At 36.3% G+C, this 68,579-nt stretch overlaps 4 protein-coding genes across 6 annotated transcripts; 2 read left to right on the top strand and 2 right to left on the bottom strand.

The window, feature by feature from the left end:
* Positions 1 to 36,250: 36,250 nt before the first annotated feature.
* LOC113772195 lies at positions 36,251 to 38,087 on the bottom strand. The gene is made up of 2 exons (XM_027316780.1): positions 38,002 to 38,087; positions 36,251 to 36,937 (listed from the first exon to the last, which is right to left on the bottom strand). Exon 2 carries the CDS (start codon positions 36,883 to 36,885, stop codon positions 36,430 to 36,432), a length of 456 nt encoding a protein of 151 aa, XP_027172581.1. The 5' UTR covers positions 36,886 to 36,937; positions 38,002 to 38,087; the 3' UTR covers positions 36,251 to 36,429.
* Positions 38,088 to 45,764: 7,677 nt separating this feature from the next.
* On the bottom strand, positions 45,765 to 46,595 carry LOC113771393 (NAC domain-containing protein 91-like). Its single transcript, XM_027315976.1, has one exon. The coding sequence runs from the start codon at positions 46,593 to 46,595 to the stop codon at positions 45,765 to 45,767; it is 831 nt and encodes a 276-aa protein (XP_027171777.1).
* A 14,439-nt stretch (positions 46,596 to 61,034) lies between these two features.
* LOC113771392 (germin-like protein subfamily 1 member 14) lies at positions 61,035 to 61,862 on the top strand. Its single transcript, XM_027315975.1, has 2 exons — positions 61,035 to 61,155; positions 61,291 to 61,862. The coding sequence occupies exons 1-2, from the start codon at positions 61,035 to 61,037 to the stop codon at positions 61,860 to 61,862; spliced, it is 693 nt and encodes a 230-aa protein (XP_027171776.1).
* A 1,731-nt stretch (positions 61,863 to 63,593) lies between these two features.
* LOC113769975 (BUD13 homolog) lies at positions 63,594 to 67,157 on the top strand. Of its 3 annotated transcripts, none has more exons than XR_003468366.1 (5): positions 63,594 to 63,677; positions 64,386 to 64,586; positions 64,677 to 66,122; positions 66,275 to 66,515; positions 67,079 to 67,157. XR_003468366.1 is itself a non-coding variant. In XM_027314319.1 (4 exons), the coding sequence occupies exons 2-4, from the start codon at positions 64,394 to 64,396 to the stop codon at positions 66,358 to 66,360; spliced, it is 1,725 nt and encodes a 574-aa protein (XP_027170120.1). In that variant the 5' UTR covers positions 63,594 to 63,677; positions 64,386 to 64,393; the 3' UTR covers positions 66,361 to 66,897. The 3 variants fall into 3 exon arrangements, 1 of the variants encoding a protein (XP_027170120.1); XR_003468367.1 differs by having other exon boundaries at positions 67,076 to 67,097; XM_027314319.1 differs by lacking the exon at positions 67,079 to 67,157 and having other exon boundaries at positions 66,275 to 66,897.
* The last annotated feature ends 1,422 nt before the right edge of the window (positions 67,158 to 68,579 follow it).

Raw genomic sequence — 68,579 nt, 5'->3', positions numbered from 1 at the left:
TTGTGGCGTTCTACTACCTCCAATTTGGTTCGTTAATTCGAGTAGTTACGGGTTGAGATAATATCAAAATTGTTCGTGACTTCTAGGGATTAGTTGGGTCAAATTTCCGCTGCCTAAGCCATGGTGTTTTGGTTGTCTAGATCGGGGTTTTACATCAGTTGGTACCAGAGCTAGTCGACAACCACCAGGTTATATCTTTTTAATTTTCGTTTATTTCGAGTCATATATGTTTATCCTATTCACCGTTACTGTTCACCCAACACTATTCATCGTACTGTTCATCGTTATTGTTCACCGACACTGTTCATAGTTACTGTTCATCTGAATACAAATCTGTCCAGTCTTATTGTTTGTGTTATCCAACTTGTTTACTTGGTTTTCAAATCTGGATTTTGGCAAAACTTGTTGGAATTTTGTGAATCTTGAAGAGAACTTACAATAATCTTGAGCTTCTTGCATTCTTGATCACAATCTTGAAATTTCTGAAGTTCCTGACAACTTCCTTGAAAGTTCTTGAAAGATCTTGGAGTTCTTGGTAGTTATTATTTGTGGACTTCCTTGTTTTGTGTCGTGGTCGATAGTTGTAGTCAAGAAAAAAAAAACAGAAAACAAAAACGAAAAGAAAAAGAAAGAAAAGAGGAATCGGTTGGCAAGAAAAAAAAAAGGAAAGGAAAGAAAGTGGCAACCGAATTGTTTTGAATAGGAAACCAAATCTGATTTGTGCAATCGTTCTTGGAGTAGAATTTGGAAGTTACCAAAAGTTGTTTCAAGAAAATTACCAAAGGTTGTTTCAAGAAGGTTACCAAAAGTTGTTTCAAGAAGATTACCAAAAGTTGTTTCAAGAAGGTTACCAAAAGTTGTTCAAGAGGAAAAGGATTTTCAAAGGGTTTCCAAAAACTAACTTGTTTCCAAAATCAATTAGGAAACTAAGTAAAGCACTTGGATAACTCTTTGTACTCACTTGGACACTCTCTCTCCTACCTTTTTAGGAAACTTTCCCAAACTCTCTCATCCATTTTTTTTGGAAACTTTCCTAAATTCTCTCATCCATTTTTTTAGGAAACTTTCCTAAATTCTCTCATCCATTTTTTAGGAAACTTTCCTAAACTCTCTCATCCATTTCTTTTGGAAACTTTCCTAAAGTCTCCCATCTATTTTTAGGAAACTTTCCTAAATTCTCTCATACATTTTTAGGACCTTTCCTATATTCTCTCATCCACTTTAGGAAACTCTCCTATATTCTCTCATCCACTTTAGGAAACTCTCCTATATTCTCTCATCCACTTTAGGAAACTCTCCTATATTCTCTTCCTAGATTTTAGGAACACTCTCCTACACTTTCTCCTATATTTTCTCCTATATTTTCTCCTAACTTTTAGGAACACTTCCCTACACTTTCTCCTACATCTCCGTGATTACTCTTGAGGAAGAAGTTGGTGACAATTATTTGGGCTTGAGCAGCATTTCTCAAACTACCTAACCCAACAGGTAAAGGTGTTTGGTAAGTCCATTGGAGCGCTTTGAGTGACATACACGAGGGTGAGTGATACACTAAGGGAGTGAGTGAGGCAGTTTCTACTAACTGTTTGTTGAGCCTTGCAGGTACTCTATAAACATGTCTCAAACTCATGCGACAAGTGACCCTTATGACATGAAACATGTTCTTGAAGCATTAACAGGCGCCATTGATCGCATGGCTCAGAGAATTGATACACTGGAGAATAAGGTGGAGCAATCAACCCTAGGCAAGAATGCCTCCAAGAGACAACCATACGTGGAGGAGTTAGGTGATTCGAACAATGAGGAGGACATGGCAGATGGAAACCGATTCCGGAATTATAAACGCATCCCTAATCAAGGGGATGATGAACTAAAGGGAATCAAGCTCAAAATTCCTACCTTCCCAGGCAAGTCGGACCCTGAAGCATATTTGGAATGTGAGAGGAAGATTGAGATGCTCTTTGACTGCAACCACTACTCAGAGTCCCAAAAAGTGAAGTTGGCAACCATTGAGTTCACTGAATACGCAGCCATTTGGTGGGATCAGATTCGCACCAGACAAAGGAGACATGAAGAACCACTCATTCGCACTTGGGAAGAACTCAAAAGGATCATGAGGAAGCGCTTCATACCAGCGTATTACCACAGGGATTTGCACCATAAATTGCAAACTCTCACCCAAGGTAGTATGACGGTTGAGGATTACTTCAAGGAGATGGAGATGGCCATGTTGCGGGCTGATGTTCGGGAGGATATAGAGGCAACCATGGCACGTTTCCTGAGAGGACTACACGCTGAAATTGCAGATGTTGTGGAGCTCCAACATTATCTTGACATGGATGAATTATTGGACAAAGCTATCAAGGTGGAAAGGAGGCTCAAGAGGAGGGGTATCCCCCACCAAAGCTCCAACGTCCAATCTGGAAATTGGAGAACTCAGCAGTATAAAGGCGAGATTACCCACACGAGTGAGCAAAAGTCAGCCAAGGCAAGTGGGGTTTCGAATGGAGCATGGGTGTCTGGTTCGTCATCTTCAAAACCGACCCAAAGGGCCGAATTTAAGGCTGATCTAGGGGCATCTAAACCTAGAAACCGCGACACTAAGTGCTTTAAGTGTCAAGGTTTCGGTCACATCGCGTCCCAATGCCCAAACCGAAGGACCATGCTCATGCTTCCAAGTGGTGAAGTGCTAACGGATGAGGAGGATGAGTATGAAGGCATGCCACCATTGGTTGAGGAAGAAGAGATAATTGCCCCTGACCAACCAGTTGGACTAGGCCTTGTTACAAGGTTGGCATTGAGTGCTCAACGCACAAATGAAGAAGAGCAGCGTACCAACATCTTCTATACCCGATGTCTAGTTAACGGGAAAGTGTGTAGCTTGATTATCGACGGAGGAAGTTGTACCAATGTCGCCAGTGCCTTATTTGTCAAGAAGTTACACCTACCTGTCCAAGATCACCCTACACCATATAAGCTTCAATGGTTTAGTGATTGCGGCGAAGTGCGAGTGTCCAAGCAGGTTTCTGTGAAGTTTAACATTGGGAGATATGAGGATGAGTTGGTGTGTGACGTGGTTCCTATGCAAGCTGCCCATCTTATTCTTGGAAGACCTTGGCAATTTGATCGCGAGGTTACTTATGAAGGTCATTCCAACAAATACTCGTTCATGCATAAAGGGATAAGGATCATACTTGTTCCACTCTCACCTACACAAGTTCGAGAGAACCAAAATGTTTTACAGAGGGAATGGGAGTTGGATCGATTAGAAGGTAAGGAAAAGAAAGGGCAAACATTGATCCTGCTCGCTAAGCCTGAGGACAACATCGGGCACTGGGAGCTGGATCGTTCCACCTTGGTGGTGTTTAACGTGTTTTCATTTGTGCAGGTTGTTCGTGGTCAGATATCCTTCATCTTGCAGTGTGCAATACCCGCAACCATAGAGATCTGCGAAGAGAGTGCTGGTCAAGTAATTCCAACCAACACTAGTCGAGTTACATTGGCCTTTGATGCAGTGTTTGCACGTCTTGATGCGTACAACTCGCAGCCCAACCAAACCTTGGTTCACCGGGCGTCCGCTCACGATCCACCCATAGGGTTGAGACGTCGCTTGTGTGACCATTGTCATGGAAATCTTGCTGTCCGCAACATGTATCTACCACCACCACGAGTTGTCCTTGTTCCACACAAGGATGTCATGATCATTCTTCGCTTAAGAAGGCGACATGCAGGCTGCTTGGTGACTATACACATGCTCTCATCACTTTTGTTTTGTAAGAGAGTCATGATTTGGGGACAAATCGCCTTTAAGAGGAGGGGAATGATGCGAATATAAAGACCAAGGCCCATTCAAGCACATGGGGAATTGGAAGATTCAAGTGAAGACTAGTTGATTGCACGAATACTTGAGTTTAGTAGGATTATTTGATTTTCCTCGTTGATTTTGGTTATTTCTCGCTTTAGAAAGTCTAGGTAATTAAGCTAGTTTAATTGCGGCCCATTTGTTAGTAAGTGAGGCCCAAAATCTTCCTTAAGTATGTAGGGTAGTTTGGTCAATTTTTGGATTAGGGTTAATGCTTGTAAGGGCTATAAATAGCCCCACTTCCTCTTTATTTTGGGATCAGTTTTTGGCTATTAAATACAATTAGTGAGTTTTCACTTTCTCTTTGGCAAGAGAGTTTCCTTTGAATACTTGAGAATCTTCTCAAGTTATTCACCCGAACTTATCAATCGAGTATCTCCTTGATTGTGGCGTTCTACTACCTCCAATTTGGTTCGTTAATTCGAGTAGTTACGGGTTGAGATAATATCAAAATTGTTCGTGACTTCTAGGGATTAGTTGGGTCAAATTTCCGCTGCCTAAGCCATGGTGTTTTGGTTGTCTAGATCGGGGTTTCACATCAATTTCAAGAAAATGTCTTGAACTCACTGTCTTCGTTCGGACGCAGAAAATCAGAGTACCGGACGTCCGACATCACCAACGGCTAGTTGACTCCTCAGCTGCCTTCTATCCGTTGACAGCATTAATTAAAGAATTTTTTGGCCTCCTATAAATAGAGTATAGTCAACTACTTCAATACAACTTTACACATTAAGTCTAAATCAGATCTTGAGTGATTCAAGTGTAAGAATACTCCAAAAAGAAGATTTGTACTCTCAGTTGTGTAATCTTCGTTTAGCTTTTCAAGTGTGATTCAGTTTCTTCAATAGTGTAGTTTTGTGAGGGTTATCCGAGTGATTGTAAAACTTCCTTACTTGATCAAGTGAGACTTGAGGCAAGGAGAAAGTGATCCTTCCTTTGTACACAAGAGATTGGTTATAAGTTGATCAACTTGAAGAAACTTGGTATATAAAGTGGTATTCAAACTTAAGTCAAGTTTGAAACTTGGTCTTCCATTCTATTCCTTTACTTATTGTCTTGCAATACATATTAATTATTTCTTCTACTCACAAATTACTTGTGCTAGTCCATTAATTGTTTCTTTGTGAGGTCCTTTAGAAAAAGAAAGCAAGTTCTAGAAAAAGTGATTCATATCTTGGCTAGTTTTTTGGATAACCTAATTCACCCTCCTCTTAGGTTGTTTTCGATCCTTACAATTGGTATCAGAACTTGGTCTCCTAGAGATTAAACTCAATCGGTTTGGGAGTAAAAAATGACAACCAACAATGCCATGTTCTTTGAGGGACAATCTGTCACTAGACCTCCAATGTTCAATGGGTCAAACTATGTGAGTTGGAAGGAGAGGATGATCATTTTCTTACAATCTATTGATATTGAGTTATGATTTATTGTTAATGAGGGTCCATATGATGCTTCTATTATTGATGATAATACTCATAGGCCGAGACCAAAAACAAGAAGTGAGTTGACTGCTGAAGATAGAACTCATCTTACTCTAAATGCCAAGGCTATGAATGTATTATATAGTGCTCTAGATTCAAATGAGTCCATTAGAGTCAAAGGCTGCAGATCTGCAAAAGAAATTTGGGATAAACTTAGAGAAATCCATGAAGGAAGCGAGAATGTGAGAGAACAAAAGAAATCCATCCTAGTCACTGAGTATGAATCTTTTATGATGGAACCTCATGAAAATATTGACAATATGTACTGCAGATTCGATGATCTTATCAAGGATTTGGAAGTGCTTGAGAAGAATTACTCTCTAAGTGAGAAAAATAAAAAATTCTTGAATGCCTTATCAATGGATTGGAAGAGTAAAGTGACTACCATAGAGGAAGCTAAAGATCTAAATATCCTACCTATTGAATCTCTTATTAATTCTCTAACCTCTTATGAGCTAAAACTCAAATCCAAGGTGCAGGAAGAAGAAGACACAAAGATGAGGAGGAGTATTACTTTGAAAGCTTCACAAGATGAAGAGGATACAGCCTCCCTGGATAGAGAAGACATGGAAGGTGATGACAGTGACATTGCACTCATCACAAGAGGCTTCAAAAGAATACTCAACAAGAGGAGATTCAGAAAAGGTGGTCCGAGCAATTCCTTCCTGAATCAATCCAACAACTTGAGAAATAAAGGGAAACTAGAGTTTAACAAAAAGTAAACTGATAAGTGTTTTGAATGCGGCCAACTTGGACACTATGCAAATGAGTGTCCAATAAAAAGGAAGAAGGAGAGCAAGGTTGAACGAAAACCAAGGTTCAACAATTTTCAGATCACCTGGAATGACTGCAATTCAGAAGGTGAAGTCGAAAAAGAAGAGGAATCTGCCCAAGTGGCCTTCATAGCCATTGGTGATGAAGAGGTAATTACGTGTAACTCTTTAACTGATAGTGACAGTGAATCTGATGATGATGTTAATTCGTTTTTAGAAAAAATGCACAATAATTTGAAAGAATCCTATGTCAGAAACAAGGAACTAAAACAGAAGATCAGCTTTTTAATTCAAGACAATGCAAATCTTTTTCGACAAAACAAACACTTGAAAAATGAAAATGAGAATCTGAAAAGGATTGAATTAGATTTGCATGCTAAACTCGACAGAAAAATAAATTTCTGTGACATACTAAAAAATGAACAAAATTGTTTGAAAAGAAGAATGAATGATCTTGGCCAGTGGCTTCAACATCAGAAACATAATTACTTTCAAAGGAATGTTAAAAAATCTCACTTTAGCACTCATCAAAATAAGTTAAATTATCATGCAAATGATTTTACCATCTATAGGAGAAGTCAAGTCAGTTGCCCGGAGAACTGATCCTCATCTCTTCAGATTTTTTTTTCCTTGCTCCCAATTTTCTACTTTTACATTTTCTGGGCTATTCGGGTTTCATTTTCAATCATGGGAGGCGGAGGAGCGATGAGAGCAGCGGCCAAAGTCGCTGGTTTTGGAGTACTCAACGGCGGTCTCCGTGGAATTGTGCCTGATCACCCTGCCTCCACGGCCATGCGGAAAGTTTTGCGCCCAGTCACCGGTTTGGCCTCCCCTTCTACGCCTGAAAACGTGAAGGAGGCTGCCGTCGTGATCGATGTGTCTCCAGTGCAGAAGCCCTGCTGGGAATTTGATGATTGGGAGTTGGCCGGAGGTGAGGAGGATTTGTTCGGCGGCTCCGGTGTGTCGACGCCGAGGCTTGTGTTTGGTGGTGCCCCAAGTCTCGCCGAAGCCAAAGAGGCCACTTTTGAACTCAAAGAAGCTCTTGAGAAAGTGTTGTTGCTTCAATTGCATCAGATCCGAATGTCTGGAATGCTGTACTGCTGAATCCGACACTTCAGGATTATCTCCACTCACAGAAGATGGGTGCTCCTTCCTCAACTACGGATCAATATGAAAAGGGTTCCACTGCTGATAGTGATATTCTTTCGCCAAGATCTCCTAGGAGCGTATCATCCGATCGAGCAGAGTCCGAGTACGGAGAATCCAACTCCACAGGAAGGTTTATGGAGCTCTGGCTGGAGCTTAAGCTTACAGTCGTTGATATGATGAACAGTTTGTCTGATTACTTTCAGGCACTGTTTGGGGGTTATTCTAACAATAAAGGAGCAGCAGATACTAATGGAAATGTGTTCAGTGGCTTGGTGGATAAGGCTCTTGGGCCTTCATTAATGGGCTTGGCTGTCATGGTTATAGTGGTAGTGGTGCTAAAGCGAGCTAAATAAATAATTATGTCTTTCCCATTTGTTGCTTGTGAATTTGCCGAAGCCACATCATGTCTACATCAGGAGTTCTTTCCAGAAGGGGTAGAGAAATCTAAGATAGCTTTGGAAATTGCTCATGTGTACATATGAAGCGGGAAGTTCTAGTTTCTGTTAAGGTTCCGCACGTTTTCTTTACCAGAACGTTTGTCCTCCTTTTGACCTTTTGACTAAATTTGATGATTATCTTTGGGTTAAAAAAAAAAAAAGTCAGTTTTGTTAAACCTGTTCATTTGAATGATCCATCAACTATGTGCAGCTTTTGTTGTCAATTTGGTCACATGAATAGCAACTGTTATGTTAACAAAACATGAGAAATGGTATGAGATGCATGTGGATGGTTAGACATAATGCTAACTCTTAAGGACCCAAAAACTAATGGGTACCAAATATTATCTTGTAGACTTTTGTGTAGGTGAACTTGGTAAACATTGTTAAAGAATCAAAATGGTTCATTGATAGTGGATGCTCAAGACATATGGCCGATGATGCATCACAGTTCATCAAGCTCAAGCCAAAAGCAAGTGGAAAGGTAACTTTTGAAGATGATAATAAAGCCAAAACTGTTGGAATTGGTGATGTTGGTAAGAATCGTCAAATTTTTGTTCATAATGTCCTTTTAGTTGACAACTTGAGCTATAACTTGCTAAGTGTTAGTCAATTATGTGATAGGAACCTATTTGTGTTATTTAAAAAACATGAATGCCTCGTTCTTGATTCAAAATTCAACATTATTTTCAAAGGAAAAAGAGTTAATGATATTTATGTAGTTATTCTTGAAAAAGTTGATTCTTCCAGCCTTAGTTGTCTCAAAGTAGCAAATGAGGATCCCTGGTTGTGGCACAGAAGGCTCTGTCATTTCAATATGGATTTGCTAAAAGAGATTTCTAAAAAGGAACTGGTTAGAAGGATTCCAAAACTCAACTTTAGTAAAGACCGTATCTGTGATGCTTGCCAATTTGAAAAACAAGTCAAGGTATCTTTTAAACCCAAGAAATGTGTTTCTTCTACAAAGCGCTTAGAACTCTTACATCTTGATTTTTTTGGTCCTACTCAAATCACAAGTCTAGGTGGCAAAAGATTTTGTTTTGTTGTTGTTAATGACTATTCTAGATACACTTGGGTGATATTTTTTGCACATAAAAATGATGCTTTCAAAAACTTTATTTCTATGTTTGCTAAGGTTCATAATCTGATTGGTTTGAAAATCATAAAAATCTGAAGTGACAACGGCACAAAATTTCATTTTTGTGGCTTTCCAGAATTTTGTGACAACAATGGCATTACACATGAGTTTTCTATTGCTAGAGTTTCCCAGCAAAATGGAGTGGTTGAAAGAAAAAATAGAACTCTTCAAGAGGCTGCTAGAACCATGTTTAGTGAATGCAATTTACCAAAGTACTTTTGGGCTGAAACTATAAACACTGCCTGCTATACCATGAATAGAGTTCTTTTAAGACCAATTTTGAACAAAACTTCGTATGAGCTGTTGTTTGATAAAAAGCTTGTTGTTGGTTATTTTAAAGTTTTTGGTTGCAAATGCTTCATTCTAAACATCAAGGAGTATCTTGGTAAGTTTGATAAAAAATCTGATGAGGGGATCTTCTTGGAATATTGTGAAAATAAGAGGAGTTTTAGAGTTTATAATCGTAGAACTCTGGTTATAGAGGAAGCTATACATATCACTTTCGATGAATTTAATGGTGACATTTCCATGAGTTGTGGTGAAGATGATGATGCAGGTGTTCTAGAAGAACTAAAGAAGCTAACAATCAGTAATCAAGGCATAGCTTCATCAGAAAATGATTCAAAGGAAGATGAAAATCAAGACAGTCCTGTTAGGGAAGACAATGACAGAGACACTACCATTCCTAATGATCTTCCAAGAGTCTGGAAATTTGTCCAAAACCATCCTAAAGAACTTATCATTGGTGATACATCCGAAAAAGGTCAGAACACGTTCCTCTTCTAGACAACTAATAGATAACTTTGCATTGGTCTCACATTTTGAGCGCAAAAATGTTGTTGATGCATTGAAAGATGAGTTCTGGATTTTAGCCATGGAAGAGGAGTTAAATCAATTTAAAAGAAACAAGATTTGGACATTAGTTGCTAGACCACAAGATCATCCTATCATTGGCACTAAGTGGATTTTTAGAAACAAAATGAATGACAAAGGTGAGATAGTTAGAAATAAGGCCAGATCAGTAGCTAAGGGATATACTCAAGAAGAGGAAATAGATTTTGATGAATCATTTGCACCTGTAGCTAGGTTAGAATCTATTAGAATGTTTTTGACTTTTGCATGTTTCAAGAATTTTAAATTATTTCAAATGGATGTTAAAAGTGCTTTCTTAAATGGCTTTATAGATCAAGAAGTTTATGTCGATCAACCTCCTGGTTTTGAAAATAAAATTTATCCAAATCATGTTTTTAAACTCTCAAAAGCCTTATATGGATTAAAACAAGCTCCAAGAGCATGGTATGAACGTTTGAGTGATTTTTTGATTGAAAATTGCTTCAAAAGAGGTATAGTAGACACTACTTTTTTCACTAAACAAAGTTCACGTGATCTTCTAATTGTACAAATATATGTGGATGATATTATATTTGGTGCTACTAATGAGAGCTTGTGCAAGGACTTTTCCAAAATCATGCAAAAAGAGTTTGAAATGAGCATGATGGGAGAATTAAATTTCTTCCTTGGACTCCAAGTGACACAAACCCAAGATGAAACATTCATCAATCAAACCAAATACACCAAGGAACTGCTAAAAAGATTTGGAATGGAGGATTCAAAACAAGTTGGAACTCCCATGTGCACATCTACCAAACTTGACAAAGATGAAAAAGGTACAAAAGTTGATGAAAAGAAGTATAGAGGTATGATTGGTAGCTTGCTTTACTTAACAGCTAGTAGGCCTAATATCATGTTTGCTGTGTGCTTGTGTGCTCGTTTTCAGTCTTGTCCAAAGGAATCACGTTTAAATGCGGTAAAAAAAATCTTCAAATACTTAAAAGGAACCTTGAATTTTGGCCTTTGGTATCCTAAGTGTCATGAACTTCCCTTGTGTGGATTCTCTGATGCTGATTTTGGTGGCTGTAGAGTAGATAGAAAAAGTACAACTGGTGTATGTAACTTCCTTGGAAATTGCTTAGTATCCTGGTTCAACAAGAAACAGAATGCTATTTCTTTGTCTACAACCGAAGCAGAATATGTTGCTGCTGGTGCTTGCTGTGCTCAATTGTTGTGGATGAAAAACACATTGAATGACTTTGGTTTAGTGTATAATTGTGTGCCTATATTTTGTGACAACACTAGTGCCATCATTTTGACAAAAAATCCCATTCAACATTCTAGGACCAAGCACATAGACATTAAGCATCACTTCATTCACGATCTTGTCCACAAGGGTGAAATTTGTGTTCAATATGTTTGTTGTAAAGATCAAATTTCTGATATCCTCACCAAAGCCTTTTCACTGGATCAATTTGTGTATCTGGGAACAAAACTGGGCGTTTCAGAAAAAATTCTCTAAGTTTCTCTTTGGTCACTCTTTATCGGACGTCCGATAGATTAGAACGGACGTCCAATAGTGTTCTTCATCCCTTTTTCAGAAAAATTCGAGTTCGGACGGTTGCGTCGGACGCGTCACTTCGTTCGACCGTCCGACACTCAAAAATTGCTTCATATAAGGAAGTCACCAACCTCATTAAGTTCATTTACTCTCTTAGTCTCGGACGCAACTCTTCAGTTTTCTCTCAAAATTTAAATTTCAAATTACTCTCTCCTCTAATCAAGTTCCAAGAAATTGATTCAATCGACACCATTACACTCATATTGCCCGTTATCTGGACATAATAACCTCTTCCAACTTTCAACTGCCTCATAATTCCCAATTCGCATCCGAAACCCTAAGTTCTCAAAACCTACTCCTTGTGGTTGGTTCGTGCATTAACATTAGTTCATATTGCATTTTTCATCTATCTCATACACTCTGCACCACTCCCTATATCAACTTTCAACTACATTACATCATGGTTAGAATTAGAGGTGGTTCTGTGGGGGTCGGACGCTCTTTTAGACTTAGGGATGAGGATATTGATATTGTGGAACCCTTCACCAAAGCATCCAAAAGGAAAACTGCTAATCGAGGTGGAAAGGTGAAGCAAATTGCTCAAAGGAAGCGAGATGCTCCAACTGTTGAGCCATCTAATGAGCAGATGGAAGAGCATAACTCTGAAGAAAATTCAGTTAGTAGGAATGCAGAAGAAATGGAAGAGCCCACCCATGCTGAAATAACTGTCACGAAATCACCTGGGAGAAGAAAAAGAACTGCCCAAAAAAGAAGCACTGCTCAATCAAATGCATAGAAAAATGCTGAGGATCAGCACACCCCTGAACCATCTACCAGAAAATCTCCACGGACAAGGACTGAGGTTCAGAATACTGAGTCGTCTGCTAAGCAAATTGCAAAAAGGAAACGTTCTGCAAAGTAATCAAAGACTCAGCCTGCTAAGGAACCTCCTCCTCTGCCAAAATTCATTGATGATGAGACCAGAGACAGATTTGATTTGGTCTCACAAAAGGGATTCATCACTCAAAGGACTATTTCTCCTTTTGAATTTCGTAAGCTCGATCTCGAACCTATCATTAAACTTTTTGAGTTCCAAAAATGGGTTCATCTTCTGTCCATCCCCAATACTTTTTATCCTGATATGCTTCATCAATTCTTTGCAAATCTCAGAAAGGGTAATTCATACATAGAACTCATCTCTAGGATCAACTCCGTAGACATCACGTTAACTCCTGACATTGTGAACTCTATTCTGAAAATAAGTATTGAAGATGGTTTTAAAGGAAAAGTTGTAAATTTCTTTTCATATGAGGAATATCCTTCCGCTTATCATCATTTTCACATTGCTAAACTCATGACCTATTTTCGATCGCACTTCAACACTCCTGCTGAGGCAAGATTAGAAGATCTTAGCCCTCAGAATTTGATCATTTTTACCATCATTTTAAATTTGTTGGTGCCTACTGATGGCCACAGAACTGATGCGAACAAAATGGAGCTTTATCTATTTTACTGTTTTGTTGAAAAAATCAGAATTGACTTTGGGTTTGTGATGTGCAAATATTTGCTCAAAATTAGCACTGATAGTCGTAGGAAACTCTCTTATGGAAAATTTCTGACTCCTATTTTTGCCCATTTTAAAATCCCTTTTATTGGAAAATCACCCAAAGACAGCGCCTCAACAATTTTTTCACAAGCATATTTTGAAAGAAAGAATCTAAAATTTTTCAAAGGCCATTGGTGTTATAAGGAGACAGTTGCAGAGACAAGGAGAAAGCATCTTCATGAAATCCCTGTCTCTCCTAGGACTCCTCGTGATCAGTCTATATATGTCTCTCCATTCACCATCCACCCTAGAAAATCAGCCAGCAAGTCACTCTCTTCCAATTTTGAGGTCATCTCCTTATTTGAGGACCTCAAACAGCATGTTCTGCTCATTGAAGATGGTCTCATGATGACCATGACCCCTGCCCAACAGTCTATTTTTATTGAAAAAAGGAATCTCCTTGTGCCTCCAATCCCAGAATTCAATGAAAACGCTCATCAAAAAGAGCCAAGACCTCAGCCCACAGAGCATACTCCTGGTACTGAAGCCACTCCAGAAGCACATGCTTTCAGCTCTCAGCTCAAAGATAAAGACAAGGCTCCTGTAACTGAGGAGGCAATTGAAGATGATGATGAAGAGACTGAGGAAGAAGACCAAGTGGATCCTGAGCAGTTTCGTCTAAACAGGAGAAGGCCTGGATCGTCTAAAATCACCATCTAGGCACTGCTAGGACACTGCACTTCATCATTAGGACAATAGTTCATCTTTTGCACTGAAAAACCTTTAGTATGCTATGTATTAAGGATCATATTCCTCTATTGGTCTGTAAAACTGGTGCTACTCTGTTAACTGTTGTTTTTCTTATTATGATGTTTCTTCTATGAATGGATGTCTTTATCCTTTGCTGTGAACGATTCTGGTTGGTTTTTGCTGGATGCTGATGCTGTTGCTGATATTGTTGGATACATTTCGTCTGATTTATAATTCTTATTGAATGTTGACAAATCTGTTTGGTACAACTATTGATCATATGGCTGTTTTATGATTACAAAAAGGAGGAGAAAATGGATATGGAATCTATAAGTAAGGGGGAGTCGGTTTGAGAGGGAGTTGCATATACTCTCGCATTATACAAAGAGGGAGCTGCAATCAAAATTCTAACAAAATTCTAAATTTCTTTTTGCTCCATCCAATGTTTTGTCATCATCAAAAAGGGGGAGATTGTATATCTCAGTCCATAACTTTTGATGATTACAAAATAATTGGATGTTACTAATAATTGTTGAAGAGATTGTTTCAGGAATTGGAACAGAAACAAGGTCAAAGACTTGAAACCAAAATAGGATCAAAGATTGACAAATTGCTGAAATGGCTGTTGGACGCACAAAAGGACCATATCGGACGGCCGACATCCATCGAGTAACTTCGGAGGCATGAAGAACTCACACTCGGACGTCCGAAACCAAGTCTTCTATGATCACTGACCTTGATCGGACACACAATACCTCAGTACCGGACGTCTGGTAAATGTTGCGGTACTTCGGACGCAATGCACTGAGAGCACCGGACGTCCGAAAGAAATGAAGAAGGATTTGCAAGCTTACATTCGGACGTATATTGTGGAAGGACTGGACGTCCTAAGAATCTCAAGAAAATGTCTTGAACTCACCGTCTTCGTTCGGACGCAGAAAATCAGTGTACCGGACGTCCAACATCACCAACGGCTAGTTGACTCCTCAACTGCCTTCTATCCCTTGACAGCATTAATTAAAGAATTTTTTGGTCTCCTATAAATAGAGTATAGTCAATTACTTCAATACAACTTTACACATTAAGTCTACATTAAATCTTGAGTGATTCAAGTGTAAGAATACTCCAAAAAGAAGATTTGTACTCTTAATTGTGTAATCTTCTTTTAGATTTTCAAGTGTGATTCAGTTTCTTCAATAGTGTAGCTTTGTAAGGGTTATCCGAGTGATTGTAAAACTTCCTTACTTGATCGAGTGAGACTTGAGGCAAGGAGGAAGTGATCCTTCCTTTGTACACAAGAGATTGGTTGTAAGTTGATCAACTTGCAGAAACTTGGTATATAAAGTGGTATTCACACTTAAGTCAAGTTTGAAACTTGGTCTGCCATTCTATCCCTTTACTTATTGTCTTGCAATATATATTGTTTATTTCTTCTACTCACAAATTACTTGTGCTAGTCCATTAATTATTTTTTTGTGAGGTCCTTTAGAAAAAGAAAGCAAGTTCTAGAAAAAGTGACTCATATCTTGGCTAGTTTTTTGGATAACCTAATTCACCCCCCTCTTAGGTTGTTTTCGATCCTTACACTTATCGAATGCCTTCTTGCAATCATCACTGAATTCGAATGGTATATCTTTTTGCTGGAATTGGAATAGTGGAGCTCCAATCTTTGAAAAGTCTTTAATAAACCTGCGATAGAACCCTGCATGTCCCAGAAAAGAACGCACTTCCCGCACGCTTGCGGGGTAAGGTAAGGAAATTACAAGCTCTATCTTGATTTTGTCTACTTCAATGCCTTTAGAGGATATCACATGACCCAAAACTATCTCATGTTCGACCATAAAATGGCATATTTTCCAATTAAGCACTAGGTTAGTTTCAATACATATTCTCAAGCTTAGCGTCAAATTATCAAGACACTCATCAAAACTGTCACCATCTACACTGAAATTATCCATAAATACCTCTATGATTTTCTCCGCATACTCAGAAAAGATGTTTACCATACACCTTTGGAACATTGCAGGTGCATTACACAGTCTAAAGGGCATTCTTCTATAGGCAAAGGTACCAAATGGACATGTGAACGTTGTTTTTTCTTGATCCTCCAGTGCTATGGCAACTTGAAAGTAACCTGAAAAGTTATCTAAGAAACAATAGTAAGCATGACACGCTAGGGGTGTGCATTCGGTGCACTGAATTCGAGAATTCGGTTATTCTACCTGTAAAAATTTAAACCGTTTTCAATTCCGAATTGGGCATCACCGAATTCATTCCGCAACCGATTTCAAATTTGAAAACGGTAATGAATTCGGTTAAACCGAATTCATCTATGATTTATAAATTATTACTGATTTGATCCCTAAATTTATTCATAATTGAACACATTACTTATGTTCTAATCATTTTGTGGTTTAATTGGCATTTATTTGATCACTTATACCTAGAATCCTTAGTCTATGATTTAAGAAACACATAAAAAGTGATTAATTTAAACTAGAATAAACCTTAGACTATACAATGATTGGTGATAATTTATGAATTTATAATTTAAAATGATTAATTATAAGCAATATTAGTTAGTAGTTACAATGAATTTATAATTTACTCTGATTAATAATAAGTAATATTAGTTACAAACTTACAAATTACAATGATTAGTGATAAGTTATATTAGTTACAAACTTATAATTTATTTCAAATCAAAATAAAACTTATTTACTTACACATGTTATTGTGAAAGTCAATACACTAATACATTGATTTGCAATTCACATACATTCACTTATAGTCTTACACTGCTTAGTTGTCTTGTCTATACTTAAAGCCTTAAGATTAGTAAATAGATAATATGAATTTTAACTTATTTGATAACTTATGCCTAAAATCATTAGTCTATGATTTAAGGAACACATAAAAAGTGATTAATTTAAACTAGAATAAATCTTAGACTGTACAATGATTAGTGATAATTTATGAATTTATAATTTACAATGATTAATAATAAGTAATATTAGTTACAAACTTACAAATTACAATGAGTAGTGATAAGTTATATTACTTACAAACTTATAATTTATTTCAAATCAAAATAAAACTTATTTACTTACATATATTATTGTGAAAGTCAATACACTAGTACATTGATTTGCAATTCATATGCATTCACTTACACTGCTAACTACTTAGTTGTCTTATCTATACTTAAAGTATTAAGAATTAAGATTAGTGAATAGATAATATGAATTTTTATGTTAAATATGTAGAGTACACTAATACTTGCAAGTTAGAGATTACACATTCAAATATTCAATAATTCAAACATGAATGATGTATCAAATTACCAATATCTATGTAGACACCAAATTTTGGTGTAATTTCATTTGCTGTTTATTTTTAATTTTTTCATTTTAGTTTTATTCGATTTTTAGTTTTAATTTCTAGTTTTATTTTTATTTTTAAGCTGTTAGCATAGAATCTCTTGGAAAATGAATGAAAATGAGAAAGTGAAAAGAAAAGAGGAGAGAAAAGAAAAAAAGAAAAAATTGCCCACAAAATATGTTTTATGTCTTCTAAATTCAATCTTTTGGCATTTTGTTTATTTTTGTTAAGTTATTTTGAAAAAAAAGAAGAGAAAAAAAGAGAAAAACGATGAAAATGGGAAATGGAAAAGAAATGGAAATTGCACTTTATTGTTCTAGTTTATTTTTCATCAAATGTTAATTATTTTGTTTTGGTTATTTCTTTTTATTATTATCAATTTTGTTTGTTTCAAAAAAAAAAAAAAAAAAAAAAAAAAAACATCTCCATTTCTGCCGGAGTGCAAACCAACTCCTACACTCCACCAATTCTGTCCACAAACATCTCCATAACCACGGCACCCACTTCATTCATTCCACTTCAGATATCAAACCACAACTGCACCTCATCTTCATTGTAGCATCCGAGAGCAAGTGAGTGAGAGCTGCTCCTCGTGAGTATCGACCAAAGGAAGAAGCCGCGAGCTGCAATTCCATTTCGTTCCTGCCCTGTCCGTAAGCTGAGAAAGAGATCAGGGAACCATCAACTCCATTTGCACCCAACTTCACGGTTGCAACATCACCAGCTTCCACCTCCCTTATTCACGACTTGTCTTCCATTTCAGCAACTCCAAGATTCCACAACACCATTCCATTTCATTTCACTCCCTGCCTTGGTATGAACGACGAGAGGAAATCAGAGAAAGTGCTGTGTGAGTTGCGGCCTTGAGCTGTTCGAGAGAGGGTGAAAGCAAGAGATAACCGTGCGAGCTTCTTTACCATCCCCTTCATCACTGCCCAACTATCCATTTTCCCTCCTCATCTGCACCCAGCTGGGATCAATCCAACAATCAACGCCACGGTCTGCAATAGCTGAACCCGAACCAACCATACCAAGCTCACCAGCGAGCCGAGGAAAAATTTGGTAGCTGCTAGTCGCACAACTTGAACTCTCAAGCCGAGGTAAAATCTGGTCCTAGATTAACTAACTATAGGTAGATGATGCTGTTTATAAACTTGCATGTAATGGTTAGGCACTTGGATGATGAAATCAAAGGATAAGAAATCTGATTTTTGACAGAGATGGTTCGGCCGAGAGCTGAAATGAAAATGCAGCATTAATCTTGCTTATTTGGAGTAATCTGAGCAGACAAATGTGATTATATCACTAAGAATCAGATGATTAAGTATTGCATGAGGATGATCAATCGGCTAAGCAAGAAATTAAGATGAAACAAAAGAATTTGTTGCATGCAATTTTATCCGAGCTCGGTTGAACTTGATTAGGAATAATGCAGTTTTACTTGGTTTATTTCTTGACAATCGGAGCTTGTAACTGTGATTAGCTGGTTAATAACAAGATGATTAAGCTCTGCATGCAACTCATTAGCTCGGTAAAGCAAGAAAAATAAGAATAAAATGCAAACTGTCGCACGCAACTTCATCCGAGGCTAGCTGAACCAATTTCTGGAAATTTGGATGATTTTTGTTGTTGATCGAATCTGAGTTTTGAACTAGAAATGTTAATCAGTTAGTTAAGTAATTGCATGTTGAATTTGAGTACTTAAATCACTGAATGAGCCGAGGAAATATGTGATTTACGACTAACAAGCTGCTGGAATTTTTCTTTGGTAACCCAAGAGACTTGAGCTGGAAATTTTAGATGACTATAGTTGTTGTTTGCATATGATAGTGAACTGGAAATGCTAATCCGTTAACTAAGTGTTTACAGGTCAAATTTGAGTAAGTAATACTACGTTTTAGCCAAGAAAATATTGGATTTATGAACACTTAAGTTCTGGAAAATTTTGATGGCCGTGAGTTTGAGCAGGGAATTTCAGCTTTAGTTTGTTTGATGATCTGAGCTTAGTCTTGAACCAATTTGATAAATAGCCTTTTATTTGGTATTTGCTACGGTGAAAGGGATAGAAAATCATGGCAGAAAATGGCAGCAAATGAAACATTTCAGAAGCTGAAGTTTCTTGCCATTGCACGCATGCTTTCCAGATTTTTTTTTTATGATATTTGGCTGAGTTTTGCTTGTTTGGATTGGGATGTTTATGTGGTTAGTTCCTTAGCCTAAAACTGTGATGTTGGGAACGAAATGCAGCTGGTTTCTTTCTCAAATTAGTTGCGGAAGCCTGTGTATAAAATCTGCTGCAATGAACTTGAAAGTTGTCGGCTTGTTGCAGCAGCTTTTCCTTGTTTTTTTGACAATGAAATTAGCTGCGTACTGAATGAGGTTTTGGGTTTGTTTGATTTGCTGATTCGTTTGGCTGTTTGAGCATATATATAACTTGTAGCAAGTGCGAAGCCATTGCAATCTACAACATGGCAAGCCCGGTCATTGCAACCATAGTATTACTTGAATTGCTTTTAAAACACTTTTTGCTGCATTTTTCTTGACTAGCTGTTTTTTTTTTACAATCTTGGGAATGTGCAAATGTATTTTGTTTAATGGTAATAATGGATTGAGGTTTTTACACCTGAGTTTTGGTTGAAGTCACTTTGCACAGATACGTTTCGGTCGAAAAAGAAATCTCGCAGAAAGAATGGTAGTTGTTTTTGCGTCCACCTTGCTGCACATTTCCTCCATTTTGGTTCTTCATTGGTCTTCATTTGATCTTCTGTGGTTTAGTGTTCATGTTTGGATGTCCAGTTGTCAAGTGGTGCTGAGAGATGATCTTTGTTAGTTTTGTTTGGAGTCTTGGTAGGAAATCTGCATTCGGAAGATTGAAGTTGCTAGAAAGCCTCAAATGAATGTTGCATAAGAAATTTCCTGCGTAGCATGCATGCAAAAGACTTCAGAAAATTACATTTTGGCCCCCAAGTCTCCCTTTGTTCCGTTATGGCCCAAATAGTTGGGAGAATCAATCAATTTGACCCTTCAAATTTCTTTTTCCTTTCAATTAGGCCCAATTTGGCAAACATAGGCTGTTTAAGTTATTTAAATGCTTGAACATCTATGTAATTATTTGTGATTACTTGACCTTTTCATTACTTATGAGTTTTGAAGCTTCCCAAAAATGTGTTAATTGAGTTTGAATGATTGGTCGATTTCGCAATTGGGGCCTTGGTAGTTTTTCCATCTTAAAAGTTTGACCAATAGCTTTTACTTTCTCGGAAGTTATGCATTATTTGATTGCTTTTAGGTTGCAATTAGGCGGGCTTTGCTGATTTTTGCTTATACTTTACTATTAAATTGGTGCCTTGACCATTTTATTGTTTTGAAGCCATTTTTTCTTCATTTGCTTACCATTGCGAGGAGGTATAATTTCATTTACCTTTTTTGTCTCTCCCTATGTGATCCAACGTGCTAGATGAGATTTGCATGTCTACTTGGCTTTCTTTAACTTTCATTAATCTATTTCATTTATTTACTTTTGTTTTATTAAGTTTTTCTTCTATTTTATCTTATTTTATGGGGTATGTGTACACCTCTTGGCTTGTAAGTTTTCCTTTTTATTTTATCTGATGGGGTATGTGTACACCTCTTGGCTTGTAATAGAATAGGACTTGAAGGAGCATTGGATGAAGACCTATTGAAGACATGTGCCTAGCTAGCAAAATGTAATAGGTCCATTAGCTTGATTGTGTGTTTCGTTGCTATGTGTTAATTTGCTTTATTAGGTTTTTGCATCTAGTCGAGCATGCTAAGTGTTACGTGCTACGTGTTTATGAGTTGTTTTGGCATGTCTACTCGCTTTCCATAGCCTGAATGAATGTGATGAATGAATATACGTTTCCACTAGTCCAACGCTAGTAGGAATTCCTAGATATGAGCTAGTCCAACGCTAGACCCTTAGGGACCCTCCTCGCTATTTCACATTCGCATGCTCCACTACATTTCATGCATTTTTTTAGTTTTTATGGCATTTGGCATGTCCCTATAACCTTTTCCCTTTCATTTTAGGCCTTTGCATTTCATGCTAGTTATAGGGTCCATTTGCCTGAGAAACCCCCTTGGGTAAGGGAAACGAGCGAGTGTGGCTTCAAAATAGCCTTAGCACGCTAGTTTTTCCTTCTAATCAAAGGGAAAATTAAAATCACAAAAACTAGAGGTCATTCCCGTACCCGACCTGATGCATTCCTCTAAGTTCATGCATTTTCATATCATTTTCTCACTATTTTCCTCACTAATTATATATTTTAAATCCACATGTCATATTCACACACTTATTCACTTTCTTTACTTTTCACTTCACACATTGCACCTATTTTACTTATATATTTACTATTTTCATTCACTTGCACACGAGCATTTATATTTTTATTCATTTGCACACCTTCACTCTTATCTTATTACTTTTATCATTTTTCTCACTTCACACAAACTCACACTTTCACATGGCATGCATTCCACTCATTTTTCACGTCATTTAGGTTTAGGTGTGACCTCTCCAAAAGGATCATTATTGGGCTTCACAATTAATGTGATTGGCACCACTCAACCTTTGAAGAGAAATTTCCCCCCAATCCCCCTAGGTATAGGGTTTTGCATTCATATAGACATATCCAATATGCGATACATACCTTGGGTAGAAAAATTAGGAAAAATTGGTTTAAGTCACGCAACTAGCCTTGGCTAGGTCGAAGGGGTGCCTTGGATTTTTTATCCTTGCCTTCCCCTTCGTCAAATGTGACCCCCGATCCCTCTTTTGGTTACGCAGACCCAAAAGTTTTCAAAAAGGGTTTATTTACTTTTTTATTCAAAAACAAAATCATTTTTGGGTGACTTGGTACACCCTAACTCTATACCAAGTGGCGACTCCATTTTTTGATACAAAAAACCCTTTTGAACTTCACTTGGCCAAATCGTCGCATTCTAAGTCCCATGGCCTTTTACTTTTCACTTTGCACACGTTCACACATTACACACCACACACCATACACCAATTCATTCGAAAAGTGGGGCGCGACAGTTGGCGACTCCACTGGGGACTTCCTAAGTGGGTCCAAGCATTTGACTTAGCCATTCGTTTCCTTTTCTACCCTTTTTATGCATTGCACTTGGATATTAGGCTTGCATTTTTCATTTTTAGGACCTTTTGTCTTATGTACGTAATCAAACCAATCCCTCGACTCATGAATGTATGTTTGAATGAATGTTTACTTGTTATCTCGCGCTTGCATTGCATTTGGGGGGGTGTGTGTCACCTTTAGAGCCTCGCGTGGTTCTCAACCCCTTCCCTCAAAATAGGGGAACACTTCATACGTGCATGTTTACTTGCTTTATCCCATTTTATTTTTATTTTCGTGGGCGTTTCCCACACCGCCTTGTAGGATTAGGATCGATTGCCTTGGGTAGGCGGCTGGTGTGCTCTGCGCCCATAGCGCTATCTAAGGGATCACTCGAGCCACCGATCAAAGGCCCTGGGAGTGATGACCCTTCGCCTTTAGGTCTGAAGGCTTGGGAGCCGAAGCTTTATCGAGTCTAGGCATTAGTGAACCAAACCTCATGCATCCATATTAGCATTTTCCTAGGCTAGAGTCAGCCTTACCCTATTTTAAGCACATTAGGCACGAGGGAAGGGGTTCCACCCCTTTTACTTGCTTTATTGTATTTCTTTTCTTAATTGCTCCCAATGTGTTATGTGTACTATCAATTGCACTAACCATTCTTTTGTTTTCCTGGCTTGCATTCATATGCCTTAGCAATAAGAGGCCCTTTTGGCACTCTTTTAGTGGCTCACCCACTAGATAGCTCACATGTCTAAATTTCAGTCTTTGCACTTACTTTTCAGTAAATACATTTCATGTTTAGACCTTTTCCCCCCGTTGCATTATTTATATCCTTTAGGCCATATTTGTTGCATATTTACATTGCTTTAATAAACTGGCATCATGCATTAACCATAGAAAGGGAATGCCACATAGGGAATCCCGTGTTTAGGAATAAGCCACCTTGTGTCTCGGATACTTAATCCAATGAGACTTGCACGTTTATATTTCATGTACCATCCAAAGGGGTAGTGCACAAGGTAAGGTAAGATCCGATCATTTTCATAGAGTGATCTTTGGAATATGAGCATCTAATAATCACTTTTTGGCCATTGCATAAAAAATTGGTAAAATTCCCTTGCGTAAAAGGACATTAATTCGAAGAAAATTCACAAATGATTCCTCATTGTTGAGACGATAAATATAGAGGCCAAATTTTGATTTTAGAGGCTCATAGACCAAGGCATTGTAATGATTTCTTGAAACCACCCAGTGGGCGAATAATTCAATCGATTTTTGAACAAATCATCCATCTTATCCAATCCATTTTTTTTCAATTCATTCAATTTTAGTACAATCTAATCATTTTTGAATAAATTCATTTCATCCAATTCATTTGACCAATTTACCCTTTTTAGGGTCTTTTGACCAATTTACCCTTTTTTAGGGTCATTCGGTCGATTTTGAATAAATCGTCAATTCATTTGACCAAATTACCCTTTTTAGGGTCTTTTGACCAATTTACCCTTTTTAGGGTCATTCGGTCGATTTTGAATAAATCGTCAATTCATTTGACCAATTTACCCTTTTTAGGGTCTTTTGGCCAATTTACCCATTTTTAGGGCAACCGAGCCGATTTTTGAATAGATCAAGTTTCGTTCAATCTATTTGATCGATTTACCCTTGTTAGGGTAATTTGATTAATTTTGGATAAATTAAATTTCATTTAATTCATTTGACCTGTTTCCCTTTTAGGGTAATCCAGTCAATTTTTAATAAATTGTCAATTGACCAATTAGGGTTTCGATATCAAATTTCAAATTGGGAAATCTAGTCAATTTTTGAGAAAACCATCCATTATATCCAACTATTTAATCAGTTGGGTTTTTGACTCATGCTTCACTGAGGAAATTTGTCGACAAATTCCAATCTCTTCGATAGGAGTTCGTCAAGGTCAAACCCATGCGTTTTGCAAATCAAAGGTGATCAATCTATTCGGACTTGTCCTCATTTTGACAAATCCCTCGTCACTACAATGGTCAAATTTTTCAAATTATTTTTCACTCAATGAATTGATCAGATCCGTCAGGTATGGTATAGTGTTTACCCTAGAGGATTGCATTTTCATGCTAGGCCTACCCTTGGCATAAAAAGGGCTCCCCAATAGGACATGCATCCGAATTTTTTGGATAGTTACTAATTCTTGCCTTTTTCTTTTCCTTTTCTTTATTTTTATTGGAATAACTAAGCAAGGGTTGAATCTAAAGACAATTCCTTTCAAAATTCTCAGGTAATATTTAAATATAGCTTCTCGTCGAAGCCCCATCATAACGCGGTCCCGTAGTCAAGCCCAGAGGAGTCGTGTAAACATGAGTTCACAACCGGAACAGTCAGATAGGTCTGCTACTACCGCTCAACCCGAGACTGCAAGTTCGGGGATTCAGTTGACTGAGATGCTTACCAAGTTTGGAGAGATGGCGTCTGAGATGGCCGCCCAAAGGAAGTTGAATGATGAGCTAATTAGCAGCGGAGTTCAATCCGAACCTGTACCCGCCAGACAGCCTGAGCAAGAGTCATTTGTCCTACCTTCGGCCCATGCCACTGTTACTCCATCATTTCCTATTGCACCCGAAGAAACTTTCACCTATCCCACCACAAATTTGCCATACACTTACCCTCCTCATCCTTCATTTTCTCTTACTCACATGCGAGGTTCACAACCCCAAATCACTTCAAACATACTACCTGAGCCACATACCTTTTATTACCCTGCTGCTGAGCCATTCCTGCCGGACCATACTTTTCAAACCAAGCCAGAAATGGGGGAATCTTCCGCTCCCGTTGATATGAAGTTACTTAAGCGCCTTGATCGTTTTGATGAATTTATAAGGAAGAGTCAGGGGCTGAACAAACAAGGAGTGCTGGACTACGATGAGCTTTGTCTCTTTCCCAATGTGCAATTGCCTGAGGGGTTCAAAACTCCGAAGTTTAACAAGTACGATGGGACGGGTAATCCCAAGACACACCTCCGACTATTTGTTAACAAGTTAGGAAAGCCTGTAGACGACGAGAACCTGCCTCTAAGGTTGTTCCCGGAAAGTCTGGAGGGGGATGCCCTCGATTGGTACTCAAATTTGAAGTCCGAAGAAGTAAAAACCTGGATTGACTTGTCCAATGCTTTTGTAAGGCAATATGAGTATAACTGCGAGCTGGCTCCGACACGAACCACGTTGGAAGGAACAAAAAGAAAGCCCTCCGAAGATCACAAGACTTATGCCAAGAGATGGAGAAAAATAGCTGCCAAAGTCGAGCCACCGATGATTGAGGACGAAATCATACGCACTTTCATTAAGGCACATGATCCTCCATATTTCGAAGAAATTTTTCGCATGACTGGATGTTCGTTCGCCGCCATTGTCAATAAACTTGAGGAGTACGATGACTTCGTGAAAGCTGGGAAGATTGTTAATGTCTCTGCCCTCAAATCCCAGTTGGATGCTTTGCAAGGTCAGGGGACTAGTGGGAAGAACCCGCAATTCCAAAAGAAAGAGGGGGAAACTGCCTTCACCTGGAATCAAAACCCTGTCCCAAGATCCAGACCTCGACAATACCCTACCTACTCAAACCCTTACCCCTACTACTCAAATCCTCATCCTGTTTACCACACCAATATCACTCATCCTCGACCTCGCCCAAATTATGCCAACCCGCCTACAACCCCTTTCCAAATATCTCAACCAAGCTTTCAACAAGCTCGTCCTCGGCCTCCTTACCACCAAAGATTTCCCCCACCAAATAGACTCACCTACAACTATCCCCGACCCACTGAAACCTACAATCAAAGCCGTACCCGAACCTTCGCCAACCTAGGCAGGCCTTTGGACCAATTGTATGAGCAATTGAAGGTTGCCAACAAAATAGGCGTGATTCCCCCTCCAACTTACCTTCATGGCATGCCTGCTGGGTACAATCCACATGCTATTTGTGCCTATCATTCGGGAGTACCTGGTCACTCAACCGTCGATTGCAGGGCACTCAAGCACAAAGTCCAAGACATGATCGAGGCAGGGGAAATAATGCTAAGGAAAAGAGGTGAACAAGAGCCGAGCATAAGTACAAATCCTTTCCCTAAACACAAGGACACCTTCGAAGCATCCACCTCCAATGACGAAATTTGAAAATCCTGAAGGAACTTTGCACAAGTTGAATGGCTGACTATCTTCCCCCTCGAAGATAATTTCGATAAATTTAGGGGTTGTCATTTGCTAAAGTTCACAAAAACTTTTTCTTGCATGTGTGAATAGCTTAATGAAAACATCTTTTGCAACTAAGTTTTTGTCTTGTTTCCGTTTTGATTAGTTTTTCCATCAAATGCATAATTTGTTTTTTCTGTTTATTTGATTATTGTCCCGAATTTTTAATTCTTTTAGATGGCCAAAGATGGAATTATTTGACCATTTGAATATCACTGTTCTGGATTCCGATAATACCATTCATTCAAAAATTTCTTCGTGAAAAATCCCTTCGTTTGAAAAGGACACAAATCCCTTCATTTGAAAATGCCAAAAATCCCTTCATGAAAAATCCCTTCTTTGAGAAGGACAAAAACCTCTTCTTTGAGAGACCCCTTCATGAAAAATCCCTTCATTGAGAAAGTCTTCATTGAGAAATTCCTTCATTGAGAAAGTCTTCATTGAGGAATTCCTTCATTGAGAAAGCCTTCATTGAGAAATCCCTTTATTAAGAATTCGTTCATTGAGGAAGCCTTCATTGAAAAATCTCTTCATTGAGAAAATCCCTTCTTTGCCAAGTTCGAAGCTGATTGATTAAAGCAGCGTCACCGACAATTGATTTTGATGGATGAAAAGCAGCTGAACGCCATGTGTCATGGCTAATGTTATCAAAGTGCGTGGCCTGTGTTCATAACGAAAAGGTCCGCCTCCGAGCCTTTAGAGAAGGAGGACAAAGAGTTAAAGCGAGTTTTGCCAATGCAAGATGAAGTCAAAGACGAATTTGATCTAAACTGGTAAGGACATTTGTCATTCAAAAAGGTGCTACCGAGTGGAGCACTTATCCTTGAAGAGATGGATGGGTAAACATTCTCTCAACCTATCAAATCAGACATGTGTAAGAAGTCTTTATTTTTTATTATGCAAATTTCTTTTGGAAATCATGCAAGGGACGAGGTAAAAGTTAGGCCATCTTCCTTTCCAATCAAAACATTTCATCCCTAGTTATCCCTTTTGAGCCATCAGAGCAGTAATTTTCGTTTGGCAGCCCCTGAGAGTTGCAAACCCCACACTGGGGCCAAGTTATTTTGGAAAAGAGATGATCAAAAGAAAAGAAAACCCTACACTGGGGCAAATTTATTTTGAAAGAGAAAGAAAAAGCAGAAAACCCTACACTGGGGCAAATTTTTGAAAAAAAAAAGATGAAAAGGAAAAGAGAACCCCATACTGGGGCAAATTTAGCTTTGAAGAAAAATGCAAAAAGTGAGGAAGATGCAATGGAAAAAGCAAAGAGAGAAAATTCAATCAAACTGGGGCAAATTTCCCTCAGTTTCGTTCGAAATTGAAGATGATTTCAAATGATGCAATCTCAGGTTATTTCACCTCTCATAAGAGCAAATTGTTTTCAAGCCTTAACTTTTCTTGACATATCCCACCTGACTCCATTACAAAAGCCCAAAGTCCTGACTTTCGTCACTTGCTATATTTCTATTGGAAAGTTTGCTAATCAACTGACAAGTGATGTCCATAATGCCTTCGCTTAATCTTACAAGGGAAGTGCATTTTACTGATGTCAGAAATCTTTAACTCATACTTCTGAGGCGATTATGGTTGAGCTCTTCCATTGCTTTCTTACGTAAAAACCCGAAAGGGCACCTCAAAAAGAAAAAAAAAAGAAAAAGAAAAAAAAAAGAGAAAAAAGAGAAAAGACAAAACAAAACAAAAAAAAAGGGGGGGGTGGGGGCAACCTTGGTAAAAACCCGAAAGGGCGCTAGGTAGGTTTCTTCAATGAGCAAACACGAGGAAGAACAGTTGATGACTTGGTTCATTTGGAATTTCTCTTCATAATACTTCTGCCAGTGTCGAATTGCAGAACAAAGATATTCAGGAACTCGAATATGACATCCGTTGGCCAAAACTGTGTCGTTTTGTAAAAATATTTCTTTAGCAAATTCATTCTTAGGAAGCTCATTTTTTCTCAATTGCTTGTATTCATGGCATTTTTGTAGGCTTTAAGCACAAATGGTTTGTGTTTGCATTCTTTCACATATTCATTTCTGCATGATAGGTGAAATTACTTTTAAATCATCGAATTTTGGTGAATGATAACCCCATGGTTTATTCAAAGCATACTTGGGTTCAGTCATCTTGCGAAAATGGTTGAAATTCAGCAAGGTCGGTTACGCAAGCTTCACAATATGGCAAAATGTACGCTCGGTTAGTCGGGAAAAATCAGAGACGTTTAGAAATGACAAATCCAACCAAGTCAGATGCCACGGTCAACTTTGACGAAGGCACCCAAAGACTCATGTTTACACGATTCTCAAGGACAAACGGATCAAATAATGGTGGCAATTCCTTTGTTTTTTCTCTTTTGCAGGAAATTTCATGCATGGATGAAAACAATCACACCTTGCATTGAAATCGGTGTCGGAAAGAGTCCTAATGAACAAAGGCAGATTGAAAATGTCGCAAGCAAATTTCATCAAAAAAATGCAACAGCATGGCGATACAGAATCAACTCTGGACTCAAATAGCAAAAATTCATCATACTGGGGCAAAGTAATTTTTTGTAAAGATTTTGAAAAGTCAAAAAGAAGCAAAAATCATCAATCAAAAACCAAAATCGAATCAAATTTCGTCACGGCAGGATCGGGTTTAATCCCACTGACCGATGATCAAAAGCATTTTCGGGTCAGTCCCTCGATCAAAAGCATTTTCGGGTCAGTCCCTCGATCAAAAAGCATTTTCGGGTCAGTCCCTCGATCAAAAGCATTTTCGGGTCAGTCCCTCGATCAAAAGCATTTTCGGGTCAGTCCCTCGATCAAAAGCATTTTCGGGTCAGTCCCTCGATCAAAAACATTTTCGGGTCAGTCCCTCGATCAAAAACATTTTCGGGTCAGTCCCTCGATCAATAAGCATTTTCGGTCAGTCCCTCGATCAAAAGCATTTTCGGGTCAGTCCCTCGATCAAAAGCTCGGGTCAGTCCCTCGATCAAAAACATTTTCGGGTCAGTCCCTCGATCAAAAGCATTTTCGGGTCAGTCCCTCGATCAAAAGCTCATTCGGGTCAGTCCCACGATTCAAAAGCTCATTCGGGTCAGTCCCGCGATTAAAGCTTGTTCGGGCCAGTCCCATGATTTGAATTTCCTTCTCTAGTCAGTCCCAATTTTAAATTTCTGCTCGGGTCAGTCCCGTTTTAATTTCCTGTTTGGGTCAATTCCATTTTTAAAAAAAAAAATGTTAAAGAGGTCGATCCTCATTTCAGAAGCGTCCATTGCAGCCGAATAACACAGGTAAGTATTTGGTGTCTACTTCTTTGTCTCAAGTTTTTTTCAAAACTCAGACAAAGAGGGGCAAACTGTAGACACCAAATTTTGGTGTAATTTTCATTTGCTGTTTATTTTTAATTTTTTCATTTTAGTTTTATTCGATTTTTAGTTTTAGTTTCTAGTTTTATTTTTATTTTTAAGCTGTTAGCATAGAATCTCTTGGAAAATGAATGAAAATGAGAAAGTGAAAAGAAAAGAGGAGAGAAAAGAAAAAAAGAAGAAAATTGCCCACAAAATATGTTTTATGTCTTCTAAATTCAATCTTTTGGCATTTTGTTTATTTTTGTTAAGTTATTTTGAAAAAGAAAAGAAAAAAAAAAGAGAAAAACGATGAAAATAGGAAATGGAAAAGAAATGGAAATTGCACTTTATTGTTCTAGTTTATTTTTCATCAAATGTTAATTATTTTGTTTTGGTTATTTCTTTTTATTATTATCAATTTTGTTTGTTTCAAAAAATCAAAAAATCAAAAAATCACAATTCTATTTCTGCCGAATCCATTTCCATTTTACATTCCAGCACCTTCCATCTCTATGCCGACTTATAACCACTAATGCACTCCACTATATCACACACTAGTATATCAACTACCATCCACCACAATATATTTTTTTTCAATGGCTTTTCAGCCGTGAGTGAGCAAGGCTTCCTGGGCCAACTTTAAAACAAAAACATCTCCAATTCTGCCGGATGACATCTGAGTCTCCACTCACACCCCATTTCCCTTCATTCGTGACTGGTTTCCCATTTTGAGCAACTCCAACATTCCAAAACACTTCCTCTCCAGCCTCTGCCTTGGGACCATCGACAGAAAGTGCGAGAGAGAGAGAGCGGCAACCGTGCATCCGAGAGGGAAGAAAAGGATCCGCGAGCGGCAAAAATTTTTCTGGTTCCGTCCGTGAGTTGAAGTAAGACAGAGAGAAGCTGTGAGCGAGCTTCACCCTTTTGCACTTCTGTTCTACCAGCTGCAATCAAGTTTCCAGCCGCAACAACCACCATCTCCACCGACAACCACAGCCACACCAACCCAAAACAGAAAACCTGTCGCGTGCTTGTGAGCCGAGAGGAGGAAAACATTTTCCAGATTTTCGTGTGAAAGCTTGACTAGTTGTGAGGTAATTTATGGATCATTTTTAGGATAAATCTGAGGTAATTTGAGTTATCTAGTAACATGCATGTGATGTTAGAGCAGTCGGATGTTGAATTGAATCATTAGAAAATTCTGTTTTGAATATTGAGGTACCATCCGAAAGCTGAGATGATAATGCACTCTATTTCTGAATTCCTGTGATGACTTGAGCACTTAAGTGGATTTAGCCAAATGAAAATGTGATGATTTCCACCATGCATGTTGATTTGTACCTTCGGATGGCATAGTGAAAGCCTGCAGAAATTCTGGTTAGATATAAAGCTCCTGCCGTGAGCTTGATGCACTTGTTTTATTTTGGCTGCTGAATGGGTCTGAATTTGGACAATCTGAGCATGAAAGATGTTTATCTAACTGGATTTTGGATGATTATCAGGATTAGAGTCTTGCATGTGTTAAATTTCGCAATCAAATAGTGAAAACAAAGCTGTGGAAAATTCTGTCTTGGCTAGAAAATTTTGCCGTGAGCTTGCTTGGAGTAGTGCAGCTTAAATTGGTTTTGATTTTTGTAATTTGGGCTTATAATCATAAATATGCAGCTAATAATGAGTACTTAGGCCCTGCATGTAGCCAATCAGTTTGATAAAACAGAGGAATAAAAATTCAAAAGTGCAATCTGCCTTAAGGCAAGATCATCCGGACCAAACAGAAAAATTTCTGGAAATTTTGATGGTTATGGATATTATTTGAACTTGATTTCTGAGCTGGAAATATTCATATGCTAGCTTGATACGTGCATAAGGAATTTAAGAGTTTATAAGCATGTCCAAACCAGAAAATGAAATGAAAATAGAAAGCTCTTAACACAATGATTCAACCGAGGTAAATTCGGATTTAAGACCAACCAAGTGCTGGAAAATTTATGTGACTTGCCAAGGGAGTGAAACCAGAATTTGCAGTTGTTTCTGGAATTTTTCATTAGTAAATAATGCTTGGAAATGCATGAAAAATGTTGTTTTAAGTCTTGTATGACATTCAGTAGTAAACCATTTGAATTGTGGGCAGATTTGGCCAAAATTGTTGACACATAGCTGCGGCAATGTTGTAATTAGAAAATGCAGAAGTTTGCGACTTATTTTCCTGATTTGTTTGGGTCAGAGTTTAGTGTGAATGTAGATCATTTCTGATGTATTTTGAAACGGAAAGTTTGTTGGAAACTCATGGTATGAATTGCTGAAGTCACCAAGTTATTTAAAAGTTCCTCCTTTCAAAAACACAGCAAGCAAAAGCTGCTGCATTTTTTCGGTCTTTTCCCTGCCGCATTTCCTTTCCTTTGGTTGCTGGTTAAGTTTTGCCCTTCAGTTTCATGTTTGATCTTGTGTTGGAGGGAATCAATGGAAGGTTGGGTGTTGAGTTTGAGTGTTTAAACATCTAAAATATTTGAGCTGGAAAGTGGATTTCAGATTGCCAAAGTATTCTACATGAATGTCTGTCCAGATTTTCTGTAATGCATTAGCTCTTTCATTGTTTTTGTTTGTTTGGAGTTGAGTTAAGCAGCTTGTTGTTTAGTTAGAGTTAAGATGCTGGTTTGAGAAATATCTAATCAAAGCTTTGTATTTGAATTAAAAATCTGGTTTGCATGATGAAAAGAAATGCCGTGGCTGAAAAATTGTAGAATGCTGCAGAGAAAATTTTCCAGATTTGCATGCTCTCTTTCCTTGAATTGTTGTGTTTACACATAAGAGTTTTATGATTAAAAAGTGGAAAGAATGTTTGGTAATCTTGTCCAAACCTTTGTTGCCTAAGTTGTTCCTTGCGTTTGAACTGCATCAGAAACCCTGAAAGTTGCAATAAAAGAAAACGCAGCATAGCTTCAGCCGAGTTGCATGAGTTTTTGGGGGTGTTTTTCTGCCTTTTTTTGTTGCATGTTCAGCTGTGTTGTGTTAATCAAAGTGTTTAGTTGTTAAATGGTGATTGAGTGAGGGTCTTTGGTGGCTTTTGTTTGAAGTTTTCTATGAAACCTGCAGTTGAGAGTTTAAAGTTGCAAAAAGGAAAAATTCTGGATGAATGTTGCAGCAGAAAATTTGCTTCATCATTTTTGCAGGCTCTTTTTGTTTGATTGATTGTTTTGTTGCATTATAAAGTGGGTAGATCAAGTGGTGTTTTGTTATTTTGTGCGAACTGCATTTGTTTTGGTCTAAAAGCCTAAGGAAGTTCACAAATTATGAAGAAGTGCAGCTGGTTTGGCATTGCAGAAATTGTTTGTTGCAGAAATTCTTCTTCCACGTGATTTGCATGCATGGAACTTTCAAAAATTTGCACTTTGGCCCCCAAGTCTCTCCTTGTTCCACTAGAACCCAATCAATTAAATAATTTCATCAATTTGGTCCTTGGCAATTTTAATTTGTGCAACTTCATGGCTTGTTTTGTTTCAATTAACTACCATGTTTTGTCAATTGCACTTAAGTCATGATTTTAGGGGTTTCATGACCGAATGAGCTTGTGTTTGCCTATTTTTTTAATTTCCCTAAAATAAATTGGTTGTTTGACCTTTTCTTGGCTCTTGAGACCTTTGGAGTGCTTAAATGTTTCGATTGAATTCGAATGGTTGACTAAGGTTTGCAATTGGGTCTTTAATTGGTAATTGGGTCCTTGGTGGGTCCTTTTTCTGAAACTTATGCATTATTTGATTTCATTTAAATTGCAATTAGGAGAGATTTGGTGACTTTGTTATACTTTACTATTTGAGGTACCTTGACTTTTTTATTGTTTTGAAGCCATTTTTCTTTCATTTGGACACCATTCAAAGGGGCGGTATAATTTCTTTTATCCCTTTTGTTTCTCTCCTATGTGACCCAACGTGTTAAGTGAATTGCATGCCTACTTTGCTTTCCTAGTTTTTCCTCAATTCCTTTTACTTATGTCATTTACTTTTATTTTCATGAAGTTATTCTTTAATGGGGTATGTGTACACCTCTTGGCTTGTAATAGATAGAGCTTTGGCGAGCAATTTGGTCCATTTTCCCTTTCCCCTTTTGTTTTAATTAGTGAATGTAATAAGTTCATTAGTTTGGTTGCATGCCTTTGTGTTACGTGTTACTTGCTTTATTAGGTTTTGCATCTAGTCGAGCATGTTAAGTGTTACGTGCTATGTGTTTATAAGTGTTTGGCATGTCTACTCGCTTTCCATAGCCTGAATGAATGTGATGAATGAATGTACGTTTCCACTAGTCCAACGCTAGTCGGAATTCATAGAATGGGCTAGTCCAACGCTAGACCCTTAGGGATTTCCCCTCGTTAGTACATGTTTGCATGTTCATTACATTTCATGCATTTTTTTAGTTTTTATGGCATTTGGCATGTCCCTCTAACCTTTTCCCTTTCATTTTAGGCCTTTGCATTTCATGCTAGTTATAGGGTCCATTTGCTTGAGAAACCCCCTTGGGTAAGGGAAACGAGCGAGTGTGGCTACTCGATAGCCTTAGCACGCTAGTCTTGCCTTCTAATCAAAGGGAAAATCGAAGTCGACAAGTTAGGAGTCATTCCCATACCCGACCTGATGCATTCCCTTAGGTTCATTCATTCTCATTTATCACTCACTCATTCTTTTCAATTCACATTTCCTTTCCTTATTGTTCATTTTGATTTCTACTTCACGAAATTGCATTTAATTACACCTATATGCACTTATCACTATATTTCATACACTTGCACACAAACACTTGGATTTTTAAATTTCTTTTCATACACTTCCACACTTGCACATTTGAGTCTCATTTGCATTAATCGACCTCTATGGGGTTTTCCTTTGTTGGCCGCCACAATTCATGTGGTTTGGGATCAAAAGCCTCACGAGAGACATCGTAGAATTTAGGATTGCATTTTTCTCTCCGTTTTGCATTCATATAGTCATATCCAACGTGCGAACATATATTGGGTAGAAAATTAGGAAAGGTAAGGTTAAGTCGCGCAACTAGCCTTGGCTAGGTCAAAGGGGTGCCTTGGATTCTATCCTTGCCTTCCCCTTTGTCAAACGTGACCCCCGAACCTTTTTCTTTGGCTTATGTGGACTAGGAGTCGTTTTAAAAAGGGTTTTACTACTTTGTCTTTAAAAAAACACTTTTTGGGTGACTTGGTACACCCCAAATCTATACCAAGTGGCGACTCCGTTTTCATATTTAAAAAACCCTTTTTAAAATTTCAATTGGCCAAATCGTCGCTTTCCAAAGTCCCATGGCCTTTTTACTTTTCATTTTGCACACGTTCACACCACACTTCACACACACATCACTCACACAATTCACACATTCAAAAGTGGGGCGCGACATATATATATATATATATATATATATATATATGAGTGTAAATTACCTCTCCATATATATTGGTTTTGTATAAATTTATCTCCTATATATATTTGTATGAATTTTTTTTTGGGGTTCTACAGCCTCAATATTTCTCCATGCTCATCTAGTTTCCTCACAAGATAATTAATAATAGTAGCCATCTGCATCGTATTTTCTCATTGAATTACTCTAATTAACTACGTGTTCACCACTATAAGCAAAAGAAAATTGACTTTGAAATGCCTATATCCATAGATTAAATCCTATATGCACTGACACTGCATATATCAATATCATTACCAATGGATGCATGATACAAATTTAAAATTTGAATTTCAAGTTCAATTTTACATTAGTTGTCATTTATTCAAAACTAACAATGTATATAAAAGTTTTTTTATGGGTTTTATGGATCAAATTAGATAATCATATAGAAAAATGATGAAAGTGGAGTAGAATTCGTGGGAGTTTGTGTAAAAAAGCTGTAGTTAGTGGATAACTAAATAAATAATTACTTTTTGATTCAAACAACTATCTGTTGATTGTGGAGATTTTTTTGGAATAAATTGGGACAAATTTACCCTTATAATTTAGGGATATATTAGAAATTTTAAAAATGACACGATGTATTTACACCACACAATAACGTTCTCCCTTTATATATTGTATAGATTAAATTAAACTAATCCCAAATTCATTCATTAGATCTAGGACTTTCACTCTTTTAAATTACCAATGACCATTAGTTATGCACATGACTTCAATCAATAAATGTTAAGATGGCCTAAAAAAAAGAAGTTTCAACAACATGGATATTTTTTTGCATAAATTCAATGCAAAGAAATTTCATCACCTCAACTTTTAATTTTCAACATTTTGCATCATTTCACGTTAACACCTAAAATTGATGGATAGCCATTCACAATTCCTATCGATTTTAGACCAAAAGGTAAAATTGGGGAAGTTCATTGCACGTTTACTGGACTACAATTGAAAAGAAATTTTATCGAAGTATGTAATTGAATATTTAAGATGATGACAAGTAAAGGCAAAATGCTTTGGTGTTTGAAGAATAAATTATTTCAGAAGTTTCTATTTTCTTTGAAAAAGAAAAGGTTAAAAGCAGCTCAATAATTGTTAATTCATTTTACTAGACATGAAATTATTTTATAGCGTGCATTGATTAAAATGGATAAATCAATCTGTAAAAGATACTTCTACCTATCACTGAACTGAAAGTTTCAAAAAAGAGGCAAATAGGACCATACCATAAAATTCAAGAACTTGTGGATTAATACGGGGATGAAGAATTGAAGATCTAGTTGCACAATAGTCCACGGTAACGTAAATGCAACAGGTAAGATCAAGAACAGATACATCATCTTCACACCAAATTCACTAAATTACTACTACCTATACCACTACCAAGGGCCATGGGGTTAACTGGAATTAATTGATAGGTGAATCACTACCAGGATTAGTTGCTCGACGGACAGCAGTCCAAATCTGAGCAGCGGCAGATGCAAAGCCCTGAAGAAGGGTACCAGAGGCCACCCCAATGGCAAGGCTTTGCGGGTAGCCAGGCTTAGAGTCGACCTTCATGTCAAGTTGAAGAAGGCGGGCATTGATGACGTCCAGCTTTCTAGAGATATCGGAGGAGGGACCTTGTTTATTGCTTTTGCCTTTACCAGCACCAGAAGAAGAGAGCATCATCCTGAAAAGTGCATTCTGGAGATCCTCAATAACTTTGAAGGAGGCTTCTTGGGTGTCCAAGCCTTGAGACTCATAGTGAGATACAAGCTCTCTAGGGCTGGGTAGCTTCCGCTTCACCTGTTTCTTGTTTTGGGATTCAGAGTCCTCATTACTGGGAAATGTGTCCTTCGAGTTGCTGATAGATTGCTGCATTCTCCCTTTAACTTATCTATCCCCTTAATTCAGAACTCCCTCGCTTCACAGCCTGGTGGGCAAAAGCAGGACAAAAGTATATCACAACAGTTTGAACGAACTCTCTTCCTGCTACATAGTCACTAATTTGATTTTTATCTTTCCAAGGCATATAAGTATGGCACCATAACAGCACAATCCAAATGGAAAGCATTCCTCTAGTATGCATTCCTCTAGTACTAATAGCCCTAATATAGTTTAAGACTTCTTTAAGAAGTAAAGATTAAGGTACGATTCTGGTACATAACCCAATTGAATTCTGTGACACTTCCCAGTCTCATTAGGCACCAAATCCATACTAGCATATTTATGTTCTGTCCCTCCCTACCTCGAAACAGACTACTTCAAACGTCTGTAGGTATTTTCCCCCATTTCAGCGCGCACACACCCCCATCCCCCCTTTTTCTTTTTCTAGCTCTTGACTTTCCTGAACAAGAACATCACTGCATAGTTTTAACTCCAAAAAAGGAGAAAAGAAGATACTCAACTAGTGACAAAATTCCTAAAATTGAGAAATGATTTGATTAGTAGTCACCGTAAATGCTCATCTCATCTAGTAATGTCACGGGGTTGTACACCGTAGATGGAAGATCATGACCCTATCCCTTTTTTCTTATGAATGCTCATCAAAAAACTAACATAGACATTCCCCTGTTCAAGACCAACGATGCAACTATGAACTGACATTTGACTGCATTAAAAGGATATTATTTGTTCCACTCATTTTTCCATCATCACAGTATGAGCATCAGTAGGCAAGTGTGGGATGTCAAACGACTCCTCACTGTCTATTCTCTGTTCACCGGCAGCTGGCCCATCACCATTCAACCTCACACGGGCACGCGCTCACAGCAGGGTAATCAAAAAGCCACATACACTTGACGTTCTGGGCTAGGCATTTTAACAAACAGATAGAGGGCATACATATATTTTAACGTACCGAAGTCCCAAATATTTCAGATTTTCGGATTGACAATATAAGCCCTATAGATTTCACCAAGAAAGGACCAAAGATAGAATTCACAAACATTCACGAAGATACATATCCGGAAATACTATTAGTATGTGAAGACTTACAGGTGGCTCCGTTCAACTTTGCTTCCCTCCGTCTCCTTTTTTGAATAGGCGAGCTTTAGGAAAAGGACGAATTGAGGGGTTGAGATTATAGGGATAGGATAATCCACGTTTTCCCATTTTTTTGTGGCTTCTTTATAAAATAATGCATAAAAATATAGATAGGCAATTTATTTACAATATGTGCGATTTATCCAAATTTTAATAACTTGTAAAAGTTACCTCATGAAAATTATGTGTTTTATGCTTAATAGCCGAAGAAGTTTAGATTTAGTAGCTAAAGTTGAAATTCTAAAATTTAGAGAATTTAGATTTAAATTTTCTTTTTCCCTGTAACAAAAAAAAGTGATTATGGTTATTTACCATTATCCTAGCTAATTAATGCCTCAAAGTTAGGACTGAGTTTAAAAAAGTGGAAAATATTATAAAACTAATAAAATAACAAGATGTGGGGTAAAATAAAATAGAGAGAAGCCAATAAAAGTAGAGAACTATTCTTTTTTCTATTCAAAACCATCAAGAAGATTACCGAGAGATGTTCAAATCACCTCTCACCTCTATTCTCTATTTATAGAGAACACTTGAATAAAATGAAAAGATTAACCTTTAAATATAAGAGATGTTACAAAATTGATTGTATAGGAAAATCAAACCGTCATCTATACCAATTCTTTTATCTTTGAGGGAATTCAATAGGCATAAGGAAGCTTAATAAACATAGGAGAGTTTAATGGACATTCAGTCCCATTTAATTGTTTAATAACACTCCCTCTTGAATGTCTATTATACAAAAAATATGTCTCGTTAAAACCTTGTTAGGGAAAAATCCAGTGAGACAAAAAACTTTATTAAAGGAAAAAGAGTACACTATTCTTGTGTAATAATTTCTCCTCCTGATGCAAACATTATTTGAGATCTTTTAGCCGATGCATTCCAATATTCCTTACCAGTTTCTCAAATGTAGCAGTCGACAATACTTTGGTAAACAAATATGCTAAATTATTATCTGATCGGATTTATTGCACATCAATCTTACCATTCTTCTGTAAATCACGAGTAAAGAAAAATTTCGGTGAAATGTGTTTCGTCCTATTTCTTTTAATATATCCTCCTTTTAATTGAGCTATACAAGCTGTATTATTTTCATATAAAATTGTTGGAGGATTTTTCTTCTCGGAGGATAACCCACAACTCTTCCGAATGTAGTGGGTTATTGATCTTAGCCAAACGCATTCTCAACTGGCCTCATAAATTGCTATTATTTCAGCATGATTTGATGAAGTGGCAATTAAAGATTGTTTTGTAGAACGCCAAGAAATGGTTGTACCGCCACAAGTAAAGAGATAGCCAGTCTGAGATCGTACTTGATGTGGATCAGATAAATACCCGCATCAGACTATCCAAGCAACTCAGATTTAGATTTATTTGAATAAAATAAACCAAGATCAGTTATTCCTTGGAGATAGCGAAAAATGTGTTTAATACTATTCCAATGTCGTCTTGTAGGCGAGGAACTAAATCTTGCTAATAAATTCACAACAAATGATATATCTGGTCTTGTACAATTAGCAAGACACATTACCGCACTAATTGCACTGAGATATGGTACTTCAGGACCAAGTATCTCTTCATGTTTCTCTCGTGGCCTAAAAGGATTCTTATTAGGATATAGTGATCTGACGATCATTGGGGTACTTAATGTATATGCTTTATCCATACAAAATCGCTTTAATACCTTTTGGGTAGAAGCAGTTTGGTGGACAAAAATTTCACCTTCTAAATGCTCAATTTGCAAACCAAGACAGAATTTTATCTTTCCAAAATCTTTGATCTCAAATTCTTTCTTCAAAAATTTAACAGCTTTTTGGATCTCTTCAGGAGTTTCAATCAAATTGAGATCATCAACATATATAGCAATTATAACAAAATTTGATCTATTTTTCTTGATAAAAATACATGGACATATTGAGTCATTGATATAACCTTCTTTAGTTAAGCATTCATTGAGGCGGTTATACCACATACATCCAGATTGCTTGATCTCATACAAAGACCTTTGTAATTTAATAGAATATACATCTCTAAGATTTGATTTACATGCATTAGGCATGTTGAATCCTTCAAGAATTCTCATGTAAATATCATTTTCAAGATTTCCATACAAATAAGCAGTGACAGCGTCCATCAGACGCATATCTAGTTTTTCATGCACTGCAAAACTTACGAGATACCTAAATGTGATTGTATCTACTACAGGTGAATATGTTTCATCATAATCAAATCCAGGTTTTTGTGAAAAATCTTGAGTTACAAGTCTTGTTTTATATCTCACAATTTCATCCTTTTCATTCCTTTTTCTCACGAATACCCATTTGTAACCAACTGACTTTCCACCTTCAGGTGTTTGGACTACAGGTCCAAAAACTTACCTTTTAGCCAGTGAATCTAATTCAGATTATATAGCATATTTTCATTTTGGCCAATCATTTCTATGCCGACATTCATCAACCGATCTAAACTCATGATCCTCGTCATCTATCGTAATATCAAGTGCTACATTACATGCAAAAGTAATATCAGCAAATATTTATCTTCGGTTCAAACTTTTTCTTGTAGTAACAAAATTTATTGAATTTTCTAAAATTTCATTCTCTTCGGGAGTTGGCTCTTCGGGAGCGACCTCTTCAGGAGGTTGAATTTTGTCACTAATTATTGATTCATTTGATCCTCTTTTCTTTCTAAGATTTTTATCTTTGAAACCAAGAGGTCTCCCACGCTTCAAGCGTGTTTTAGATTCATTAGCACTTGTGATTTGTCCTTCAGGGACATTTGTTTTAATCGGAGCATTTTCAGCAGTAATATGTGATCTGGTGACTCTTCTAGAGTCACTAAATGCATCTGGCAATTGATTTGCAATATTTTGCAAATGTATGATCTTTTGAACTTTTAGTTTACATTCTTTTGTACGAGAATCCAGGAAATCCAATGACATTTTTCAAATGATTTCTTTTTTCAGGATTTCCTTTTTCGGTTGATCTTTTTCTCCTCCTAATGTCGGGAAATATGATTTATTAAAATGACAATCTGCAAATCTTGTAGTAAATAAATTACCTGCCAATGGCTCAATATACTTAACTATAGAAGGTGATTCATACCCGACATATATTTTCAATCTTCTTTAGGGGCCCAATTTATGACGTTTGGGCGGTGCAATAGGAACATAAACCGCACAACCAAATATTCGTAAATGAGAAATATTAGACTCAAAACCAAATACTAATTGTAGGGGAGAATAATTATGATAACTAGTCGACTAATTCTCACAAGTGTTGCTGCATGTAATATAGCATGTCCCCAAGTAGATAAAAAAAGTTTAGACCTCATCAACAATGGTTTAGCAATTAATTGAAGTCTTTTAATAAATGACTCAGCTAGACCATTTTTTGTATGAATATAGGCTACAGGATGTTCAACAGTTATTCCAATGGACATGCAATACTCGTCAAAAGCATGTGATGAATATTCACCAGCATTATCTAGACGAATTCTTCTAATTGGATAATCAGGAAACTGTGCTCGTAATTTAATTATCTGAACAAGTAATCTCGGAAATGCTAGGTTGCGAGTAGATAACAAACATACATGTGACCATCTAGTTGATGCATCAATTAGCACCATAAAATACCGAAATGGTCCACATATATCACCATGAATTCGTTCTAAAAATGTAGGGGATTTAGTCCCAACTTTAACTTGTAATGGTCTAATAATTAATTTTCCTTAGGAGCAAGTAACACAGGAGAATTCATTTGCTTTTAATATCTTTTGATTTTTCAATGAGTGGCCATGTGAATTCTTGATTATTCGTCTCATCATTATAGATCCAGGATGTCCGAGACGATCATGCTAAATTATAAAATTATTGGAATAAATAGACTTCTGGTCTACTAAATGATAAATTTCAACCGCACTAATTTGTGCAAAATATAAGTCAGAAGAAAGTGAAAGTAATTTTTCTAATACATATTTTCCCCTAAAAATGGTATTTGTAATTAATAAAAATTCATCATTTGTCTCATTTATTATCTCGAGGTGATATCCATTTTGACGGATATCTCTAACACTCAATAAATTTCTTTGAGACTTGGGAGAGAGTAATGCATTATTTATGACAATTTTAGTTCCTGCAGGGAGAAATAGAATGGCTCTTCTGGAATTTTCAATCAATTTTGCACCACCACTGACAGTATTAACATTTGTCTCTCCCATTTTCAAATAAGAAAAATATTTTTTATTTTTCAATATAATGTGTGTAGTAGCACCATCAATGATACAAATGTCATCATCATTATTATTTAATCCCAAATATTTGATATCCAATTCTTCTTTAGAAAGAAAATTTCAAACAAAAATAAATATTAATAAAGATGTGAAAATAAATATTAAATAGAAAAAAAAGACATGAAAGATATAAAGTATCATAAAATATCTAAATAATCATAGGGTATTTGTTGACATCTTCAAGATGTTCAAAGAAATCAATTACATCGAGATGTGTCATATCAACATCATTCCTATCATCATAATCATTCTTTTGGTCGATAAAATTTGTCTCGACATTTTTGTCTTTTTTTTCAAAGATACTTGATAAAGGTCAACAAAGTGGTCAGCTGTATGACAGGTACGGGACCAATGACCTTCCATGCCACACCGATAGCATTTTTCTTCATAAACTTTTTTTTCTCCATTTTTCTGATCGTAGTTATTATTCATCTCTTGGGACATATTTTGTTGTTTGCCACGGTTATAATTTTCATGGGGCACAAATCTACTATGATCACATCTACGGCTACGACCATGTCCACGGCTACTTCTACGACCACGTCCACGACCTCAATCAGAATTTTAAAATTGAGTCGCATTCGCTTCAGGGAATGGACTTGCACCAGTCGGTCAGGACTCATGATTTTTCAGCAATAATTCATTATTTTGTTCAATCAAGAGAAGACATGCAATGAGTTCAGAATATTTTTTTAATCCCTTCTCTCGATATTGCTGCTGCAGGAGCATGTTAAAGACATAAAAAGTAGAAAATATTTTTTCTAACATATCTTCATCGGTGACTTTTTCACTACCTAATGATAATTGAGAAGTAATTCTGAATATGGCTGAATTATATTCATTGACAGATTTAAAATCTTGTAGCCGTAAGTGAAGCCAATCATATTGGGCTTTTGAAAGAACGACCAACTTCAGGTGGTCGAATCTTTCTTTCAAATCTCTCCAAAGCACAAGAGGATCTTTAACAGTAAGATACTCTATTTTTAATCCTTCATCTGAATGATGATGAAGGAAAATCATAGCCTTGGCATGGTCTTGGTTTGAGGACTCATTTTTTCAACAATAGTATTACCAAAACCCATTACTTCAAGATGAATTTTAACATCCAATACCCATGATAAATAATTTTTTTCAGAAATATCAAGAGGTACGAATTCTTGTTTTGTAAGGTTAGCCATAAGAAATTGAAATAGATTTATAAGTTAGAAATTTATCTCAATATATAGTCAAAAGTTGTTCGGAAAAATACCCAATTGTTGATTCGATATTGGTAGAATCTTGACAGAGCCTTGTGATTCATTTTTGCTCAGAAATAGAGTCTTGTGCTGATAACGTGTTATAAAACTAATAAAATAACAAGATGTGGGATAAAATAAAATAGAGAGAAGCCGATAAAAGTAGAGAACTATTCTTTCTTCTATTCAAAACCATCAAGAAGGTTACCGAGAGATGTTCAATCACCTCTCATCTCTATTCTCTATTTATAGAGAACACTTGAATAAAATGAAAAGATTAATCTCTAAATATAAGAGATGTTACAAAATTGATTGTATAGGAAAACCAAACCTTCATCTATACCAACTCTTTTATCTTTTAGGGAATTCAATAGGCATAAGGAAGCTTAATAAACATAGGAGAGTTTAATGGACATTCACTCCCATTTAATTGTTTCATAACAGAAAAGATTATAATTTCGAATCTTCTGTCCTCAAATTAGTCTCTATCCCCTCTATCTCTTCTTTGTACAGCTGCTACGTGTCTTTAACTTTTTGATAATCCAAACTCAAATAAACTGATAATAATCAGTTGACAAATTTACTCAAACTTGGGTAAACTTTTTTAGTAAACTTTTGAGGAAGAAGCTAATTATTATTAGTTTGTTTGAGTTTGAGTTATCAAAAAGTTAGAGATACATGGCAGTTGTAAAAAGATGAACGGAGGGGATAGAGACTAATTTAAGGACAGAAAATTCGAAACCCATTATATGGGGATAAAAATGAAGCGGCAAAAACTTTGACATGCATTTAAGGGTAAAAATATATACATGATCAGTGCATATAAAATTAATCAAAATACTTATAAGAAGATGGACAAACAATCTTTAAAAACTTTTGTTATAAACAAATTGTGGAACCATTAAAATTTGGTTATATTTCGTGAAATCATGGGTAATTTACACCTCTAAGATCAATTAGAACCCTAAAAACTATTTAATGTATTCATGAATCAACATATCATATCAAGAGGCACATTATTTGTTCTGAAGCATATATACATAGCAATACTTGTTTTTTGGGGTAAGTATACATACTAATACTTGTACCTCTAACGTACACCAAGTGCAGTTCCAAAATAATACTAGATTTGTAAGAAAATCAACCTAAAGCATCAATTAAAGTACAGGGAAAATCTAAATTTTGGAATCACAAGACCAATCACCATAGGCACTACTAATTGAGTTGTTTGTTAATAGGCACATTTGTCAGTTCTTGATTATGCATTCTTAATCTGGTCCACAAAAAACACAAATGAGATCAGTATTCTTACCCCAGAAAACCAAAAAAAAAAGTTCTGCCTTCGAGCATATATGAATACCGGTATCTAAACACACATGCAAAAATTGAAGTTTAAATACCAAAGCAGAAGCAGCATCGAAGCGACTTTTCGCCTTAAAACGCCCAGCATAGTAGATTTTGATCTCCTAAAGCTATTTTAAACAAAATATAAAGTACCCAAATTCATAAATTTCAATCTTAAGAAGACAAATTCAGAAAAAAAAATCAAAATTATGAACAAGCCAAAGCAGCAAGTAGAGTAAATAAACAAACAAGCAAAATGATTGCGATTTGCGGAGGAAATTTAGGAAAAAAAAAAGGCATTCTCATTTAAATTCCAAAGCATGAATATGACAAGAAAAGCTTGGACAAGTGAGTGCAGATAGAAATAACTTCATTAATATGTAAAAGATAAAAATATGCTACATCCAATGTTCAAGAATGAAACCACAAAAAGAACAAAGTAGTCACCAGATATCAACTTTGCCTCTTGGAGTTCGCAATCTTAGTGCTAATCAACTACATGGGACGGCTAGTTGCAACCATTCATCTGGTGGTAATGGCAATCTTCCAAATATGTCTTTGTTCCCTCCTTCAATGGATTGCAAAATATCCTCCCAAGTGATTGAATCTGACAAGCTGTCCTCCACTACTTGACCTTCGTGACTTGTGGTAATCATCTGGCCATCACAATCAACTGATGATGATGGTTGTTCACAGACTTGCACTTCAAAGGGCTGTTTTGAATTTTCAAGATTTTCGCATATATGTTTTGAATTTTTCCGTACCAACAATGGTCGGATTGAACCAATGTTTTTCAGTATAGGATGAAGCTTCTTCTTGGACGACTGATCCCAAATAATCACCATTTCAATATGTCATTGACTGTACACCCTCATCCAGCAATAGACCTGTATATGTTTGTAGCAGTCTTGTATCTCCATCATAGTCACAATTAACCAAATTAGGCAGTTCCATATGTCTGATTGCCTGAGTTGTTATTAGCGAACTCTTGGCCTCATCCATTGGATTCCTAGGATTGTTACACGACCTCTTACTCACTTGTGAACTTTCTTGCCCAAGACTCATCTTTCTCTTGCCCAAGACAACTTCACGGCGTACACGATTTCCAACCTCTTTTTCTTTCGCAATCTTTCCTATCTTTCTAGATTCTTTGACTTTGGTATACTTAGAATCATCCTTTATTGTTCTGCAAGGAACATAATCAGTATTATGACTGCTATTTAACCCATTCAATGACGCACCATCGACCAAATACTCAGGCATTATCCAGCCACCGTTCACCCCTTTTGAACCTGAATTCAGAACATAACTTAGCATCCTCCTCGAACCAATTTCCTCGCCAGTAATCATATCCTCAACTGGGTACGACTTTGTTTCTTCGTCCCACGTCCCCAAACTAGTTGTTCTCGCAGTTTTCTTGGAACTCAATTTCTTCAACTTGGTAAAGACATAGACCATTCTTTTTGTACGAGCCCTTTTTCCACTGTCATCATAGAATTGCCAACAAACATCATCATCCCCCAAAACATCCCAGGGTTCTGCACCTTCACCGTAAAGTATCTTCTTCTTGACATGGTCCATTTCATCAAGCTGGTTTGTAACCTTCAGCCAGAGTAGGAAGATCAGTTCTTCCTCACTAGGTCTAAAACGAAACCTTATAGGAATGTTATCAACCATTTATCTATCACTAAAGAATATATGATTTATATTGTAGATGCTGATGCTGATGATGTATAGTATATATAGGTACAGATTTTCCTAAGAGCAAAATCCACCAAGAAAATGGATTAGGAAAGTTTCCAAAGCACGCTAGCCAACGACATTGACTGTCAGGACTTAAAATAAAATTCCTATATTTTATATTGAACCCTAATTTAATTTAATTTAATTTAAATTACACATTGAACCCTCACATTCCCTTCTTCTTTTTATCTTCCAGGCACTCTAGCCCCCATGACCCAACCACCTACGAGATTCCAATGAACTAACGATCAACCACCCGATTCTGGTAGATGAAATCAAACATTTTAAGCTTAAAAAATATTAAAAAACAGAAAAATAATCAAATTTCACCATAACTTTTTCAAACTCTAGTTCAAGCTAGGTGATTAAGAACCTTCTCACATAAAAAATCCAGCAAAATTATTCAAAATTCATGAATCTGTAACTATCCAATCACAAATTGGGTTAGATCGAATAAAAAAATCGTACCAAAGGTAGCCATTGGTTCAATATTGCTAAACTAAAGAAACACTTTCTATTGTCATGTCTTGATCACTTTCCATTGCTATTTCTTGATCAAATTTTGGAGAGGCTAGTTGGTTATGAGTTTTATTACTTTGTTGATGTATCCTCAGATTATAACTAGATAGTTATAACTTCCTGGGATCAACAAAAAGCTACATCCACTCGTCCCATGGCACATTTGTCCTTGGAAGGATACTTTTCAAATCGTGCAATGCTCCTACCATATTTCAACGTTGTATGATGGTCATTTTTCTGATTATATTGTGAAAATCCTATACTACTAAACACCACTACCCATCCCAAAAATAAGAAAATAAAGGAAAATAGATAACGTAAAAGCAGAAATCAAGTTGCCTCCCAATAAGGACTAAATTTAATATCTTCCTCGAGACCGGGAAAATAATCTTACTTCATTCATTGCATGTGCGTAAAATAATTCATAATTCTTCTTATCAATATTTCGCTTTCGAACCACCAAAGAAGTAAATTGGCAATGATTGAAGGAAGGCCTAGTCCCCAAATCCTGCTCCGTAACATGTTCCTTACTATGAAAATTGTCAATAACATGAATACACAAATAAGACTCATCATAAAAAAGAGCATTTTAAGGGTTTGAAAACATTAAATTCTCATTTTTCCTTACTAAACCTTAAAATTAACTTTCCTTTCAACAATTCTATGTTAGCCCCTCCTATAGCTAAGAAAGTTCTACCAAGGATAATAGGCATAGTAGTGTCTTGCTCCATATCAAGAATAAGAAAATCGGTAGAAAAGTAAAATTTACAACTTTAGCCAACATATCTTCTACAATACCAATGAGCTATCACGCTGAACAATCCGCAAGTTGTAGAATCATCTTTGTAGGTGCAAGTTTAGCAAATTTTAATTTCTTGCAAAATGATAAGGGCATTAAATTAACACTAAAGCTCAGATCAGATAAACATTTATCAATAAAATATCTTCAAAATAACAAGGCAGGCTGAAACTCACTGAATCTCTCATCTTGATAGAAAGAAGAATTTATAGAATTGCACTATACTCCTCAGTAAGGGATATCCTTGTGAAGTCCTCTAATTTCTTCTTGTTCGAGATTATTTCCTTTAAGAACTTTGCGTATGATGGCATATTTGCAAGAACTTAAAAAAAAGGCATATTCACTTGGAAATTTTTATGCATCTCTAAAAAATTTTGATAATGACACTCGTTTGCTTTTTTCTTGAGCTTTTGAGGGTGTAGAATGGGTGGCTCATAACCTTTAACCGCAAGCAAATTGACGGGATGGTCTTCTATATGAACTTCTTTGCCCAACTCTTGCATTTTACTCCTAGTTCTTTCATCTTCATGAACAATCTCTATTGCATATTTCTTCTTCCATGCCTCATTAGATTTAACTATAAATGAGATCATCCAATACTTTCCTGACCGAAAGGTCGCTACTACAGTAGTCTTTTTGGAATTCACTTTTGTTTTGTTGGGCAATCTTCCCCATTCTCTCTCTGTTATTGCTTTTGCTAATTGACCGACCTACCTCTCAACATTCTGGATTGATGCTTATTGGGATTGGATAAGATAGTCTGTTGGATCAATCACTTGATCCAGTTTTTGCATGTATTGCAGCATCATTTCTTCAAAATTAGACTTTTTCTCTTAAATAGGCTGTGGAGAGTGTTGAGAGGTCTACTACTAATTTTGGAACCCAGGTGGTTCCGTAGGTCTGATCCCTTGATTTCTCCATGAAAAATTAGCATGATTTCTCAACCTTTTATTGTACGTGTTAAAAAAAAAAAGATCATTCCTTGACTGTAATTTTTGCCTACCATATGCTTTAGTAAAATTCATATCTTTCACTATGGTAGGATATTCTCCATTGTAGTAGTCAACAGTACTATGCCCGTATATGTGATAATATGAGCATGATTCTTGAGATTGAGTTTCTCAATTTAAAAGTAGCAGTATCTGATGACTCAATTTAGCAACCTATGAACCCGAATCTATTGATGTACCCACTTCATGAACTCCTACTCTTTCACTCCGAATTACTTTTTACTGAGAGTTACTGAATAGCAACTCATAAAGACCTACCAAGTCCTCTGGGTTTTGTCTCCAATATAACCTCCAGCTACAATATTCACCATATTTTGGGTTGTTAATGACAACCCATCACATAAGAATTGCACTTGCAATACCAAAGAATATTGATGTAGGGGACACTAAGTGAATGGTAGCTTGAATTGTTTCCATGCTTCATGAATCAGCTCTCCTTTCATCTGAGCAATAGTATAGATATTGTTTCTCAAATTGATGGCCTTTTGAAGTGAGTAATACTTTGTCATGAAAATGTTGTAGATATCTTCCCATATTCTCAATGATCTTTTAGGCAAAGTAATCATAATTTTGTACGATCCTTATGATAGTATATGAAACATCTCATCTGTAGGTCATCCTCTGAAACTCCATTCAAAGGAAACATTTAGACCACCGAATAGAATTCACAGATGAAAGAGAATAGTTCCTCGTTAGCTAACCTATGAAAAGAGGACAACATGGTGAAGTGAACAATCTTGAGCTCATATTTCCTTGCTCAATCACTCAAGCGAATACTACGAGGAGAAGCTATGATCACGGTATAAGATTTGCCTCTTTTTGAGGCAATTATGACCCACATGATTGATTCTAAAGTGATTGATATCATAATTAATTGATTGACATTTTCTCAATAATTAATTAGTATCTCCCATTAGATAATGATTGGTGATTGATATTCTGATTAATTGATTGACATTTTGTCAATAATTAATTAGTATCTCTCATTTGTTAATGACTGATTGATATCTTTGTTAATTGATATCTTATTCAATGAATTAATCAATCAAATCAATCAATTGATTGATTGATTCTAAAGTGATTGATATCATAATTAATTGATTGACATTTTGTCAATAATTAATTAACATCTCCTATTAGATAATGATTGGTGATTGCTATTTTGATTAATTGATTGACATTTTGTCAATAATTAATTAGTATCTCTCATTTGTTAATGATTGATTGATATCTTTGTTAATTGATATCTTATTCAATGAATTAATCAATGAAATCAATCAATTAGTTAGAAAATGTTATTTTCAGTTATGAATTTTGGCAAGATTTCCTTAATGGAAGGAAACCCTAGGGATTTTTGTATTTGCTAGTAAGGGTCCCTAGCCTAGCCTATAAATAGTCTGTGGTATTCCATCAATTGTACACTTTTGGGTTAGACATACATTAGAAGATTCTTATTCTAAATTCTCCTTCTACTTTTCCTTCTTCTACATATTTTATTTTGTTGGAATAGACAAGAAGGATCAACGACACAATAAGAGATCAACTTGTGTTTGACAACAGTGGTTAGAGGTAGGTGTATTTAGATTTTCGTTGCATAGTACATTCACATGTATATAGTTAGTTTTAACATGTGGTATCAGAGCCAACCTCTAACCATGTTGTTCAGCTTATAATTTCATGGTTTATTGGCAATCTGATAAAAGTTTTAGAGATTCGTTACAAGTTTGAATGAATCGAATTTAATTTGCCATGGGATCTATGGTCCGTTTTCTTAATAATTGAGATTTATTGACTAATCCTATGTATATGTATCATTCGTATGATATCTTATTTGGTTATGCAGTTCATTTAGATTTCCTCCAATAATCTGGTATGACTGCAAGTAATTTGAATGTTTCTTGGACTTGCATATTTGTGATTGTAAGGATTATATGTATTGATTGTTGTTATCAATACAATATAACAATTCGAGAAACATATAAAGAGTTGTTATATTCAACAATCAAAAGATTAATATCATATTAATCCATGCAAGATAATTGGTTGACTTTATATGAATGGATCTGCAGGTTTATTGAATTTTTGCTACCTTATTTTGAGATAAATATCTAAAGGCATGATTTCAATATGAGTTTGCCTCCACGTTCCTATTGTTATTTGGAATTATGTAGTATTTTGTGTACTACACTTTTGTTCATTTATCTCATATATACTAATGTCAACATTAGTATGGTTGATTACATTTAAATTTTAGAGAATTTCCTTTATAAAGTGTGTCTTGCATCTCAACTATTTGATGCATGAAGAATTTTAATCACATAAAGGATGGTGGTTAAAAAATGAATATAAAAAATGGAAATTATGAAATTCTTTTGTCAAAATACAGATTTTTTTTGACTATTTTGATATCCTTATAAAGTCTAGTACACTTTATGTTTGAGAGTAGCTATAGTATCTCAAACATTGGTGTACTACAATTTTGATCACATATAGTTTAGTGATTAAAATCAAGGATTTCTAATCAACAAGTTGACTACTTATTTTCTATGAATTTTCATTAGAAGTTTTCTTGCATCATATATTTGGGAGTAGCTATAGTATCTCAAATATACGGTGTAAATAACTTTAATCACATATGATTAAGTGATTATAAAAGGAAAGCAAAATTCAATAAAATTCAGTCAACATAAAGTTTTTTGACTATTGACAAATAACAAGATGCCATGCTAAAAATTTCACTTTTACATTATATATTTGGGAGTAGCCATAGTATCCCAAATATTTGATGAGAAAAGTTTTTCATTACATACAGTTTGGTGATTGAAATTATGAATTTTTAGTCAGCATATTGACTTGTTGACAATTTTTCTTATAACGCCGTAAACTTAGGAGTAGCCATAGCATCTTAAGTATATTGGTGTTTGGAGAAATTTTGTATTGCTTTTTCACGTATTGCTGAGTGATTAAAGAATTTTTTTTTTTAAAAAAAATGGCATCTAAATCAAGTTGCAATTAATTCATTGAGATAGTTATCCGGCCCCACAGGGAGGTAATTATTTTGGTGAGATTAATTGACATAAGATGGTAAATTAGAGGGTCAATTAAGAGATATTTCTATGATCACAGGTACGAATTATTTTTTTAATTCATTGTTCTAGATTACTAGTCTTATGTTTGCAACCTTTGTCCATAGAAAAGTTTGAATTTACTATTTGAATTGACATAAGGTTGATTCAAAATCAAGGTACAAATTTCATAGCTTTTTTATGATATAGTTCTTGATTGTTAATTTAGTGTTTCATTCCAATGATTTTATGGTTCTTATTAGCTTGATTTTTAAATTCATTCTCTTTTGTTTTTGGTGCAAGTTTTGAATTAGCACTTTCATGAGAATGAACAAACCATTCTCATAATGTGGATATATTTGCTAATATAGAGGTTGAGTATGAGAATTGGGAACAATTTAATAGTTTGCTCATTTTGTTTCACATTCATATAAAATAGGGTTCAAACCCTAATTATTTATAGTTAAATCTAGCATGAAAGCCATAAAGAAATTGTTGCAAGTTTTAACTAGCACCATTAGAAGGCTTTCTTTTGTGACAATTAAATATTGAAGTGTATTTTAGCTCATTTCTATGAGTTGAGAATTTTGCTACATCATCAATTAAAGTCCCATCAAATTGAGATTGAGTCATTTCTATAGCATTTTGACGGGTATTTTACATACGTGCAAGCTAAAAAATACCGAATTACACCCGTTCACTGCAAGTATACAGATCAACTAGTAGTTTAGGGTATATATCGGGTCGATCCCACAAGGAAGAGTGAACAATTACCGGTATTACTAAAGCTTCTCTATTATTTAGACTATCAATGAATTATAACAAATTTAACCTACTGAAATTATACAAAATAACAAATAAAAGCTCCTTAGGTTGTGGTATCCCTAACTACTCATGCAAGTGCTATATTTGGATCATTAATTACTACATCTAGGCTAGTTATGGTGTAATTTCCTTATGCATTTGAATCCTACTTTCGTAGTGAATCAATTATACTTATAACTAATCCATACCTATTCTCATGGTTATGAAATTAGCTACAAGTTCATTTCTTCAGTGAAATTACATGAAATGAATCACTAAAAACCACATAAGTGCACCTCTACTTTCGTGAGTGTACTCCCTATGTTTAGCACTTCTTGAACTAGTGTTAAATCTCAATTTTCATTGCAGAAACAACACCTTAAATAATCACAATCAATGGTACCAGATTAATCATGATTTAAAGAGCCAAAGTGCTAAATAACTTGCTCAAATCACAGCAGTCAAATAACCAAATAATAAACACTAACAATTATAGAAAGGTCAACCAAACCCAAGGCTTAAACTTTAGAAACACATAATGAACACAAAATCCAGAACTTGTATATTAACTAAACTTGGAATCAAATACAAAAGATAAAGAGTTTGGAAGGAATACAACCCTTGTCACATGAGCTTTCTTCCTTGCCTTCTTCATCCTCCATCTTCATCCTAATCTAGATAATAAACAAGAATGGAAAAGCTACACTACTCTATACTAAGCTAAACTAACACTAGGGAGATGAAAGAGCTACATTTCTGCAGCTTCAAGCTTTCTCCCGTAGCTCTCTTCTATTTTTCTGCTATGGACTCCAATCTCTCTTCTTGCAATGAATTTGGCTCTTTTATGATGAAAGGTGGTCAAGAAATGAGGATTACATCTCCCTTTTACAGCTGGGAATGTTTCTCACATGTCTAGCATCCAATGTGAGTTGGTGGAGGTGAAATTGAGTTTTATGCATACAGAGCAGCCTTTTCTGACCACAATCCGGCCAGGAATCCGGCCACAAATCCGGCCAAATTCCGGCCGGATTGCTACAGTGACCATTTGGTCACTTCTGGTTCAATTTCCAGCTCTGCTCCGATTTTGCATCAACTTCCACTGAACTTTTCTTGATGATAAAAGCTGATTTAGCTCTTTACCAAAACATGAAACTTGTAGCCCTTTGAGTTAGCTTTCCAATGCATCAAGAATCACCTCATTTGGATCTGTGTAGGCTGAGAAATGACCGGAATACCCTTACCTGCTCATTGCCCTGTTCCAGTTTCGACCAGTAGAAATTTGCTATTGTAATTCGGCATTTTGACCTAGAAAACCTTTAAACTGGATTTAGATCTCTTCATCAAAGTTGTAGATCTATCTCTTATCTTCAAATTGGTTCAAGAATCATCTTAATCCGATCATTGTAACTCAAGTTATAGCCGAAATACGAAAATGTGTCAAAACTGTCAAAATACACAAAATCCAAGTAAAAAATGATAAAAACCTCATTTAATCACTTAAAAGCATTTTTCACCAATTATAGCCAAAATGATTCATATTCTACCGATAATATAACTAAAGTGACTAAAAATAATATAAAATATCATACAATTATTACGTAAATTAGTCACTTATCAAACTCCCCCACACTTAAACCATTGCTTGTCCTCAAGCAATAAAAATACAAACCAACAATGATCCAAAATTTGAAAATAAACATATGTAGCATTTCAACTTCATTTCCTCAAAATAAAGTAAATAACTATTATGCAATTATTCAATTAAGTTCAAGTACTCATAATATCGAGTAAAGGAGAGCCAATTATACCACCATTATAACAAATTCAAGTCAATTTCTCATCCTTAACCAATTTCATACGCAAGTAACTCATATGGCCAATAATATGCTTTCTAAACCCATGATCATCTTCTTATTTAACTTTAAAGAGGGATTTATTTATATAATATCGCTAAATATTACTTAAGTTGTGAAGGTATCTTTTTACGCGAGGATCGACATTTTTAGATGAAGATCACCGGTTACTCAACACTTCACATACTCAAGTTGCTTTGCATACTCTTAATTCAAGTACCGTTTTACGCGAAAGTCGACATTTTTAGATGAAGACACCCGGTTACTAAGTACAAGAATCATTGGAGTAGAACAAATCTTATTCTATTTTTGTCTTTTTCTTTTGTTTCTTCATTTTTTTTTCATTTTTTTTTTAAGTAAAGATAATAACATTCCCTCGAAAGCATAATCATGAGAAGAGTATTGCAATTATTGACCATATTTATCACTTAACTTATAAAATCCAATAAAGAGAAGAAATTTCATCAAATATGCAAAAAAAATATAGGCATAATTTTCTCCACTTTAAAAGATATACTTTCCTACAAATGCAAAAATTATAATCACATAATAGTCATTTCCAAGTTAAATGAGAAAAGAAGTGCTTAAACCACATATATTTATCTCAAATGTAGAAGGACTTTGAACTACTAATGGTATGGAACTTGTTACCCCTTGGATAAAATCGAAAAAAATTAAAAATTGTTGAGGCAAGTTTGCAATTTTGGACAAGATTTTGGAAAAATTTTGAATTTTAACACAAGTCCAACATTTGCAACTAATAAGTCAATCACATACAATATATATAATCTCAATTCTCCCCCCACACTTAACATACACATTGTCCTCAATGTGTAAAAAGGAAAATCAAGATAAAGAAAGTAATACTCCCCTATGATGTGATTGAATATGAAGCTTCAAGGTACGTTGTTCACTTGTCTTCATTGCTTCATGAGTTCCATTTGGTAACCATTAGTGATATAAACCTAAAAATGGAAAATGAGAAACAAAAGTGATAACAAAGGCTTAATAAACATATAACGGCGATCCGTAATTCCTAAGCCTTTGTGGTGGTGATGTACCTATAGAAAATACACAATAAGCAACTGAAGGTACAAGAAAATATATGAGGAAAAGAAGAAAAAGAGAATCAAGGAATCTGCATTTTTTTTTTTTTTGCTCCGAAAACGCGACTCATCAAAACGCGCCAACAAGCCGCGTTTTGTGAAGTCGCGTTTCTTCACATATCTTGCAGGATCGAAAACGCGACTGTGTTATAAAACGCGACTTGGAGTCGCGTATTTGAAGGCGCGTTTTCAATTTTTGATCAGGCTGGAAAACGCGACTTGGTAGAAAACGCGACTTCCTGTCGCGTTTTGAGGCGCGTTTTCTTCAGTATAGGCGCAGAATTCAAAACGCGATTATGGAAAACGCGATTATAAGGCGCGTTTTCAGCCCAAGTGCATTTTCTTCTGCGAAATTTTTGCAGAAAGCCAATTTTGAAAAATTACCATTTGTACCCCAATCACACGAAATGCATCATAGATCATTTGTTTGCTAAAATTCTCAATGCATGCACATGTAAAATGATCAAAATATGCATTTTCACCCCTTCTAACAAATCAAAAACAACAATTACTCAAATTGAGGGGTTGAGTTCCTTGATCAAATTTCGCTTTTTTCACCTCATTTGGTCACTTTTGCTTCCATTTCCAATACCTACAAATGAAAAATAACAAAATAACTCAAACACATACTGTAAACATAAAATCACCCCAAAATAACATAAACTTAAACAAACATTGGGTTGCCTCCCAATAAGCGCTTCTTTAAAGTCAATAGCTTGACTATTTCATCTCATTTTTTCAAGGAGGCTTTGTTAGCGAATAATCCACCATTTTTGGTCGTGGTGGATCATTAAATGGTGACTTTATAGCCAAAGCCACGTGATCTAATGATGTGAGAAATGAAAGTGACTTACCTATCCCAAGTGTTCCATAGATATTACCTTGAATATGCACCACTTGAGAACTTACCAAAGGACATGTCATAAGAGTATCTTGGGCAGGAATACCTTTAGAACCTATACTTTCGCTGCACTCCTCAAGAGGGGTGAAAAATGAGTCATTAAAACTCAGCTCTTGAGGCTCAAAGTTAGTTCCAAAGATATTATCATGTGAAATGGACATTTGCTCATTGAAACACAATTGAGATTCATCATTTTCATCCAAATGCAATCCATTTTCACATACAACATTTCCACGATTCATGCTAGAATCATTTTGCAAATTATTAGAAGAAATAACTTCACACAATGCACTCAATTGCTCATGTATTCGACCAAAGTGAGAAGCTAATTCATCTATTCTTTCTTCAATCCTATCAAAACGATCGGAAGTTGCATTTGCTAGCTTTTCTAAAGCTAACTCCCAAGATGGCTTAGAATCATTAGCTACTCTTTCTATTGCCAACTCCCAAGATGATTTTGATTCATATTGGACACTTTCAGGTTGGTGATCATAAAAATATGAATTATCACTATAAGTACATTGATTATTCCAACCATAAGCAGGAGAATTGCTCCAATTAGCACTATATTGATCAAAACAAGGATTGTAATGCTCTAATTTATCATAATAATCCACATTTTGTGCTTGCATACATGTATTAGTAGCATGACAACCTCCACACAAGTCACAAATCACATGATAAGAATTAAAAACATTAACATTCCTCCTCTGCTCAATTTCATGCATCATGGTGTCCATTTGAACTTGTAACTTAATTACATCAAATTTTGCCTTTAAGCACCTTAAACCATCTTCAAAAGACATACATTCAGTAAATTCTTGGTTACCTCTGTTGAAGGAGCTTTGCACTTCATAACCATCCATTGCCAATCTTGCACTTCTCAAGCATTGTCCTCCAAATTGACCTACCCTCCTCATTACCTAAAATTGCTTTTAAACAACTTAAGAGCAAAATTAGTAAGAAGACTAGGTGATAAAACACATACACATATAAAATACTAAAATAACAGAAAATAACATTCACAATATAACTAATATTATGTCTAAACTAATAAAGTTGCTCTTCACACCGATATTGCCAAATCTTCCCCGGCAACGGCGCCAAAAACTTGACGGGTATTTTACATACGTGCAAGCTAAAAAATACCGAATTACACCCGTTCACTGCAAGTATACAGATCAACTAGTAGTTTAGGGTATATATCGGGTCGATCCCACAAGGAAGAGTGAACAATTACCGGTATTACTAAAGCTTCTCTATTATTTAGACTATCAATGAATTATAACAAATTAAAACCTACTGAAATTATGCAAGAAAATAGCAAATAAAAGCTCCTTGGGTTGTGGTATCCCTAACTACTCATGCAAGTGCTATATTTGGATCATTAATTACTACATCTAGGCTAGTTATGGTGTAATTTCCTTATGCATTTGAATCCTACTTTCGTAGTGAATCAATTATACTTATAACTAATTCATACCTATTCTCATGGTTATGAAATTAGCTACAAGTTCATTTCTTCAGTGAAATTACATGAAATGAATCACTAAAAACCACATAGGTGCACCTCTACTTTCGTGAGTGTACTCCCTATGTTTAGCACTTCTTGAACTAGTGTTAAGTCTCAATTTTCATTGCAGAAATAACACCTTAGATAATCACAATCAATGGTACCAGATTAATCATGATTTAAGAAGCCAAAGTGCTAAATAACTTGCTCAAATCATAGCAGTCAAATAACCAAATAATAAACACTAACAATTATAGAAAGTTCAACCAAACCCAAGGCTTAAACTTTAGATACACATATTAAACACAAAATCCAGAACTTGTATATTAACTAAACTTGGAATCAAGTACAAAAGATAAAGAGTTTGGAAGGAATACAACCCTTGTCACATGAGCTTTCTTCCTTGCCTTCTTCATCCCCCATCTTCATCCTAATCTAGATAATAAACAAGAATGGACAGACTATACTACACTATACTAAGCTAAACTAACGCTAGAGAGATGAAAGAGCTACATTTCTGCAACTTCAAGCTTTCTCCCGTAGCTCACTCTCTATTTTCCTGCTATGAACTCCAATCTCCCTCTTGCAATGAATTTGGCTCTTTTATGATGAAAGGTGGTCAAGAAATGAGGATTACATCTCCCTTTTACAGCTGGGAATGTTTCTCACATGTCTAGCATCCAATGTGAGTTGGTGGAGGTGAAATTGAGTTTTATGCATACAGAGCAGCCTTTTCTGACCACAATCCGGCCAGGAATCCGGCCACAAATCCGGCCAAATTCCGGCCGGATTGCTACAGTGACCATTTGGTCACTTCTGGTTCAATTTCCAGCTCTGCTCCGATTTTGCATCAACTTCCACTGAACTTTTCTTGATGATAAAAGCTGATTTAGCTCTTTACCAAAACATGAAACTTGTAGCCCTTTGAGTTAGCTTTCCTATGCATCAAGAATCACCTCATTTGGATCTGTGTAGGCTGAGAAATGACCGGAATACCCTTACCTGCTCATTGCCCTGTTCCAGTTTCGACCAGTAGAAATTTGCTATTGTAATTCGGCATTTTGACCTAGAAAACCTTTAAACTGGATTTAGATCTCTTCACCAAAGTTGTAGATCTATCTCTTATCTTCAAATTGGTTCAAGAATCATCTTAATCCGATCATTGTAACTCAAGTTATAGCCGAAATACGAAAATGTGTCAAAACTGTCAAAATACACAAAATCCAAGTAAAAAATGATAAAAACCTCATTTAATCACTTAAAAGCATTTTTCACCAATTATAGCCAAAATGATTCATATTCTACCGATAATATAACTAAAGTGACTAAAAATAATATAAAATATCATACAATTATTACGTAAATTAGTCACTTATCAATGGTGAAGGATGGGAAGTCTAAAAGCACAAAAATACTTGACGGTGAATCTAGGCAGGTGATTCAAGAGTCAAGAAAAAGGTGAAGTCCAATTTTGATTTTGGACGTGAATCGGTGGAGACTTTCTCATACCTCCAATGGTTGATACTTCATCTCGGTGGATTTTAGATTTTAGTTATGCTCTTTGGATGGTGTGGCACGTGTCCTAAAAAAAATAAAAAAAAATCTAATTTCCATGCGCCAGAAAACTCTGACAGATACGAGTTTTTCGTTTTAGGTGCAGTTTTGAAAACCACACATGGCAAGACAATCTTGATGATGGAAAGAAGTATGGTGACTTTATCACTTGATTGCCTCAATAGTTAGGGTTAGGGCTCACAGAAGGGGATCCCAGATTGCAAGTGGTGGTGAGAAAAAATCCTACAAAGGAAGATGGTGAATTGAGGCACCTTCTCACGAGTCAATTGGAGGTTGGACTCGGGATAACTACACATGTTCATTTGCCAATTGAATCAATTTGGTGTCAGGACTGTATTGATTCGGGTGTGTAGTTTGGTACCATATTATTTGGTAGTTGAAGGCAAATGGTTGCTAAAAGAAATTTTTGTCAATGTGGAGATTTGTTAGGAAATTGGCTTAATTTCTTTTAGGTAGAATTCTTATTTTGTGTGGAAGTAACTAGTTTCCTAATTGGTTTTAGTTACTTGAAATAGTAGTCAAGTAAAGCCTTATTTAGCTAGATGTTATTTCCTACTCTATATGGGTTTAAGAAATAATATTGGTTTCCAATTATTATTTGGTTTTTTGACAATAATGTTATCTATAAATAGGTGGGTTGGCATAACACACAAAGAGAAACACAAGGAGACACAAGGGGCATCATGTAGCCTTATGCATGGGGTGTGAGAGAGGGTTCTTGGGAGATGAGAGATGATACAAGGGTTGGGTTTGGATTCAAATTGTATTCTTGTATAGGGTTTTCCTCTCATAATAAAGAACAGGTTTCTCTCCGTGGATGTAGGCTCAATGGTGGAGTCGAACTACGTTAAATATTGTATGTCGTCTATCTTTCATGCTTGTGACTTGTTCCTCATTAAATTATTGTGCACTTAATATTTCAATAGTTGTTTATTCCGCGTTTGGATCCTCACAATAACTAGATGGCCAAATGAGTCTCTCCATACTTGCATGAGGAAAAGATAATTGAGAAGTCGCTAGTAGTTGTTGTAGAATCATTCATTAGTTGAATTGTGCAGAAATAATTTACAAAGAACTCAAGGAGCATTTTTTATCCTTCAAGAGAAGAAAACAGAATGACTAGTTCAACCTTACATGGCTATAAATTAGGCATATTTCCCACATATTCTTCCACCATCTGATTAGAAACATTGTTTCATCATAGTAGGATAATTCCTTTTTGATAACCATGGCTTTTCGCTTCCATATAGCCGCAGTCATCTTGACACTTGTTTTCGCAATTGTCTGTGCATCTGATCCGAGTCCATTGCAGGATTTTTGTGTGGCAGTTCCTGATGCCAATGCCACCGGTAACTCTGTTATTTCCAAAACTTTCATCGTGACTTTCTTTGATAGTATTATACTGTTGCATGTTGTGCTTAAAATGAATGCACTAGTTAATTTTGTCACATGCAGACTAACTTCATTGAACTTGGCTAATGCAGTATTTGTCAATGGAAAGATATGCAAGGATCCAAAGCTTGTGAAACCCAAAGATTTCTTCTTTCCTGGGCTTAACAAGCCAGGAAGCACAGCAAATCCACTCGGGTCTAATGTAACACAAGTAAATGTGAACCAAATTCCAGGACTCAACACTTTAGGTGTTTCCTTAGCACGCCTCGATTTTGCGCCTTATGGTTTGAACCCTCCCCACACCCACCCTCGTGCTACCGAGGTCCTCTTTGTTTTGGAGGGCACTCTTCTTGTTGGCTTCGTTACTTCGAATCCAGGCATGAACATGAAGAATAAGCTCTTCACCAAGGTTTTGAATCCAGGAGACGTGTTTGTGTTCCCGCAAGGCCTCATTCATTTCCAATTCAACCAAGGAAAGACCGACGCTGTTGCTTTTGCTGGTTTTGGCAGCCAGAATCCAGGAGTCATCACCATTGCTAATGCTGTATTCGGATCAGATCCTCCAATTTCTCCTGATGTTCTTACCAAAGCATTCCAGGTTGGAAACGATGTCATCAAAAAACTTCAGTCACAATTTTGGTGCGATAACAACTACAACCCATAATATGGGTAATTCTTGAAATTATGGGAGATTCATGGTGCGATAGTAATATGTTAAAGGATAAATAAATTGGGTCCTTTACACCTTGATCTCCTTACTAATGTACTTGAAACCAAACATCATTTGGACCCTTTTGTACCAGTACTTCAATTCTAAGATGAACAATGCATTGGCACATTTTGTGCTACCGGAAAATGCAATTCATGGAATCACTACTTTTTCTTTTTCTTTTTTTTTTGGGGGTACTTGTCCATCAATGTATGATTCACGTTTTTCTCTTTTTCCTTTTTTATTTTTTTTTGTTCCCTTCCTTCTTAGATACAAGAAATATCGACTCCCCATAGCATCCTGTAATAAGTATTTAGTAAATTGTGTGTAAGGGTGATGCTGAACCAAGTAGATTGATTTAATCTCGCAAGCTACCCAGTCAACAACTCAACTCGAGCTTGTTTTGATCGAGGTCGAGCTACACTTTCGAGCTCACAAGTCGAACTCGAGCTCTAATATTTTATACTCAAAGGCTTGGCGAGCCTAATGAGCTTTTTATAATATATATTTTTTAGTTTTTTATATTTATTATCATGAAATGTCAATAATATCCTTTATTTAAAATTATAAGTAAAATATTAATTTTTATTGCGTGAACTTGATTAGACTCGAATAGGCTCAATTAAACTCGATTACACTCGAATAGGCTCGATTGAGTTTGATTTAATTCGATTAGATTTAATTAAATTCAAACTCGAGTTCGAATTCAAGCAAGATAAATTGAAGTCGAGTTCAACTTCGAACTCAACTTCTAAAAGATCGATGAGGTCGAGTTAAGTTATTTTATCTCAAGTCGAAATCTAGACTCGAGTAGTGCACCACTCTACCTCAACTCGAATGGCCTCTCTATTTGTGTGCATAGCTTTGCAAAATCCAACATCTTGATGTTAGGTTGTTAACATCACACCAAAGTACTACGTTGTAAAATTTTGCAATTTTCCAGATACTGTCATGCCAGTTGTTGGATTTCAATTTCTTCACTGAAATATCTTTCTTCCAACATCTTACATAGCTTTTTAATTAAAAAGCGTAGTTAGAAATATACGAATCCTAGTATACAAAACAAGTTCATCCCTCGTCCACAATAATAGAGGACAAGAAATTATGACTCTCCTCTTTTCTTTTCTTTTTTTATTGTGGAAATTATGAGTCTTCGCTAGGCAATTATTTTTTTTAAAAAAAAAAACAAAGCAATACTGTTTAGTATTAGTATGAGTCCCTTTCTAATATACTAAGTATGAGTCTCTTTTAGCATTTCCAATATTTCTCTACAGATAGAGCAGTAGAGTGTTAAAAAAGATAGTAGTATATCGTTATAATTTGTCTATTTTTACCCCCGTTTCACGACAAATTAGATGACTGTCAACTCTTATATTTATCAAAAACCCAAGAAAAAGAAAAATCCACACTCATATTTTTTGAAATCATAACTATTACTAATAACTTCCATATTTCATTTATTACTTTTTATCAATTGTTCATTAAAAGTATCTGTTTTTCCCACTAGCCCTTTAGTACCAGTCTTGGATTCAGAATTATTAATATCTGATACGGACGTGGGTCAACAGCCCAATATCAACTCGATTGTCTTAACGGAGGGCCCACTAGTTTTTCTTGGAACCAATATATTATATATATCCACCAAAAAAAAGAGGGAAGAATATTTTCTAAACATCTCTGCTACAGTTTGGTTTTCCCAGCTGCACTCGCCGGTCCCGCTGCTGCACTCTCGATCGCCGCCGTCGCGGCCGCAACTGCCGTATCTTCCAGGTTTTTTTTATACCCTCCTATAATTCAAAAAATCAAGTGATTGGGTACTGGAATGTATAAAATATTGGGTAAATTTCTGAAATCGTTAGTTTCTTCCTTACAAGAGAGAAAGAAAAGGGGTTGGAAGATGAACTTTAATTTAGTTTCTTCCTGACAAGAGAGAAAGAAGAGGGGTTGGGAGATGAACTTTAATTAGGGCAAGTTCTCGTATCTATGGGTTTCGTTCTAATCAGGAGTGGATTAGGGCTAATGGTTTTAAATGCTTTTATGATATTTTGGTTGATTAAATGACATTGCTTAGTGCATGTTGTCTTTCTTTTGTATGTGGTTTACCTCAATGATACAATCAATCAGTAGGGTTGTTTTCAATTGTGAATTTGAGGTAGGAAAGAAACTAGGTCTTTGATGTAAAAGTTGAATCCTTGTCTACTTCTAGTTGCAAAGAATTTAGTATTTTACCCTTGTCTTAATCCAAAATGAGCATTTTGTAGATTGCGTAGGTAATTTTTTTTTTTTTTTTTAGTGTTTTATGGTAGTGCTTTCACTTGGGAGCTGGGATATTGGTTGGAGATTTTACATTTGGCAGTAGGATGAAAGCTAATCAACGTTACAACTGCCGATGGATGAGAACCTAGTTTATTAAGAAATTAGCACATTTAGTTTTTAATTGGTGATTGATGAATTATTGTTTTGAATCTTCTGAAGCAGGATAATAAATGGCTGGTGCATCCTCGTCGCTGAAGGAATATTTGAAAAGATATCAAGATGGGAATGAGGAAGAGGACAAAAAGAAAAAGAAGAAGAAGAAGAAGGCTAAACAGGTTGATACTGGTGTAGTTGTTGTTGATGAAGATCCCATATGGCAAAAACCAGTGAGAATTGAAGAGGAAGAGGAGAATGATTCAGCCGGTAAGTTAGCAAAATTCTCCCCTTTGACAGTGTACCTTCTAAGACTTTTCAATTTTTTAAGTTGTGATTAATGTAAGGTGTTCTGTGCAGATGAAGAGAAGCCCCTGGTTGATGAGGACATTGAAGTCAAACGAATGAAGAGATTGGAGCTACTTAGAGCTAGACGTCCTTTTGGCTCCATATCTGAGGATGGAAGTGGTTGGGTTTCAATCTCTGATGCTCCTAAAACATCAAACTTTAGTGACAAAGTCTTGGATATCTCACCACCACGTAGGCGGAGGGCTGACACACCATCTCCAGAACATGATCTGAGGTCATCTAGCGGACGAGATGCTGATCTGTCACCACCTCGTAAAAGAAGAGTTCGGAATGATACACCTTCTCCAGAACCCATGCTAAGGCCTCCTGGCACAGGTGATGCTGAGTCGTTGCTAGAACGGACACGTACAACTCGAAACGATTCACCTTCACCAGAACCTGATTGGAGATCAAGAGCAACAGGTGCAGATTTCTCACCTCCTCGGCAAAGACAGAAACATTACCTAAAAGAAAAGGATGAAAGGGATATTTCTCCTCCTCGTAGGAGAAAGGCTTCATATGATACTTCATCATCAAAATCTGGGTTTGGACCTTCGGAGTCTCGTAGAGAAGTTGTGAATCTTTCACCCCCACGACGGCAAAGGGTACGCCATCTGTCTCCATCGCCATTGACTAGGGAAGAAACATCAAGCCCTGGAGATCCAGATTCTGACCTCTCTCCTCCCCGTCGCTTTCATCAAGATCATTTGCATACCTCTCCAGTGGCAGATCTTTCACCTCCAAGGAAAGGTAGGAAGGATAGATATGTATCAAGTGATCTCTCTGCTCGACAGGCCACTCAGCACTTGAATGAGAATGATGCTGTACAAGCATCCTCTGCTTTAGACCTTTCTCCTCCAAGAAAAAGGAAGGAGAAATCTCCAACTTCAAAGCAGCAGGTGAAAACTGGTCTAGTTACTGGGCAAGACCTCAAAGAAGAAATCGCTAGAAAGAAGAAAGAAGATATGTTGAGGTTTAAAGAAATGGATCCTTCTATAAGTGGTCGTGGTGCTGAACCTGTCTATCGTGATAAAGTAACAGGTAAGAGAATGTCAAAAGATGAGTTCTTAAAATCGCAAAAGAAGGAAGAGAAGCCCAAGGAAGTCAAATTGGAATGGGGTAAAGGATTGGCACAGAAACGAGAAGCTGAAGCAAGACTGCAGGAATTAGAGAGCGAGAAAGACAAACCATTTGCAAGAAGAAGAGATGACCCTGAACTTGACAGAATGCTCAAGGAAAGAGTCAGATGGGGTGATCCTATGGCACACTTGGTCAAGAAAAAGCAGTTTGGGCCAGTTATGGAAGATTTAGGTGATGATGAGAAGATGAAAGAATCAGGTTTCATCATTCCTCAGGAAATCCCCAGTCACAGCTGGCTAAGAAGAGGATTAGATGCTGCACCAAACCGTTATGGTATTAAACCAGGGAGACACTGGGATGGCGTTGATCGCAGCAGTGGTAAGTTTACTTCCACCTTTTATAGAGTGATATAACCAGTAATGTGGTTTCTGTTGTTTCGCACATTGGCCCCATGAAGATGCTTTTGTCCAAACTCATTTACGTTATCACTGTTGCTACTAATTATCTGTTTGATCTTATGCATCTATTAGGTTTTGAGAAGCAAATGTTTAAGAGAATGAATGAGAAACAAGCTACAGAGAGGGAGGCCTACTTGTGGTCTGTGTCTGATATGTGAGGACTAATAATATCAGCATCATGTGATACTGATGGTTGAAACTGTAGAACAGATGCGGATAAGGGATTTACCAGGAGCATTGGATGGTAAATCAACACAGGAAAAAGTTGGTTTCTTCTTTTCTCCAACAAGTTTATCCTAGATGTGAGATAGAGGTATATTTCATTCGAAGAAATTGAAAGGAATGCTTGGAAGCAGTTGCCCGTTTGGAATTTTTGCTGTTTCTTTTTTTCAGATTTTGAATTTTTACTAGCTTATTGATGTGGAGCATCTGGCCAAAAAAAAAAAAAATTATAATTTGCCTACAAGCTGAAAAGTATCTCTCTACGTTCAATGGTTCTTGGCAAATAGTACGTCTTACCTAGATGAAGTTAGTTGGTTTGCTGGTCCCCAGATAGATGGATTTTTGAAAGTGTAAATCTATGAGACCATTTTGCTTCATGTGGATTTAATTCGAGGACATTTGTATTGTCCAGTATTGCATTTTGAACCTGATTTGTAGTTGACTGCACAGTCCATGAGATCTTTACTTGTGAATTCTGTCTTCACCCTTTTGAGAAAAATGGAATACTTCTCAAATTCTGTCTTCACCCTTTTGAGAAAAATGGAATACTTTGTTGCATTTTGATCAGTTCGTGTTTATTTCGGAAGTCTTTCATCTGCTGCAGCCAAGGGAATGTCTTTGTGCCCGAATTTATGTCTTTGTGACATGAAGCAGGGAATTCAAAACATGCAGCTACTTAGATAAGGAGCTAATGCCAGTGGTATTGATTAGGTGTTAGGACACACAGTCAGAGTTTAGTGAATTTCAAGACAGTGGAAGCAAAAAGATGATCGAAACTTATGAATTGGATGAGAGTTTACTTGGATGTTGAAACCTAGTGCTTTGAGCTGTTTCACAGGGTTCAAGCTCACCATAGAATGGAAAAGCTAGTGCAAGCCTGAAGGATCTTGCATGAAATATTGTGTATTTTACCTTTTTTTTTTTTGGCCAATACTCCACGTTTTCTTTTTCTTTTTCTTTTTTTTTGGTTTAAGCAACTCTCAGGGTATAGCATGATAATAAACGAGTTTTCTCAGTGCAATGATCAATTCTCATCAAGTTGCAGCATTTGATTAACTGAAAACTGCATCTTAATGACGTTTAGGTGAAGTTCACTCCGTGTTATCATTGGTGGCCAACGCACGGTGTGTAGTAACTAACAACTCGATACCCTGTGAAACAAGTGCACATCATTATCAAGAATTTAGTTTAGTAAGTAAAGACATTAGTTAGGTAATCTTGAAATCTTTAGTTCAACTTTCACCCCTTTAAAATAAATAAATAAATGAATAAGTATATATATATATATATAATTAATTTTCTATACACTGATAGTGTATACATTTTTATCATTAGATACATAACATATAATTTAAATTCAAATTTAAAATTCAAATTTATATATATATATTGCATCATAGCGTATACACTGTCAGTGTATATAAATATATATATATATATATATGAGAGTAAACATAGAAAGCTTATGCCATCGAAGCTAACATCAGGCTACTGGCCTTGTATCGGGTTCGTTTTGTTTGGGATGAATTCTCAAAGATGTGGAACTCAAAAAGAAGTTTTAAGTTCTTTTAGCTTAGTTTTAGCACAAAGAAAATCAGTGGGTTTCAAACTCCTTTACTTGATTTCAAGGGACTTTGGGGTTAGTATGATTTTGTTTGGTTCAGTTCCATGTGGGTATTGTATTTCTTATAATAATATTGGGTGAGCAATTCACACGACCTTCTTATTTGAAGCAACAATATAACATGATTGTGTCCTATATATATTCTAACGATACCCCAACTGCATGGAAACTGCATAAAACCCAACCACATATGCTGCCACAAGATCCAATATTAATGCTAATTCATTCGGATTATAAGGTGCTAATTGACATAATTAATCTTGGATGCAATGCATTCTCTCACCTAAATATAGTAATAGATGATATCAAACTTTTGAATAGAATATTTTTGTAGCCCCCACGTAAATGGGCTGGTGGTTGGCGCCTCTTCCTCGGGACCGTTAGGTCCTGGGGTCGAACCTCCGCAGCAACATCAGCTCTCCGTGCATATAACGTGCTAGGTCTAGTTGGGGCGCTGGACCGGGCCGAAGTGGGATTAGTCGGGCCGCCTTTACGGACTTGACCCGGACACCCACTCCGTCAGAAAAAAAA

The sequence above is a fragment of the Coffea eugenioides genome, chromosome 5 (genome assembly GCF_003713205.1).
Source record: "Coffea eugenioides isolate CCC68of chromosome 5, Ceug_1.0, whole genome shotgun sequence".
Lineage (NCBI taxonomy): Eukaryota > Viridiplantae > Streptophyta > Magnoliopsida > Gentianales > Rubiaceae > Coffea > Coffea eugenioides.
Note: the sequence above shows the minus strand (reverse complement) of the source record. Positions and strands in the feature narration are given on the sequence as shown.

Bases quoted from the DNA above. Each gene is read 5' to 3' on its own strand.
- LOC113772195 (XM_027316780.1), bottom strand. From the start codon at position 36,885: ATGCAGCAATCTATCAGCAACTCGAAGGACACATTTCCCAGTAATGAG.
- LOC113771393 (XM_027315976.1), bottom strand. From the start codon at position 46,595: ATGGTTGATAACATTCCTATAAGGTTTCGTTTTAGACCTAGTGAGGAA.
- LOC113771392 (XM_027315975.1), top strand. From the start codon at position 61,035: ATGGCTTTTCGCTTCCATATAGCCGCAGTCATCTTGACACTTGTTTTC. The intron at 61,156-61,290 runs GTAACTCTGTTA...TGGCTAATGCAG, and splicing joins TCCTGATGCCAATGCCACCG to TATTTGTCAATGGAAAGATA.
- LOC113769975 (XM_027314319.1), top strand. From the start codon at position 64,394: ATGGCTGGTGCATCCTCGTCGCTGAAGGAATATTTGAAAAGATATCAA. The intron at 64,587-64,676 runs GTAAGTTAGCAA...TGTTCTGTGCAG, and splicing joins AGAGGAGAATGATTCAGCCG to ATGAAGAGAAGCCCCTGGTT. The intron at 66,123-66,274 runs GTAAGTTTACTT...TGCATCTATTAG, and splicing joins TGGCGTTGATCGCAGCAGTG to GTTTTGAGAAGCAAATGTTT.